At 45.6% G+C, this 72,089-nt stretch overlaps 1 protein-coding gene and 3 pseudogenes across 1 annotated transcript; 3 read left to right on the top strand and 1 right to left on the bottom strand.

Annotated features, from left to right (window-relative positions):
• Positions 1–7,189: 7,189 nt before the first annotated feature.
• LOC120839874 lies at positions 7,190–7,804 on the top strand (annotated as a pseudogene).
• Positions 7,805–7,809: 5 nt separating this feature from the next.
• LOC121836652 lies at positions 7,810–8,664 on the top strand (annotated as a pseudogene).
• An 18,329-nt stretch (positions 8,665–26,993) lies between these two features.
• Positions 26,994–41,048, top strand: LOC120836052 (annotated as a pseudogene).
• An 11,918-nt stretch (positions 41,049–52,966) lies between these two features.
• LOC115323559 (sulfotransferase ssu-1-like) lies at positions 52,967–53,827 on the bottom strand. Its single transcript, XM_029983946.4, has one exon. The coding sequence runs from the start codon at positions 53,825–53,827 to the stop codon at positions 52,967–52,969; it is 861 nt and encodes a 286-aa protein (XP_029839806.2).
• Positions 53,828–72,089: the final 18,262 nt, after the last annotated feature.

The following is a 72,089-nucleotide window of genomic DNA, read 5'->3' as shown; positions in this document are numbered from 1 at the left end:
ATTCGATGTCTGTTGGTGTGCAGACTGTGTAGTAGAGGATCAAGCAATCTCGTCCGCCAGATACTCCGCCACTTTGGTTATGGTTTGACTAGTCTTGATTGGAAGTGTTGTAATGAGATGTTGTAGAAGATTGTCCCTTTTAAGCGCTCGAACGAGCGCCCACGCACGCGTTCCTCCCCAAAGTGACTTAGCGATACACAGTCAATACTCCACTACCACTTTACAAGCTTTTTTAAGAGGCGTCGGAAGCAAGCACCTTTGGAGTGGTAATCTGTGCAATCCCAAAAGGCGTCTTTAAGGAGTGCCCTTCGTTGGGATTGTCGCCGAGCGGCTCAGAGATTACGCCACTCAATGGGAGGTGGAGGACGTGTCGCTGGAATCTTAACGATGCGGGTTGCGCGTTGCAAACATTCCGTAATGCAAGTAGTGATATCTGTATATCTTTTACTATCTGTGGTGGACGCGACGTATTGACGAATAAAATCCCAGTTAAAAACCTCGCACTCCTTGAGGGTCTTCGGAGCCGCGCCGCCGTGTTCCACATTGATATAAAAATTGTAACTTCCCCTCGTGTCCAGCTCCACTCTCCAGAGAGCGTCGATTTTTGCCGAGCCCAGCATTATGTCAAGGGTGCTCGCCTTTGTGTACCGTTGGCATAATGTAGCCGAACCGTCGTTGAGAGGTCGAAGATTGGACGCTGTTGCTGTTGACTCTACCTGCCATCCTCTTGCATCCGTGCGAGTGCCCCCTTATATTTTATTGGAGTATTAAAGTCTCCACAGATAAACTAAGTTACCTTGGCTTCTTTTACAAATTTCTTTAATTGGTTTGGTGTCCCAGAGGCATTGTGGCGAGGTCTACGCTGAAGCAGTTGTCGTTTCATTCGTTCCAATTTTGATCGTCACTCCAACATATCCTTCAAATGGAGTACATAGGTCCGAAAGGCCAAGCTCACAGTGAAGTATTTCAGCTCGCTCAAGTACAGACACTGGTCATCTTCTATTGAGATTTATAGTTGATCTACGATATAAAACATGAAGTGATAAGCGTGTCTCTCCGGGTAAGACATTAGATTCCTGAAGGGTCGGAACATCATCTTTGTTGTTGGTGAGCGTTCGCCGCAGTTATGCAAGTCGTGTGCGCAGTCCGTCGGCATTTTATTGAAGACGCGAGGGAAACAATTGACTATGCCTGTGGCGCGCTGTGCCGAAGTGTTGGAATACACTTGAAGTTCTACACTTCGGGGCGTCTTTTCGTTTTAACGATGCTCCTATATGTTCAGTGGTCCTACTAACAACCTCCTAAAATGGGAAGCATTGTCTGCATGATAGATGAAAGGGAACCGGCCCAGGAAGCTTCAATTTTGGTCCAAATTGCAAGTGCAATGTTAGCACAAGTCCTTATGATTGATATCCATCCAGGAGCTTCTTTTTCAGGGTCACTGTTTCGCTAGCAGTATATTCTTTTACAACTTGGTATTTCTTGGCAAAGAGGCGTTTTGAAATTTTCACGTCGAATGATAGCTGATGTATAGATTTTTCTGACGAAGCTTGCGTCAAGATCTGACTTGTTATGTGATTTGCGTCAAACTTTTCTTCAACATTTTGGCCAGTTATATTGAGCGCCGAAGCATAAGCGTCGTTACCAGTTTCGTCTGGCTTTGGCTCTGATCTTCTTCTGGTACCCTCGGTGATTTCCCTGGTCGTGTTTTGACGGGAGATGGCGGACCTTGCTTCACGAAACCCTACTTTATTCATTCGCGAATATGTAGCTATAGATTCTCTTCCTTCAACTTCTGACATATGTTTGATGTAGCCTCATGATGGCCGCTGCATTTAATGCATTTCACTTAGCTGGACGTGCATCCCTCGGCTGTCAGAACCTGGTTCTGAGCACATCGATTGCATGCTTGGGTTTTTTTGCAGACGATCGTTTTGTGTCCGATACATCTACAGTTGAAGCATTGTATGGGCTTCTCTTTGAATTGGACCACAGACTGTCGCAGATATCCTTGTATGGCATAGCCTAGAAGGCGGCTGCTGCTGAAGACGACTTTGACGACTGGGGGTTTTCCAAGTCGTCACACATTGGCAAACTTTGCTTCTAATCGTGGGTATTCTGTCAGTTCTTCATCGGTGACATCCTCATCAACGTCGTGAGTTACTCCGATGCCCGTTTCGCCTGACAACGAAGAGTGTGGTCAAACATGGAGTCCGCAGAGTGATTTATTGTTCATCAGGACTTATGCTGCATGTCCATTTCGGACGTCAACTGCAATAATGTTGAGTCGTTGATTGTAGCGAGCTTGAAGAATGCATTCCGGACTTATCTTTTCAAGAGGCTGTGTAAAATTGAGACTGCTAAGGAAAGTCAGTTCCTTCTCTGAGTCGGTCGGGGCATATACGACGGTGAGACTGTTGGAGACGTTGTGTGACACACACGCTGTGCCAGAATTTGGGAGTGAGTCATCTCTTGGGACTCGTTCCCGATTTCCAGAGATGCACCATGGTCCTCCAAAGTCGCTGTCCTGGTCCATGTGGGAATGTATCCAGTAAAAAAAATTTAGGTGAGGCGTTTGGAGCGGCAGCAGGGCTGTCTTCTGTGGGGTTTGCCGTTAGGCACAAGCCTGTAGGTCTCAAATTTCGAGCAGTGCTCCAGGCCAACAAAATATAATATTTGTGGCTCCCGTTTTGAACATGCGTAATGAATCCACCCCACAATATTTGTTCACACTCCGTCCCGTTATAAGTGCCAGAGTAGCAGAGTCTACAAGAGGAAACTCCGAGCTTTTGGTGTCTCTGTAGCCGCCTCGGTGGCTCCGAGGCGAGGATGCTGGCCTACGGATCCCCATGTGGCGCGTTCGAATCCCAGCCGAGGTGCCCGCAATCTGACGGAGGCTCATTTCAGAGGAGGCGCCGTGCAACCGAGCTTTCGGTTGCACGTCAAAAGATCCCCAGGTGGTCCAAATTAATCCTCAGTCCTCAGCTGGGGCGTGCCAGATGCCCGTCGTTGGTTTGGCACGTAAAACCCCCAAATTTGACTTTTAGTGTCCCTGCTGAGCACTCACGCTCGTGCAGTGCGTGCATCGTTCAGAGGAACATGCTTTTGCACGTAGTTTCTGCTTCGCTATAACGTAAAGTGAAAAATACGTGCTCACAGAGGCTTTGACAAAAAGTAATACAAATAATGAAGCTGAAAGTAATGTTTGATGAGATGCTGAGGCCGCAAGGTCCATAATTATTTTAACTTTTTTTAAAATTTTTTTACACGTTTTGTAATCGCGCGTCTACAGATGCTGACAGATGCTTGTATTCGAACGTGACACGTGCATAATTGGACGTTACAGCGCCGCACTTAGGTTCATATCGCCTAAATGGTGCAGCCAGCATAACATGGTCGCGTCTTGCAGACGCGCTAACGCCCCCTGCCCTAGAGCAACGGGTATACACCAACTCATGTTTACAAACAAACCGGAGCGCCCCTAGCGGACGCCACCGGCGGCGCGCATGCGGGGTGGACGGTGGGCAAGAAGCCCGCCGTCGCCCTTAAACAAACCATTGCATTGCGTTGTTTTTGGCGTCGGTGGGAGTCCCCGTGCTCTTTTTTGCGTCGGAATTGTTGATTTTACGTCTTCCTAACAATGTATGACTACTTGAGCGGCTTCAGCAAAATCAAGGAGGCAAAACTTTGCGTCGATAATGTGACTTCTGACGATTCATTTCACGTGGACGCCGCAGAATGGGCGCTAAAGCCTGACTCCCACGATGAGATTCTGCTCGCTATTTTCAGTGGCGACGTCGCTCGGGCTGCAAAAGCGTGGACCCTAGCTAAGATGGTGGACGTCGGTACTGAAAACCGCAAGTAGAATCGGGCTTTACAAGTCGGTGATGGCCACTGGTAACAGCGATCAACATCTTCTTGTATCTACTGTTTGCACTTAGCCTACTTACCCCAACCAACCTTCAAAAAAAGGTGTTTTGAGGCCTGCACTTACTTCTTATCGCAATTACCGGGTCAACGTTTGGTTTACGGGCCACTGTCTTTTGAACGCGCTGACGACAAAAAGCAGACAAGTTTGAAAGAGCAGACGACAGTTCGAACGCATGCGAAATGGAGTGCGGACAAGAAGCACTGCGTCCCGCGTCCACAAACCATCGGAATGTCACGTTGTCGGCGTCTGTGTGAGTCTGCATACACTTTTTCGCGTTGGAATTGTTGGAATTGTCGATTTTACGTCGCCATAGCAATGTCTTACCACTTTAATCGCCTGAGCGAAACTATCAAGGCTCGTTACACCGCTAAACTTTCCGTAAATAATTTGACGTGCGGCGATTCATTCGCGTGAACGCCACAGAATGGACGCCAAAACCACGATGAGAATTCTAGATATTTTCGGTCGCGACGTTGCTCGTGCTGCAAAAGTGGAGAAGGTAGCTGCGATGATCGACGTCGATACTGAAATTCGGAAGCGGGAACAGACCAAGCGTAACAAGTCGGCGATGGCCACTGGTACCAATGATCTACATCTTGTATGTACTGTTTACACTGAGCCTACTTAAGTCGTTTGAGGCCTGCAATTACTTCTTATTGCAATCACCGGGTCAAAGTTTGGTCTACGGGCCGCTTTTGTTTGAACGAGCAGACGACAAAAAGCAGGCAAGTTCGAAAGAGCAGACGAAAGTTCGAACGATCAGGCGGCCGTGTGAATTTGAAGACGCACTGAACCCGCGGGTGGCCCGGACAACTTGGCGGTTTTCTCTCGGTCATGTTGGAACAAAACAAATACATCTGGCGACGAAAAAGTGTTGCCCGCGCAAGCAATCGTAGTTCGACAGCGTCTGGTTTACCCTTTTCACGGCTACTATCCACGTGTTCGGACGAGCGGAGCGGGCAGAAACACATAAAAACTGATCTTGAAACCTTTCCAGATTCTTTTGGTACAGCCCCCGTCGCAGCATTTTGACGAGAACGCTGGTTTTTTGTCTGGTTTCTCCCAAAAGAACACAGGAACGCATGTCTCGCACGGCGACTTCTGCCCACCGCCCCAGACCGGAAGTGCGTCCGACGCGCCACCACCGCGGCGTGACGTAGGAGAGTTGAGTTCGTGTATATTGCCAAGGGGTAATGTCAGAGAATGAATCATCCCAATGCTCGCTGCTCTCTCGGATGAAGACATAGCTCCTTACATTCAGAGGCGTTTGGTGGTAGAAGACAACCCTAATTCCACTTGCCGAAACAAAACTTCCAGGTCAGGATATGCGTACGTATGTTTAAAACGTAAAAAAAAAAACAAGAGAGCGAATTGTAGACTCCCTTGCTCAAAGCACTTCATTGTCATTTTCTCAAAGATGTGTCGCCATGCTTGCCATTCCGGAAGCACGTTTGCGCAACGTGCGATAGATGACCCGCAAGTCTGAAAAATATCTAATGAACCCAAATGCTCGCCAGCGCAATGGGACAAAAGATTATATTCGGTTTTCAACATCCCCGTGACGTAAAGGAGTGCGCGTGTTCATCTTCACTTGACTTTTTTCTTTTTGTTCTTTTTACGAACGCCGCGAGAGAGTCATGTAAAGGGGATTTTCTATCAAACCCATGTGGCTAAACAAAGCGGCATTTGGTGTCAGCTTTGATGCAGTGGTACATTGGCGCCATGCCGTGAGCTTGCCTGCTGTTTCATCGCGCTCATCAGGTTTCTATTTTTACGAGCGGCAAATAAGCGTGACTCACGCGCGAACAAGGGAGGGCCGCAGTTCGTGTTGAAGTACTTACCGAAGGTTCTGGGTGAGTAGGTGAGGCTCTGATTTGATTACACCTAGCAACCTTTTCGTGATTTAATAAATATAAGACCCGCTTAAATTAATCTAAATGTTTACTATTTCTGAAATAGTTAAAAGGTGTCTAAGGTGTTTATATCTTGCGCGCACGCTGTGGTAACACTGCTATTGCTCAGTCTTCGCGAGAGCCGCCTCTGACTAAATTATTGTTCCCGCGAGGGGACTGAAGGAGCTCTGGATTGACTATCCAAATAATTTCTCACCGTCGAGTCGACTAGTCATTTTTGTAGATGCACCGCACTCAAGGTGAAGACATAGTGATGTATATATATTTTCTTATTCTTCACAGATATGTGGAGTTCCTAAGTTGCAAACTTTGAGGAATATTCTTATAGTTGGAGGCACACAGACGCGACCGAGTAAACGCGAGTCCAGGAGAAAACCTCACGGGATAAGCTCACTTGTATAAAAAAAAACTACGAGAAATTTCATATTTAACTCACTTTTATGAAAGGCGTTCGCTGTCATTCTAGAGCTGTAGTTCAATAAAGCCACATGTGCGTCCCACACGGGCGGCACAGATTTAAAACCAGGCCGCTTTGCTGCAGCCCTCATTCCGCTGTCTTGGGAACTGTTTTCGCGTGACACTTGCCATATTTAATTCTGACGTAAAGAGGATCAAACGCTTGAAGCGCGTCATCCTTGCTATATCGATAAAGAGGGGCATCTACTGCAATCAAAACCTGTCACCGGTTATAGGCATCACTTCAAATGGTTTTTAACCACAAATATTTTGAGCTTGGGGCTAAAAGTACAGGGTGTCACAAAAAACATTACACGATTTTTTTTCCGCAAAAATAAACTAGGCATCGCCGAACGCTCATTCTCTGCCCAAAGGTTGCGCTAGAGGTCACAACCAGATGCCAAAGTTTCAGCCCGAACCGATACCTTATTCAAAAGTTATGTGATTTTCTGAAAATTTCAATGGGAAAATGGCGGCCGAAGGAGTTTTCGAATACATGGGGCCCTATGGCACCAGAAACCGAAAACGAGCAAAATGGGCTCCATTTTCACATTGAACTTTTCAGAAAATCACATAACTTTTGAATAAAGTATCGGATCGGGCTGAAACTTTGGCATCCGGTTGTGACTTCTAGCGCTACCTTTGGACGGAGAATGAGCGTTCGGCGAGGCCTAGTTTACGTTTGCGGAAAAAAAAACGTGTAATTTTTTTTCTGACACCCTGTAGAGTGTGTTTTCACGTAAGATTAAATTTAAACACAAGGGGGAAAAGTGGATTAAGTAAGCGTTAACTTACCTGGAGCAGCGAGGGAGAGATTGTGATATACTGGTTATACCTCGTCCTAGCACTCCGATGATGTGTGCACATCAATAATCTTTTTCCACAGATTATGAAGTAAAGGGACCGTCCATTCTACCAAATCGTCGACGGCCACCGCCTGCCTGGTATCTTCCGGGAAGACGTTTACCGTAGCGGCCTGCTCTACAAGCCAGTAGAAGGCGACGTCGTTTTGGACACCTTTCCCAAGTCCGGAAGTCACTGGGTGTTAAAAATTTTGAAGGAATCTTACCGGCTCTGCAAGGGAATTAGCCCAGGATCGACTTTTCTGGAGATGTTTGGTTTGGAAGGTGTTCTGAGAGCAGATCGTCCAAGGATTGTTTGCACACATTTGCCTCTGACTCTTTTGCCGTTCGTACCGTCTGTTAAATATATCTACTTAGCAAGAAATCTGAAGGACTGTTGCGTGTCTTTCTACAACCACACAAAGATCATACCAGAGTAAGGTTTCCAGGATGGCACATTCGGCGAGTATTTTTAAATCTTCCTGGATGGCCTTACGGATTTCGGAAACTATTACGATAGCATTCGATCGTGGTATGCTAAAAGAGACGAGCCGAATGGGCTATTCTTGACATATGAGTCACTACACGCTGACATCCGGGGATCGGTGATTAAGATAGCCGGCTTTGTGGACCAAGCCTTGGCTGATGAGCTTTCACAAGTCCACAGATTATGAAGTAAAGGGACCGTCCATTCTACCAAATCGTCGACGGCCACCGCCTGCCTGGTATCTTCCGGGAAGACGTTTACCGTAGCGGCCTGCTCTACAAGCCAGTAGAAGGCGACGTCGTTTTGGACACCTTTCCCAAGTCCGGAAGTCACTGGGTGTTAAAATTTTTGAAGGAATCTTACCGGCTCTGCAAGGGAATTACCCCAGGATCGACTTTTCTGGAGATGTTTGGTTTGGAAGGTGTTCTGAGAGCAGATCGTCCAAGGATTGTTTGCACACATTTGCCTCTGACTCTTTTGCCGTTCGTACCGTCTGTTAAATATATCTACTTAGCAAGAAATCTGAAGGACTGTTGCGTGTCTTTCTACAACCACACAAAGATCATACCAGAGTAAGGTTTCCAGGATGGCACATTCGGCGAGTATTTTTAAATCTTCCTGGATGGCCTTACGGATCTCGGAAACTATTACGATAGCATTCGATCGTGGTATGCTAAAAGAGACGAGCCGAATGGGCTATTCTTGACATATGAGTCACTACACGCTGACATTCGGGGATCGGTGATTAAGATAGCCGGCTTTGTGGACCAAGCCTTGGCTGATGAGCTTTCACAAGATAACAACAAGATGCAAACTGTGCTGGAAGAAATTAACATAAACAACATGAAAAAGAATTTGCCGCTCCAGTTCGTTAGGAAAGGCGTCGTGGGAGAGTGGAAGCACTACTTCTCAGAAGAACAGTCCCGGAAGTTGGAGTCCAGGTTTTTTCTTGAAATGGAGGAGACGACAGTCCCTGAGATATGGGAGAGTGTCGACTGGCTGCTTGATTCAGCTAAGCAAAATTATACTTGCTGAATTTTTATTGAACAAGCTGTCGTAATGTCCTGATCAACAAATAGCAGACTAAATGTGGTACATGCGAAGTTTTTTATTTTGTTCTTTTTTCCTATATGTCTAACAAGAAAAATGCGATTTTACCTGTTTTGTTGCCTGCGAAAAGTAACCATCTTTTAGCAAACATTTAGAAGGTATGTTATTGGGACACTCGGCATTTAACCTGCATTCTCTAGTTACTGCACGTACTTTTTTCTGGTTTGTATTTGTTTCTAAAATACTGGTTATCATGTGAATAACTTACTGACTATGAAATATACATTTTCAACACATTTGCTTATAAGCCAAGGTATAAGTTTTATCACTAAAACTGAATTCTTTTGCGCGTGTATGCATTTTTACAAATGTTAAATAAATTTGAATGTATTTGTTGCTACTGACACTTTGAATCATTATTCTATACAAAGTTTATGCTGCCAAGGGTGGACACGGCTGCTCGGTAGTGCAACCCGGGGGTTTAAATATGAATCTCATTCTTGGAGAGTCTTCAATTTTTGTGTGTGGGTTCTCCGGCGAAGGGGAGTCATGTATCATAAAGTTGTGTAATTTGACTAGAGAATTCTGGAGGAGTGTTGGACTGAGATTAACGGGGTTTGGGGGGGATTCTGTGAACATTACTAGTCCCACCTGCTTTTTACAGTTACACGAACTGGAAAGTACTTTACCTTTCGAAGTTCGCATTATTTTTTTTTTTTTACGAATAAGGTATTAACAATTTTATCACTTTAATTGCATGGTACTTTGAGACTGAAGGTCGGTTTCAGATAAGATCGAACAACCATGTCCGGTGACCATTTTTAATTTTGATGGAAAAAATCTATTTTGCTGGCTTCATGCCGAGGAGAATGAAACCAATCCTTGTTTTCAAAGAAAAATTGTCTTTGAGAAAAAATTTTTTAAGCATCCTCTCAGTTATGTGTGCGTTTTGCGTATCGCGCGATATTGACATTTCGGGCGGCTTCTCCAAAAAAACTATTCTCGCTACGGGTCTAGAAATATTTATAGAAAAATTGGGCACAAGAAAAATTGACAAAAAGTATTAATCGCAGCTAGAGTATTATGGTTTTTATTTTGAGAGAACAAATCGCAAAACACGGCACATTGCGCAATAACGCTCTGGATTAAAGATTTCGTTATCCGTATCTATAAAAGCTCAGGTATTCAAACTTTGCCAGTGTGTTTCCCTCTATATATTGCATCTTTATATGAAATATTGTTGTCCTGGTTAGCGGGTGAAATTTACAAGAATAGCTCACACAGGGGCATATAACTAAATATGCATTATTTTGAAAATCATTTAAAAAAATGCCATCTTTGATATTCTTTAAACTCTCTGAAATTAACGTTTATAATATGTAGTAGAGAGTCTGCAAAAACATAAGGCAACATTTGTGTGGCTTTTAAGTTATTAAGCGTGAAATATTGCCAAATCGACTCTAACGCGCTTACCATAAATGGGGCGTGCACATACCCATTCTTCACAATTTCATTATTATTAAAAAGCGTAAAAATGCTACGGGGTGATCAGGAAAAGACAAGTTGACAGCACAGAGGTGGACGGTAGTTTTGAAGTTAAAATGTCTCACACATTTTTGTACAATCGGCACAAAAATGCCCATAGGCAGGAGTGATCGATGTGCGCCACCCTGTAACTTGCTTCGCGGAACCTGTTACGGCAGCCGGCGTATAGCATCTCCGTCTACGCGACGTGAAGGAAACAACCGGTGCGACTTTGCAAACTGATCACCCTACAACCTTGGCGGTAACATGATATATGAGGTAGGGCGCGGCAGAACCTGAACCTGCGCCGCCTTCGAGCGCCAATAGATCCGCCGCCGTGGAGGGCCGCACAATGCGTAGAAAATAAAGATATTAAAAAAATGCGATTGAATAAGCTTGTCTGTAACTTAATTTATATGGCAAAGGTTTGGAGAATCGTGAAATCCGATTTGTGTATGCTCATGTGACCTACGTCAGTGGTGGTGCAGCAAGCCACTTTAATAAAAAGTACCAACTACACCAGCTGCAAGCAACAAGTACACGTCAGCGAAGTGTATTTTTGCGCAACTGGTCAAGGCAAGAATGCCTGTGATAGAATCGGGGTCGTGTCAAGCACCAGGCAACGTTGTACAACCTCTGACGGCTCACCACGTCGGTGATCAAGTCGGCGTCAGAGATGGTAGCACCTATGAACACTAAACTGCCGAACGTGAAACAAATCCACCTCCCGAAAGCTGACGTACAAGCGTTCAGGGACGTGAAAGTGAAGAAATGGGAATCTGTTTCAGCTGTGCGTGGAAATCAGTCCTGTCACTTGTGGCAGTGTACGCGGTCCGACACTTCACAACCACAGCTGTTTTAGCAGGAAAGTAGACGCAGAAAATATATATATTTGAAAGTAAAGTCTCCTATGGCTGCGAAAAGCAGACCGAGGTCGTGAGCTTGTGGTGCCAATGAGAAGGAACGAACAGTGATCACTACAGGCGAAACGTGAAAACAATGCTCCTCCTCGGAGTGCCAGGAGAGAGCCGTGACCGACTTAGGTCAGAGTCCGGCAGAAAGAATGCACGCGACAAGCGCCGAATGCGCGCACAGGATCTTGATTCATTAAACTCGTTTTAATTGAACCATTTAAACATGTATTCATTCTTAACACTATTTAAACCTGGTCGTCAGCAGCCCAGCCTCCCTACGAAGGGTATGATCCGAGAAATCTGCACTTAAAATGTTGACTTGTGCTTCTAACTCGCCTGTAATCTTTTGTTTGAATTCTTATTTTTCACAAACTCCTGTCACAGTGCTTTCGTTTCACAGACTTTCTACATTTTCGACCCCTTCCTTGCCCTTGTTTAAAGTGGGCAACGTCCTATTTTTCTCTACTCACATTACGGCAAATCTGTATATTCAGCGCTCTGTAAAATAAAAATAAATAAAAAAATGTTGCAAAGCATTTTTGAAGGGCCTCATGGAACAGATTATGAGCCTGGATCTGTAAAATGTAGAAGAAAAATTAAGATGGCCTTAATATTAAACTGATTTTTTAATTATTGCAAAATCGGTAGCCTGTCTACATTTCAGTGTTTGTTTTTAGGAACGTTATTGTTTTCAGTTTTAAGGACAATTGAGGCGGATATAGAGCAAACGCGTCCAAATCTTGTTTGAAAATGTGAATTTCCTGTCTTTTAATATCCGGAATCATAAAGTTCTGAATTGCTTCGTAATCGAAAAGGCATGTTTACCTCCTATTATTTCATTTACAGCCTCTGCAGAAAAAATATTAAACCAAAGGCGTCAACAGTTTTTTTTTATAAATATCCAGAAGGACGGTTTCACGCAAGTCGGAAAAACGTGCGCGTATACAGTCAGTGACTTTGTTATTCTTGTTTCTCCAGAGAAATTTTCTTTTCCACAAAAATGTTTCAATTTGTTTTTGCGCTTGCACAACAAATAACATAAATTTTGGTAAAAAAAAAAATTTCGACTGGACATGGTGGTTTGATTCACCGGAATCCGAGTGCAAATAAACATTATCGTTATTATAATTACGCGATTTTACGGCGCTTTTAGCGACGTTCTGATACACTAAGGTCTGAGTAGATTCGGAGCTGCGTAGTAGTTGTGCCGATCGAACATTTCGGCTAGCATAAGCTTCCTGCACAATGTGAACTTTCTACTCGTTAATACTCAGTGTGATGGGAGGTACAGAAAGAACGAAATAGAATTTGACTATTTTTAGAGGTTCACAAAAATGGAAATGATACTGCACCTTTTTTAGCAGTGTGCAGTGACCTATGACCATTTTTCATGCTCACTCAGCGAAATCTGCCGAAGCGCTTCACACTATCGTTCACTGCACTAGTGGATCACTACTTGGGGTATTTCAGGCGCTTGTTCAGGGTGACTCCGATTTACGCTCAAAAGCTATGTGACCATAAATTGGGTTGAAATTACCGATCACTAAGGAGTTGAAGGGACACCGTTCCCATGATTCCTCTAGCACGGGCCAGGGCGCTTGGGGGATATTGCGGATGGTCTATTGTGTTTATTAAAGTTCAGAATCTGGTTAATATTTTGTTTTGTGTCTTCCGAGGTTTGCCAGATAAGTGTCAGCTTGTCTCAAAATTTCACATGAGGTTGACATGGACTCCGAGCTTTCGCAGGTTGCTTCGTGCAACCTGTTTGTTCACGCCATGGGCTGGTCCCACTGCCAGGAAACTTCTCCACCAGGACTACAGAAATAATACATGTACATCTTCCTGGCGAAGTCTGCATCATCACCAAAGTTCCGTGCACGTGCGGCCTCCAGCGGAAACAGCAATTCCCTCGCTGAGTCTGAGATCTCGCGGCGCCACCCTCCTGCCGTGGGGTTTCCCATGTTGTCGTCCTGATCAGCATAGGCTGCTGGGTGTTCGTTGTGTACCAAGAGAAAGTTGTGCAGGACACAGCAGGACTTGATGACGTAATCGACGTGCTCTGGTAGGAGGTTCATTGTACGGAGGAGAATTCTCCACCGGGCGGACATGAGCCCAAAGGCATTCTCAGCACATCTCCTGTTTGGCAGAAGTTATTAAAGTGATTAGTGCACACAGTAGCACTGGAATAAAAGCAATAGTGAAACACTGACAGATGTTCTAGACATGGAAACTGCGTGCGCTTCTAAGCAATTTATGAAACAGACTTGGGACTAAAAAATGCGTATGATGAAACCTGAGTGTAAATCGATTCACAAAATTATTGCAAGTTTTATGTTTCTTAAATGTGTTGAGCACTTCACAAGAGGCAGTTATGAAAGTAATACTATTGGAAGCAAAAAGAAAAAAAAAGGCAAAATTTCTGTTGCAAGGCAGGTGCACCTTTTCTGTAGTCGCGAGGTTAAGAAAGTTCCTCCTCGTAGTAGACTACAATGCTCTTAGAGCGCTAAACTGAAGATAGTGAAATTAGAGGAGGAGGTGGAAGTTTGCACAGTGATGAGCTCCCGAGTTGAGCACATCTGAATCGCTAGGTTGGACATTTGAGAAAAGGTACATGGAAGTGACGTAATGCAAAGGAGGAGCGTATCCTAGCAACACTCACGTGGCGGCTCTGCCCACTTTGACGCCGCTACGTCATCGCAAACTTGACACCCGTCACCCGTTTCAGCGACGTCCGGAGCCAACCACCGATGAGCGGAAGTAGCTACGCATTCCCTGGGGCATCCCTACGCGCGGAATACGGGGTAGGATTTACTACGACGCGGGGAGCAGTTCCTGCGTTTAGCGAAGGAACGGCAACCAATCCTGTGCGTCGCTGGCCGTCGCATCTGTTCTAGTACAGGTAAAAGTATTGAAAAACAATCACAACCTTTTGGGCGTTGTTAAAACAAACCGGTTTTTTGTACCCTTTTGCAATACATTTAAGAATTAATTGGAGAGAAAGTTGTTCCAATATTATGCGGGATGTGCGCTACGCGCCTTCTTCAAACCAAAATGTCGAACCACGAGGAGCCGGGTGTGCCGGGGGCAGCGGAGGGGTCGGCGGAACCAATGGGGAGCGCGCGAGTGACGGCTGCTTTAGTCAGAAACAATTTTTTTATCTTTCGAGAACTTGCTATTGCTGTGCTCAAATAAGAACGTTGGGCGCAACATCTCTGATAATTCTTTCAAAGTGGTCCAGTGTTTATATGGTGGTATGCTAGTCAGAGAATATATATATTTTTTTTCCTTTCGAAATTTAACTATTGTGCTCAAATAAGACCAGAGTGTTCAACAAGATATCTGTGATATATACTTAAGATTGCCCAATTGCTTACATGGTTCCAGTCGATGCTCAGGTTTACTTCCACAAATGAAATATTACATTCCATGTTATCACACTTTTATTCATGAAGTCGCAGGTTTTTCTTTAAGAAATAAAGCAATTTTCAAAACAAACTACATGTGCACTGTCTTGAGATAACACAATCACCTAACTTTGATGAAGTACCATAAAAGAGATAATAAAATGGAGCAGAAGGCAGGGCGCTTTGAAGCATTTGTAAAATGAAACAATGTCCATGACAACAATATCCCTGGTTCAATCAGCAACTAAGAAAGCAATCTCTGCAAAAGCAAGCATTTCTTTCTAGAGGTAGTCTAAATTACTTCTGAGTTCTTTGCAGGGGCAATCCAGATGACCTGTTGGTCTGGCAACTAAACATCCGAATTTTTTCTGTCACTGTCGACTGTGTCTCGTGCCTTCTGCTCATAAAAATAAAAAAAAGGCTGTATCGATTTCACCGCGATGCACTCGACACGTATCCGGAGGCAGCACGCTGGCTGTGCGACGAACTTCACAAGGTGTAGGAGCTGAAGAGAGTATGTAGCTGGTGGACGGCCATGACTGTGGAGCAGGAAGCGAAGTGTGCACTTTACGGCTTCCACGGGGAGGGCTTCACTGAAGGCAAGGATGTGACGGGGTCCTTGGTGGTCAAGACATCAGTCGTGGTGGCGAGAGGTTCCCTGTCGCTGGCGGCGTCCGTGCTGGGCACCACCGCAGCGAGGGCGCTGAGGGGCTTCCCGACGGTGTCCCTGGTGGTCGGGACTGCCGTCGTGGCGGCGGACCCCTTGCGTGTGGCGCTCCGCACGGGCACGTCTGCGGCGGGTTCCGAACCGGGCGACAAGGCGCTGCCTCAGAGCCTTCCCCCTGTCCGAGAGGCCTACCGGAAGGCCGACCGGAGGGCCGGCAGGAGCCAGCCTCTCGGGAGCCGACGCTGACCTCTCCGAGCTCGGCTTAGAACCGTCCGAGCTCGGCTCAGACTCCAACTCTGACTCTTCAGGGTCGGAGTCTGACTCCGGTTCTGGCTCGCTCGATGCAAGGCAGATGTTGTGGAGCACTGCACATGCCGAAATAATGGCGGTGGCTGTTGAAGGGTGGTAATACAGAGCCCGGTGCCTTTGCAGACACCGGAATCTGTTTTTCAACAGCCCGATGCAGCGCTCCACAACAGACCTGATCGAGGAATGCGCCTTATTAAACCGGCCGCAAGCGGTGGAGGTCACGTGGTTCCCGGGGACAGGGGTGATGAGCCAAGGCTCCAAGGGGTAGCCGCTGTCACCTGCACATGTAGAGGATGGAACATATTACATTCTTTACTTTTTAAAATAAAAGGCAAGAAAACAGCTGTGTGCAACTATGTCAATTATAATGTAACTTAAGTGTGACTTAAAAGTGTGTTAATATTTCTGCACTACAGTATCAGTTTACATTATGATTAATTAGCACCAGCTTGCCTGCAAACTCCCTGTTATTTCATGTAACTATGTGTTTTCCTGGTGGGTTGTATGGGATGTGTGCACGATTCCTTAAGGGTGCTGTGTTGTATGCAAGTGCATTATTAGGCCCTTGCATCCGACAGATAAAAGCTCTGTTGCTTTTGGAGTGTGGCCGTGACCTTAGGCACGGGCAGAGCAGAACACGCTGGCCTTGTCTATGGCAAGCAAGGGGATAAGGCGCCAATTCGACGAACCTCTTTCCTAATCCTCGGTGGAGTTGGAGATGGGAAAAGAGAGGGTGTGGTTGGATTGGAAAGGAGTCAGGTCCTGTTGGGACAGGGAGGGTCTAATAGGAGGAGCTATATAGTCAGACCGAAGAAGAAGGGTCAGGGAAAAGAATCCAGTGTGTGGGACAGAGACGACCCGAGGACAGATTTGGCGAGCCCCAAGTGGCCAAGGAGGAATTGGTCCCATTCCGTACAAACTGACGACCGTCAAAGCGACCAGGCGAGCCCCCAGGTATCAGTGAAAGAGTTCCAATTTCATGCAAAAACCAACCAGCAAGAGGGTACAGGCAGACAGTAACAGTGAGTGGGCCGAACCGGACAGCGACTCGCACTGCAGTCGCATGCCTTGCATAGTCTATCACTGTCGTGAGATTGGTGTAGTGTGGCTTTCGTAGCCTGCAGAGTGTGAGAGTTATGTGGACATAAACAGAGATTAATGGCCAGACTTTGGGTGTTGTCTCACTTCAAAGAGTTCCAGCAACTGTGTCTGTGTGCCTCACAACAAGCACAGTCCGTGTGGTACTGTGGCTTTCAAGCAGTGGGAGCCACCGTGTGCATAAGGAATGAATTTAGTATGCTCACCAAGCAAGAACCGGCCGTCGCGTGGCACCTGCCCTTGCTCGAGTTGGTTTCGGAGCCAGGAAAATTGCCACACGAAGGAGTCGTGCACCGACCGGGATACCGTGGGTCGATGCACATTATCCGGCAGTCGGCGTCACACAACTGAAAGTGAGAGAGATATTGACATGTAATTACCTGAATCCACAAGTAGTAGATTGTACTTATGGTTCACAACGCAGTCGCAATTTCAGAACCTTTTAAGTTATTTTTTCTGACACATGCATGTCAACACACCTTCCTGGATGCAAGGTACAACTAACTACCTTGAAACAAAAATAATGTTTTTTTTTTTTTTACGGAAGCTTGCACGTTTTTACAGACAAGTATTATTTTTGGGAGAAGAGTCTCACGGCTCACATGCTACGTAGAGCACACGCTCGCGCAGTCGTGAGACCCCACAGCCCGCAGTCATAAAACGGCATACTTAAACCGTATCGGCAATACGTTTTTTTTTTTCTAGAGATTTGGGGCGCGTTTTGACAACGTAACATGAGTGTACTTACTACCATCACGTTGAGGGCGTAGAAGTACTTGCGGCACCAGTACGCCGCCTTCGTGACGGTGGGGTCGTTCTTGGACGGGCCGACGATGGAGACCATGGTCCCGTCCACGCAACCGATGACGCCGGGTATCCTGCCGAGCAGCCTGAAGCCCTTCTCCACGTAGAACCTCTCGCTCGGCGTCTCGGGGAAGTGGATCCAGCCACGCTGGACCCCGAGACGACGCACGATAGCGACAGACACGGCGCGGACCGCAACGCTGACTGTCTTTTGGTCCCGCGCTACGTGTTCGTCGCTCGCCACCATGCCTTGGAAGCTCCCCGTGCCGTAGAAGCGCAGTGCACACAACACTTGAAGCTCCACAGTCATGACCGTCCACGAGCTACGCACTCTCCTCACCTCCGGTTCCTCGCGAAGTTCGTCGCACAACCACCGCACCACGATCTTGGGCAGGCGGTATTGCTTCCGAAAGATCTCCTCCGGGAGCTCGAATGCATCGCGGTGTTCCCGATACAGCCTTTCGGGCGAAAAAAAAAGCTCTATTAAAGAAAAAGTCGAATTGACGAGACGACGACGCCTCGCCGCCGAAAACATGCTGCCAATGACACCTAGTTCCGAGCAAGTACCTTTTGAAACGTACTCGGTACAAAACGAAACGTCATTTTGTTGTCACGTCCGGTAGCCGACTCCGCCCAGTTTTGCCGACTCCGCCCACATTTTTCTAAGGAAATTATGTCACTTTTGTTTCCAACCAATCAGACGTGATGACGTCACTTCCGTGTACTAAAAAAAGGTACATGTACAATGTCGAACCTAGCTATCCTGGTGTATGCCGAGCTTGAGGTCATCTGCGGCATCCTGCTCAGTGCGACCAAATTGAAAATTCAAGACAGTTTGCCCTGTTGGCACTGTCTGCAGTGCTTGGGCACAATAAAAAAACGAGTGTTGTCGATTGGAAGATTAGAATAGAAGGGTAGGAGGGGGCATGACGTCAGCCGTGTAGCCTCCACAAGCCGAGCTCCCTTAACGCCTCGCCTCTTTCTTATTTTCCTCCTTACCCTCCTCACTTATCGGCGCAAGACGCAATCTACCGGACGGAGCTGCTTTCTTCACATCTAGCCTTCGATCTGATAAAACCTACCGGACGGAGCGCGCGCAAGCCTGCAAGGAATCCTGTTACAATCAACCATCCATCTCGCACGTGACATGTCACGTGCACCAATTGCCAGAGAGATCTTGGGTCAAGTTTGGCACAACATTGTTTAAACTTTTTTTATGACTGGGCTTCACACATATTGCAATGTGCCCCCTCTTAGTACTTATAACCTCCTTGGATAGCCCACTCTCAAGATGTTCAGGACTTGCAGCACGCCGAAACATGTCACTATCCTTTTTGTTAACTCCTGTACCAGCATCTGCAAATAAACTGGCAAAATCAAAACTAACTAGATTTTCGTCCCCCAATATAGAAGCAGGGTGTCTAGCAAATTATTATTTTGAAATTCCCTGACAATTTCAGGCGAAATTCCCTGACCACTTAAATATATAAAACAATTTGGTTAAATATACAAGACAATTACAACACAAGGAATTGAGCACTGTGAGGATAATTTTCCACAGGCTTGATGCAACTTGCATATTCCGAAATATTCGGGTTTGTCCAGTCCGGATTGAACAAGCATCTTCTTGCCGCAGACATTGCAGTGAAAAGGCTGCTTCCGGAAACACGAAGCTCAACTATGAACGTGAATAACCGAATGGCGGCAAAGCCGCCAGATGCACTTTCGGATACTTTTGGCTTGGATTGGGGTTTGCGGCTTTTTCATTTATTACTATGGCTGTGTTCCAAATCTTACCCAAATAGATCCGAGTTACTCCGGAGGGTCGTGTCACGTGACAACGCCGATTGAAAAGCGCTGGACGCGGGTAGGTTATAGAACGCTAAGGTACAAAACCCTTACCCTGGAGCAAGATTGAGTAAATTTTGGAACACGGCCTGAATCTAGTAGCTCTAACTGGATAAAGCCTAGTGTTGCTCCATCAATCCAATCCAATCCAAGGCTCGGACTGGATTTGTAAGTCGTTTCATTTGCATCGGGTAGTGCACTCTACACCGGGTGAGCAGAACCCGCGCTCTGCTCTAAGCAGAGCTTATTGCCTATTTGTTTGCCCCCCAGTCCTCAAGTCTTTGCTCAGGGAACTCGATGGCATTGCCGTCTCATTTTCCTTGACTGGGCTCGCTTTTTTTACAATATCCCTGACGATTCCCTGATTTTTCGCGGTAGTTAAAATCTCCCTGACAATTCCCGGTTTTCCCGGTCACTAGATGCCCCAAGAAGTGTTGCTCACAGTATGATTATTAAGAGGACTGCTTTCATGATTTGTGCCAGACGGAAGTTCAGTTTCGGTTAGAACATGCTCAACATAGCCGGGGAAACTCCTGACATATACTTGAATTTTAAATAGAACATGCAAATTGTTTTCAGTGTCCCTTTAAGACTGTTCATGTGCTCAGATTTCACTAATTTAGCAAGCTTGTCTTAGTGCAAAGATTTTCATTAATCTTGACTCCAACTTCTTATGTATAGCAGTTATCAAAACATGCATTGCACCACAATTTTCTGTCTGGTGGTTTGATTGTGCAACACGAACCAGACCCGTATATGGGGAGAATCTGGCCAGTGGCTGTGGCGACGAAGGTGCTGGAGAGGAGAAAAGTGAAAGAAGGGGAGGAGAGTGCCGAAGGAGCGAGAGAGATAAAAGGGAGCAAAGAAAAGACTACCGCCGTTTTGATGCGACGCTGTCGGCGCGGCAAGCACTGTGGAGGCTACAAGTTGTCTACTACGGGCTTATTTCTTTTTCGCCTGAATAAAAGTTTGCGTCTAAACATGGAGAAACTTTATTCGTTAGCTCTTTAAGCCACCGAGGAATAACACTATGTCATTTTCTTGCCAGAGCCTGCCAAATCAAAAGAGAAAACCGAAATTTTGGCGTCAGTCCCATGCATTCCGCCGGACGAATGAATGAAAATGGTGGCCCTCCCCGCGCAGCTGGGAGGAGCCGGGAGTTCATGCGCATGCGCTCATTCCTCTTGCTCTGCGCCGCAGGCTGACTGGCTCACTTGGGAGGGGGGCGTTAGGGCGGCGAGATCATAAACTCGCCAAATTCTCCCCATATACGGCTCTCGCTTGAACCTACCAAGCTCGACTGAGTCTGTAGTTGTAAGCCCCCCTCTCATCAGCAAGAACTTTCGCCGGATATGGGCGGAGAAAGTCGGTGCGAAGCTGAAACGCCTTGTCGCCCACAAATGCGTAGGGTGCCAGGCGTGGCTTTTGACACCCTGGGAGCACTCCCAGCTTCGGCAGGTTGAGTATGCCTTGATCTAGGCCCTGACCAATCTCGGAGGCCTTGAAAATGCTGCCATCACTTTGTCGTCCCTCTGCACCGACGTCAATAAGCACAAACTTGTACTTGCTGTCTACCACAGCCATCAGGACTATAGAGTAGGTGCCCTGAAACAAAAGTAGGGCAACTTAGTTCATCAAAGCATTCACTGTAAGGACAACATCACCGAGTTCCATGTTCTTAGTTTGCAACACCTTCAGGCTAGACAAGCCTTTACACTGCCCCGTCTTAAATTAAACTTAATGTGATACTTTACCAGCTACGAGCTTCCCATAAAATATTTTGACGACTCGATTTGAGGTGAAATTCTACTGTGCAGAAAACTATGCTAAATACCATGCGTTTCGAAGAGTACCTGAAATAACAGACTTAAATTGCCGGCCACAGTACTCAGCAATTGTCACTGTGTAAATTAGTAGCCTCCTGATGGTAAAAAGAGACTCACGAGATTATTGTGCAGATCAAAGAATTGTGCATCAGACAAAGTGGAGATTGATGTTGGAACCAGGCACATATTTAGGGGCGAGGCCCAGGGTTCTCGGGACACCTACAAAATTTGATGGCACGCCCTCTCCCTCACCAAGGCCAAACTGACAACGATGGGCCTCCCCCCTCCCCCCAAAAAAGAACTCCTGGCTATGTGCTTGGCTGGAGCAGTGATATACCGATAGATCTTAGGTCTGCATTTGTTAAAGACACACATAATCTGTCGCTATTGGAGGTTGAGGTTAGGCAACACGACACAGTGGTAAATCCTAAAAACTTTTCTACAAATGTCGGGTGGGGGATATGGTCGTGGAATGCCGGTACACGTGTAAAACCTTACTGTCTCAGGCAAACTGCCCAGGGATAAGTCGCACAATGAGTGCAATCAATGTGATCTGAACCCGAGACTGCGGTAAGGAAAAGAGAAACTTGGAAGCAGAAGAATACGACACAAGCAAGAGGGTGACATCCTAACATCAATTTGTTCTCAATTTGTTAGCACAATACTTTTTTCAAGACTCTCTACATTGTGCCCTCAGAGAAATTAAGAGGCAATATACTGCAAATCTTATTTTGGTTGATTACGTGCGCGGAAAGATATTTCTGGGTAGCTAAACGCCTGGAGAAAAACATTATTCGCTTTCTGACGTAGCGTGAGGAGTGACCAAACTAACGCCGCAAAGTTTCCTCCTCCCTGCGGGCGCTCAACTTCGCAACTTTTGACGAAAAATTCCCCGCGATCCCTAGGCGGTGCACGAAAGCACGAGACAGTGCGGGGAGGCGAGCGTTCACGCCGCTCGCTGTACATACGTTGTCTTTGAGCTCTCTAGCGCCGACAATCCCGTCATGCCTCGCCCTGGCGAGGAGCGAGAGCAGACGACGAGAGTTTGTCTGCTATAATGCGGCATTCGCACAGCGGAACCGAAAGAAAAAGTTGGTTTTCTGCTCAAAATCGCGTCCCGCGGGCCACAAACCCAAACGCGAGCTTGAATTGTAAGCGTCTGATATTTCACGAACGGAGGAATCGACGGCCCATGTTTTATTTGCAAAGTTTGAGTCGCTTTGTTGCCGTGCAGACGCTGAAACCTCCCAGTGGGTAATAAAAGGCCCAGGACAAACACAGAGGCCGCGAGATATCGCATCATGTATGTGCGGGTGAAAACTGTAACATTTTCGACAAAGCTCCCTTGCCAGAAACCCGTGACTCATCCACTCAGCGTCCGGGAAGGCTAAACATGGAGACGTCCCGAGGCTCACGCAAAGTCATATTTGAACGGCAGCTATCTTGCCCCGTCGTATTTTTTTTTTTTTTTTGAGAAAGCTCTCGTTTTCAATGCTCTCACAAGGGAAATAAAAAGTCTCACGAAACGTATTGTTAGATGTTCCAAAGAACTAGATTTAAGCCGCATCCTTTCAGTGGTTCACTCATAATACTATGCTTAAAACGAAGCAAGCTCTTGCGCGTACAGTGCCATCAATTTTCTCAAGTTTCGGAAACTTACGCCGTCTGTAGATATTTCTAACAGCCGAGTTCCTTAATTGGAAGTCATCGCAAATATAAGTTACACGTTGCAGCAACCAAAGTTTATAGATAAACGATGGCAGCGACTGGCGCTCTCGCATGCCCATCCATCACGTCGAACAAAAAGGCGCTAGTTTCGGTTTGAGGTCGGTACTTTTCTACAACCCCCACGGCGTCAGCACCAGTCTGCACTCGGTGCATTCGGCAAGTTCGTTCGGGGCCTGTCCTCCGTTCAGCACTCCGCGGGTGTAATGCATTAGAACTCTCACAGTGCAAGTCTGGATCGCGGATCAGGAGCCCGTCACTGGCCTCACCGCGGCTATTGCTTGACAACAGGCAATACGCCGCGTCCTGTCTAGTTCTCCCTTCGCTTTCGTTCTTGTTGTTTTGGCCTATTACACCATGAGGCAATACACGCAAGCCTAAGAGAGAAACACGCAAAAATAGGAAGCTTGTAAGCGGTGTTCGAGGGCGAGTATTTTATGACGTGCTGCGAGGATTATATCATTCGTCAAACTTTCGAACATCGATTAAAAAAAATGGCCCAGAGGACCATTGATTTTACCGACGTCGCTTGCTTCGGTTGCTAAATAAATGGCGCGTTCAGCGACTGAACGGCACGCTCCGAGTTTCAGTTTGTCAGGGAAGCCCTCGCAGCAGTTCAACGGAAAAACTTTCCCCATGAAGTACTATGACAAGCGGTTAAAACGATGCGATGCGACGGTCCCCAGTAAAGGCCTTCTAACTTATCGTTTGCTGAGCTCTGATGACTCTGAGATCACGTCTGACTCCACAATAACTCTCGGTAGCCCTTGTCTCATTAAACAGATCACAGTTAACGCCCAACAAAGTCGCCCTCCACCCTCAACCACACAACATTTATTTAAAGAAGATTGGTATTCTAACGCATTTAATATTCTTGCCCACAATGTTAACTGTTATTTGGGGAAGCACGATAGAAGTTTCATTATCGAGAACAAACTACTAACGTAATAAAATTGAGTTTTCCAGTTTCTCCTATAGCATGCATTAGCTCATGTCAAGCGATGACTGCCGGTGGTGTTGCTCGACCCCAGCAGTACAGGCCTATATCCGCGATCCAGCCTACTAAGAGATCAGTAGTGGCAGTGCTATTAGACATAAATCGTTTATTTGCATCGGTACACCCATACCTGCCGGATGTCGGGACGAGGCGCAAAACCGCACATCCGGCCAGTATTGAAGCCGGTTTTCTGCTGAAATTGCCTCGACACTCACCAAGAAGCAACGCGCTTCTTCGGCGACTCGTTTGCGTAATTTATTTGTTCAGTCATTTTATTGTGTCCCGGGCCACTGTGTACACCCCAAAAAAGAAATGTACTGCGGTAATTACACCTTGACGAGACGCAGGCACGTGGCCAGGAATTTGTTTCAGGGGGAGGGGGGGGGGGGGCGGGCGGCCATGACAAAGTGCTCTATGAGGGGGAGGGGGGAGAGGAGGCCTCAGCTAATGGAAGATTTGGGGGGGGGCCTTACGGTTCCCCCCCTCCCTGGCTACGTGCCTGACAAGAAGGGGTATTGTAGTTTTACATCTTCAAAAGGGTGAAGTACATTATCACACGTTTTAAGGGACGTGTTTAAAAAATCACGAATTTTTAAAGGTGTGAGGTTTACATTTTCTTTTATAAGGTGTATTGATACACTTATTTCAGGGTTATTTATGGGACACCCCACTTACATGTATAAAGGTGTGAAAATGTTGAATGTGTATATACCTCTAACTGAAGAAAATCTCTTTCATGTGATTACATCGCGTGCCGATGAAACAATCTGTCGATGACACTTCGTTCGATGAATTGATTTGACCGCCAATGAGCAACGACTGCCAGTAGAATTTCGGACAAATAATGGACCTTTTCCGAGAAGCGTTCTGCGCACGCGCGAGCGCCCGATGCTAAGCGGCGGAAGTCGGAACGAAAAATCGAGGAAATTCGGAATGAGCCTGTGGATAAGCGAGTAGAACAGGTAATTGCAGCATATATATAATTGGGTTACACAAAAAAAGAAAGTGGACGGAAGGAAAAACACAACGATTGGGTGTACGCCACGGATGCCCATCTTTAAGCTCGCGTTGGGCACGCTCTGCAGCTCGGAGTGCGAAGAAACTGGTAGCGTAGCTCCCGGTATCGATTGGTAGCGCAGGTAGGTCACTTCCTCGATTTTTAGTTCGTGCAGCCACCGCCTGGTGCCGTCGGTATGTGGAAAAGGTCCATTCTGCCGGCTGCCGGGAGACTCGACCCTACCCTAGAATTACCCCGGCTCTTGTTTGTTTTCCAAGATTCTAAATTGTATACCAACTTATTAGTAAGTACCTCTTCGGATATTACAGAAAAAATCGATGGCAGCCGCAAAAACTCTGACAGCCCCACTCACAGTCATGTGGGAGACTGGCAGGTGCTCGTCAGTCGCCACCACGCCTTGAAAGCTACCGGTTCCGAAGAACCGGAGCGCAGAGAACTTGTGGTTCCACGGTCATGGTAGACGCGATTGTCGGCCGCCTCGAAGTCTGGGCGCTGAACGAAGCTCGTCGCAGAGTCAACGCGCAACGGCTCTCGATAGCCGGTACTGTGGCCGAAAGTCGTCGTCGGGGAGTTGAAGGGCGTCCCCGGTGGTCTCGGTAGCGACGCCGACGATGGCGGAAGACAAGCTCGGCCGCAGCGTACGGCACCGCCATGTTGACAAAGTTTAACTTCGCCTCGATCCGAAGCGAAGATCTCGAGCTCAAACTACGGCTCTCGCAAAGTTCGGAAACGTCACTTTGACGTCAGCGACAACTTCGACAAACGAGGTTTTTTTTTTAACACAAACTTTGGAGGGATTTGGAGCATCAGCCGGTCGCCTAGGGACAATCTGCAAAGCATTAATTTTCGCTTGGCGTAGGGATGTAGGGACAAACGGGTGTACGTCATCGGCGAAGCCGTTCAATCAGCGGGCTCCTCGCGCCCCTTGATGAACTTCGCTACATTCTGCCTCTCTCAAAGAAATTAGCGTTCGAATGATTGACACCTCGCTCGGCGCGACGTCAGCGTCGCGAGAGTCCAATTAGCGCGTTCCGCAAACTTTGGGTACAAAGTTGTGCTTGACGGGTTTAGCGACCCAGTGCTTCGCCCCAATAAATATCATTCACCACGTGGAGATGCGGTTGCTTTTTATACTCCGTTTCACCGAATGATGTACCGCAGGGAAGGCTACAAGCGCGAGCTCCTTGCTCTAGGGCACGTCTTGGCTGCACAAGCTCTCGTGCTCTAAGGGCTGCTGCCCACGCTATGAGCTCGCGCTTCTAGCCTTCGCTGCGGTACAACATAATGTGAAACGTAGTATAGTAGAAGGAACAGACACAGAAAGGAACGTTCCAAACTCAGCTCTCAAACTCAAACGTCCCTTTCTGTGTCTGCTCCTTCTACTGAAAAGTTTTAGTAGTGGGCTTTACATCGCGAGAGTTGAAGGCGTAGCTCCGTTTATGGAAGAAACTGCGTAGAACATTCTTCAGCATTTCAAAACGAGAGGCGCCAGTATGGACGAGAGTCGCGTTTGCACTCCGACCGAGGATTTTTTTCTTATTGTTTCGCAGAAACAGAGCTACACTTCGATATTTCACCAACGTAAACTGTACAACCAAATAACATACTATCAGGAATGAGCTCGCTACGCGCACACACCGATTGTTAAAACAGTAACCAAAAATAACTTACCTCACTGTAGTCTTTCAGATACTTCTTAGATGGACATGTCTTTCTGCGGCGGTTCATTTCTTTGCGTTCGTCAAAGCGGCGAATGACAACTGCGGACTAAACATAAGTTTATGAAGTTTCAGCGTATTAGTCAAAGTCGCTTCCAAGCACGCGCGTTTGGCTCATTTGGAGTTTCAGTTCACATTCAGTATCAACGTTGTTTGGCTCTGGTTCAGAGCACCGTGGCTCAGAGTAAACGATATTCATGACAGCATTATAATATAAAACTTTTTTATAAAACACTACTGTTAAGTTCGAAAACAAATACATAGTTTCATTTGCTTAACATTCTCTTGACATTATTCGCACAGCTTGCACATAAAACGTGCTTTGCGAAGTTTGGCTTATTGAGCATTTAGCGTGAAAGAGGCTGCCCTCTGGCAACGTTAGTCGTAAAAGCGCGCGAAATTGCCAGAGATTTGGCTACCGTGTTTGATGGTTGACGCGCTCGCACCTGAACTTCTCGCACGATGTCTCGTGTTCTAGTCCATTTTATCGACGACAACACGTATGACCTGGTAAAAAAAGAAGACATTCGCGGAAAGCGATTGTTGGTGACCGCGAGAGACAAAGTCAAGGTAAATTGGCGCGGCATGGGGATTTACCAAGCAGTGGTAGTAGACGTTTCAGGTAAGTTGTTCTGGTGGCCAAGTTTGCCCGATCTCTTGCAAATACTATATTTTTCTGTAATTTCAGATAATGAGCATGACCTATCCCAGGAAATGAACGACCTGATCGTAACTAAGAGCAAAGCCATGGTGCGACAAAGTTTTGTCAAAATAATTCTCTTTTTTTTTTTGTTGTTTTGTTTCTTTTACTTTGATGTAATAGTTGATGTTATTTATTTCGCTTGCGAGGTAGAAATGTAGAGGCGTGCTGATGTTGGGGTAAGGCTGACGCCCACGCAAATAGTGTGCCCACAACACCGACGCCGCCACAGGCTTCCTAAAAGAAAAGAAATAAAAAACGAAATCAACGGCGTCTGATAGTGTTGTGTAATGTCGTGCTACCGAACACGACAGCTCAAGTACATGAATTATTCCTTTGGAATTAATTTACTGACCACGGCCCCGAGGCAAAACTGTGGCCTACGGGTCTCTAGTTTACGGGTTCGAAATCCGGTTGAAGTACCCGCACTGTAACGAAGGCCCATTGCAGAAAGGCGTCGTGAAACTCAGATTTGGGTTGCACGAGATGCACTTTGTTTTTCGGGCACGTAAACTCCCAAATTTATGTCTTTTATTGACCACGGCGGACCCTGACCCGACAGTTCTTAGTTATTTTTTTAAAAATTCTTCTTAGCTGGCACATTAACAATGCAAACGTGATTTATAGCTGATCGTCATTTTAGGCCATATTATTTTTATATATCAAGAAATTAAAGTCATCTTTGCTCTATCGGCAACTTGCCCAACATATTCGTTACATCAATATTTGAACGCAAAATCATTGATTTTATTTAGCGTTTCCGGGCGTACTTCAACGTCTGCAACCCCTGCCTTGAACTGTGTTCTATTACATTTCAGGCGCATCCAAAAAGGACCCCCTCTGCCCATGTAACGCAGGCCCAAGATCTCTTGAAACGGATAATAGACAAAGGCAGTACTGATGCATTTAAGACGGAAATTGTGGTTTTAGGGAAAGAAAACAAACAGCTGAAAAGGGAGTTGAGGAAAGGAATAAGTATGTGAATTGTTGATGAATATATATTTAACTTTTGGTAGGCCTTGATGGGCTTGTAAGACTGCCACAGCATATCTAAGGAGCCTGCTCCACGGTGCCAGCTGTTTCCTTTTAATTATATACTAATGGTGATAATACATATTTTTTCACTGTTCCGATAAATAGCTTGATGGGGCACTACAGAGGTTTCTGAGATCGTCTATTCAAGGTGGTAAATCATTCTATGTGATGTGAGCATACGAAAAATCCAGAAATAACAGCCATGCACAGTCTCTTTCCCTATTAAACATGTGTCCAAAAGTGTGCAACACTTCCCTTTTCTGCGATATATCACAGAACACTGGAGGGTGCAGTGAGTGCATCCGAACAAAACCGAGCGACCAAGATGCTCGTCTGCCAATCGCGAGCGTTGATCCGAGTGGGAACTGAAATCAACGCGCATGCGGATTGAACCGCACGCACGCTGCTTCTCCGATTTTTTTTTTTACGCCGTGTAATTTCTTATTTTAAGAGATAGAAATACTACACAATGTAATCGCATTCCACGTGGGATAATAATTGGCACATAGGACCCGCGGCATTGAGAAAGAAAACGTCTTCCTCAAGTGTTGACGCAAACGCTCAGAGGAGCAGACGAGCGGGCACATCGCTTTCGCGGAAGGAACGCGAGGAGAAAGCATTGTCCACGTCAATTTCTATCGCCACGGGTACAATAAGCGGTTTTGTTTTCTGAAATTTTGAATACATACTAACTGGCACCTGCCACATTATGTAACAACAAAAAGAAGCGTCTTCAAAAACATCTTTAGTGCCCCTTTAAAGCATCCTCTGCTGTGCACTGAAATTGCTCAAATGAGAAAGATAGCAAGCAAGAGATATAAACAGAAATGGGGACTAATGCCATGATATATCTGAACGCACTTAGGTCCACCAGGCAATTTTCAAGTCAGTTTTTTTCTAAATCTGAACAATAGTTTATAAACACCTCGGATGTAATATATTAATTCAATGCAATATATTAATCTTTTTGAAATTCTTCTCCTATAACCGTGTCATCAATTAATACAACTGTGTATTAACTAAGTGAACAGCACCACCATATTTAAAGGATGTGCTTGTACACAGCAGGACACAGTTAGCATAAACACGACATCGGCGCTTTCTCGCATTTTGGTCAAGTGTGGTGTTGACGAGCATAACATTCAACTGCTTAGGCCGACGACCTAAATGGGCACTCGCCACAACAAAAGTAATTTTCATGACAATTTTTAAAATCTAAGAGAAAAACAACGAAAACCAGCGATTGCTTGCTCGCACTGAGTGTTCGCCTTGTGTACTTTCCTGCAGTTTCCACAGAACATCAATTATTGAAATCTATAAGGAAGCCCATGGAACGACAATGTACTTATACTGTTAGGGCCCAAAAATGTGATCTTCCCTGAGAATCTGAACATGTGGACGTCACGCTCACCTTTCAGTGCAAGTTGTGTAAACTTAGACTTAAAGAAATAAAGAGCGCTCTGCGGTAGTGAAGTTACCCTATTGAAAATTCCATCAAGCTACGTAATTTGGGACACTGACTGCCAGTCAGCAGCCTTGGTGGAACGTGGTGGACCATCAGACGTCATCTGATGGTCCATCAGATGACGTCTGACTGCCACTGCCAAGGGAATTTCATCATCAAGGGCAGCATTTATATAAGAGTAAAGCTATACGCACTCATAAATATCGCCAAATGCCTCGATAAAACAAAATGTTCGAGAAAAAGAAAAAAAAAAAAAAGGCAGGACCAACGCGGATCGAACCCGCGATCGCTTGCGTACAAATCGGAAGCACTACCCGCTATGCTATGCCACCGCTACAGAAACTCGATTTGACTATTCGTTTTATACGAGATGCTTCGGCTGCAAATGCTGTTAAGCCGTCAGCATGTTATGAAAGCACTCGTACATCACTCGCCGTACTTCAGTTCTACTCACCTGCCATGTAGAGTACTTTCGCGTCGTAGAATGATCCTTTTGTTCGCGCGTCATCGGCCCAGTAGACCTGGTACACCTTGTCGTCTTCAACTACACCGCTAAAGTCCCTTACATCGTCGGAACTCACAACAGGCTGGGTCTTGTCGAGTAGAAATTCTACTAAAACATAAGACATTGTAGAGCCCGGGTAGGATCGACAGGTTGGAGCAAGCGGGCAAACAAAACGAGTCGAGAGCGATCGTTCATGAAAGCTCGGCGAAGCCTCCATGGGCGAAGCGAAGTGCGAAGTGTCGCGTTCGACGCTTCGGCGGCTTCGGCGGGCTTCTGATCAAGGTTGTCGGTCGGTTGCGTGTCACATCTCTAACGTCAGCGGTTTTATGGGCTCACGTCCCGAAATCGTTTTCTCGTGCATAGATTACTTTTCGTATTCATAGATTTGACGAAATAGTGGTATCCGAACGAACTTTACGTCCTTTGACCGTACTTCTGTCTGCACGTCAAAGCTTTCTGACGTACAGTCAGAGACAATCGATGTACAGTCAGAATCACCACCAGGACATCCTGATGGCATTTCGCGGCGGCCGACTGCCACCAGGAAACCATCAGAAAGCCGAGAAGCGGGGTCTGACTGGAGTTTGACTGTCGGTCAGAGTAACTTGTTGTCCAATCAGACATGCTTGACGTACAGTCAGGCACACTCAGCGGTCCACTAGAAAACATTGACTGCCAAACAGCGTCACATTGATGGATTTTTCCTTCGGGTAACTGTATGATGTTAGCAAGCGTCTTGCGGAAGTGCACGTTTTTTTTTAATCGCACCTTGTTATTTAATTTAGTAAGGCTAATAGGTAACTTTTTCAATAATCGTTTAAGGATCGAAGTGTGAACTGGAAACTTGTAGAGTGCATTGAGAAACACCCAATTGAAGTGTTTTCTACATAGTATGCTTTGCGTGCTTCTTTTTTTTTTCAGCCTTCAAAAAACGCCCGCAAAATGCACAAAATACTGCAACAAAGTGACGTGTTGGGCTAGTTGGTTTGAGATGAACATCTTGGAACATCAGAAACTTGAACAAGAGTAAAGGAACAAACACGGCAGGACGACGCCGTCCTGTCGTGTTTGTTCCTTTACTCTTGTCCAAGTTTCTTTGCCGCTGTTTATTCCCAAGATGTTCAACAGAAAATACTACATGACAATGCGCTCCCCCTATTATATTCTTTAAAGGCCGGAAAAAATTACCACGCCAAGCGCATCATGCTGCAAACAGCTTAAATGGGTGTTTTTCAGTGTGCTCTAAAACTTTCCAATTCACAACTCAGCCCTTGAACAAATATGAAAAAAGTTAGTTTATTAGTCTTAATTAATTAAATAACCAGGCGCACTAAAAAAATCCGGGCACTCTCGCAAGGCGCTTGCTCACAACATGCAGTTGGTTTCACTTCCGCAAAGCACTCCATTTTTTTTAAAGTTTGGAGCAAGTTATTTGGCGCAATTTGTATATTTGTCTACTCATCCACTGGGCTCCTTTTGCTGTGAGTGATTGGTCTCTGCCGGCAATAAAGCTAGGTATAGAAGCATGGGTACCATACTTGGGTAGTAATTTATTACAGTCATTGAAATAGTGCAATCTGATTACTTTTTCGAGTAATTTGGAACCTAATTCACTACATTGACAACAGTAATTGTAATTGTAGTCTAATAACTTATAATACTAGTATTGGCAAAATTTGGAATGATTATTACAACTCTTTTCATGATTTCGTCCAACGTTAACTCAGCTCTATTCAGTCACCGACAGTAAAAACTGCATTGGTTATCTGCCTGGTTGTCCAAGCAGTAGCCAACCAGGACAATTAACCTGAGACAACCTCAATGTATTTCCTTCTCTGACCCCTTCTCTCTCTCTCTTCTATCAGCTTGCAGGGCATTCAAAGCACTAAAACTGCCTGTGTATTGATTATGTAAGCACAGCTTAACTGTCAAAGCACATAAGGGGCACCCAGGACATGCCTACATAAAAAGCGCAAGAAAGACGTCTTCTCTAGGGTCAATTCATAAGCTAGTCGACCACACAACGTCGAGCGACCTGCTGCAAAATATCTCAAAAACAGGTCCCCAGCAGTGCGACCGCGTCATGTTTCTGTTTTAATTAAGCCAGTGAGCCAACGTTTTCACACACACATTCCTGATCTTTGTGAAACTAAGGGAAGGGAGAGCAAACTTGCCAATTAGATAATCGCCATTGCCTTTAGCGGCCACGCGTGTAGTGACTAAATTTTAGGCAGTATCAGACGTCATACGGATACACCATATTATCAAAATGGATTGGCAAAGGGAATAAAAATATGCTCAGGATAATATGATATGAAAATAGTGATTTTGATTTTTCGAGTCATAGGCAGAAACAGATAGAGGTTACTCTAGGTCTGTACGTTGATTTATGTAAGATATTTCATCTTATTAATCATAATACTGTATTGAAAAGATAGAGCACTAGGGTATACGTGGATCTGCACTAAAACTAAGAATCATATTTATAATAGAATTATCAACAAAAATGAGACCAGAGTCCCCCAAGGGAGCTTGTTTGGACCATGTCGTTTGTAATATTCATACATAATATAGTACGCTTAAAGGGCGTTTCTGAGATTGTCTGCTCTTGGTGTTAGCTCAATCTACGGGGTGTAAGCTTCCTAAGAATAAAAAGGAATTGAGCTCATGCGATGTTTTTTTCCCTGCTAAAAATGTGATCTACGATTGGGACGCGCCCCTTCCCTAGACGAACTTCCTGCTCAGAAAAGGCGGGGGATAATCCAGCCAAGGCGGCGGCGGCGTGACGACACTGCTCGTCGGCCATCCGTGAGCCACCGTTCCCACAGCAGATGATGCCGCGTCGTCCGCTATTAGAACGGTGGCTCACGGTTGGCTGACAAGCAGTGTCGTCACGATCCCATTTAGGGGCTCCTGAATCCGTGAAAGTTCTTGGTTTATTTTTTTACTGAATCACATTCTTGAACTGAATATGTCGAGTATCAGACGACTAAATTCGACTAAACATAGGCCCAGAACGCATGTAAGCCGTTATATCGGATCAGGCACATAGCCAGGATTTTGTTCCACGGGGAGTGGGGCCTTGCTCATGACAAAGGTCATTGATTGGGAAGGGGGGAGAATTTTAGTGCACAAAATGCTATCGGTTGAAGTCGCGTAGCTCAAAGGAAACCAGTTGTGAAGTTAACGCATTACTTTCTAAAAGGAATTCGTAAATGTAAAGAATTAGTTTTTGCACAGTAGCAATTCTAATTGTACCTAACTATATTTGGAGCGAAGTAGTTGTAATTGTAATTTAAATACTTTTACGAAGTAATTTACCCAAGTTTTATGGGCACTTCTTATAGTGAAAGGTACTTTCAATGAAAAGCAGTGTTAAAGGCCAACCAACAAGCAGAGCGGGAGGTTCGTTTCGATTTCTCCTTTCCACCCGAAAGAGGGGAGAGCCCTCTTCTCGGTGAAGGTTACCTTCCAGACCTGCTTCCCGGGAGAGGAAGGGGGGGGGGGGGGGGGGGGAGAACGTGAGGAGGAATTGAGCGAAGGACATTGGGAAAGGGTCTTCTTCCCGCAGAAGCTGCTCCATGCGCGGCGGGCCTCAAGTAAACATGATGTATATTGACTTTCACTATAGTTGTTCGGAAAAGTTTTTTTTCTTTTATGACAGCTGCAGACGAATACCTGGAGCGGGCTGAAAAGATACTGAGCGCAGTCGCACCTTTCTAGACCCTGTGCATTGCCCAGGGAGAGGACGTCACTTTTAGTGGAAATGATGTCATAATACTGGATGGGTTAGGCACTAAGTCAGAAAGGTAAGTTCTTTGTTTGATCCCCGCCTTGGAAACAGATGTGAGAGCTCATGCACTCGGAGAGGAAAATTACTTTTCTCTTTTCTGGGATGGAAAGGCAAAATCGACAGGCAGTTTCCTCCTCTCTGCTTCTTTGTCAGTCTGTAATGTCGCAATCAGCAGGTCCGCAGCGTAAAAAATGCGTTTAGGCTATGCCACCTTGCTCTTCTGCAAGAAAAGCACTTCCATTTAGTATTTGGTACGTGCTTGAACACTATTTCTTTACGTGCAGAAGTACCAGGAGCGCCAATGCGGGGCCCGGTTCAATTTCGCCCACCTGTTATCCCTCTTGCACACACAGTCGCAGATGTGGACCTTAAAGAGACCAGTGTGCCTCGTCTGCACCAAACATTGTTCTCGGAACTTTGTCAGGTGGAGTAGAATCGCTTATTATCAGTGTTTCTTGCACCCTAATGGAAACTGCAGGAGCTTTCACAGTACACTTTTGTGTGAAAACCGCTCACGTGCGAGTAAGTTTCCTGGTCTTGCCCAACATATTTAGCAGCCAAGTGGTCAGATTCAACAAAGGTCCGGAGCTGCGAGACGAGCTACAACCAGACAGACCAGATGGCATGGCGCTGCGGCAGGAGCCACAAGGCGTGCCACAAGAGCCAGAGAAGCTAGAAGACGTGCCACAAGAGCCAGAGGAGCTAGAAGACGTGCCACAAGACCCTCCACAAGACTATCGCTCACTTGAACACTCCCCATAAGAGCATCTAAAAGAACACTCCCCAAAGCCACCTCCACCCCCCCCCCCCCCCACAACACCACCCTCCGCAGTGCCAGTTTCGGCACAAGAAACATGACAACATGATACGTATGTAGGAACCCTTTAGGATGTTAGCATTCATGTTTCAAAAACTAGTCTCCAATTTACACCATGGGCACGCCTTAGCAAGGCTTCAACGACCTACACACACCAGCAGCAAGATTGTGGCTCCCAGAGGCCTTATTTAGGAGCCTGTATAGGATCCAGAACATCTGTTATTTTGTGTTCTTTGCTCATTGCATGTGTGGAGACTTCTCCATTGCCTGGAAATGAGTGCCAAAGAGACGGGGACTACTATCCTTATCTAACAAAGCCACAGAAGGCTCACTGATGCACTTATCAGCCTCTCTTGTTTTGGTGATGAATGCTTTCTGAATTTCTCTTGTGAATTTATGCAGCGGCCAAACAGGCCGCTGCATAAATGATCGCGCGAGAGAGCACCCGACAACTATCAAACAGCATCAGGGCATTTAGCTGTGCATTGTGATTGATGCACTTATCAGCCCCTCTCGTTTTGATAATGAATGCTTTGTGAATTTCTCTGCTTGTTTTTTTTTGCTGTGTCGTCCCAGAATGGTTGTGTTTGACAACAACGGGCTGCACGGGCACCAATTAGCATCAGGGCATTCAGCTGTGCATTGTAATTGGTGCCCGTGCAGCCCGTTGTTGTCAAACACAACCATTCTGGGACGACACAGCAAAAAAAAAAAAAAAAAAAACAAGCAGAGAAATTCACAAAGCATTCATTATCAAAACGAGAGGGGCTGATAAGTGCATCAATCACAATGCACAGCTAAATGCCCTGATGGCGCCTGTTTGATAGTTGTCGTGTGCTCTCTCGCGCGATCATTTATGCAGCGGCCTGTTTGCCCTACATAAGAGCACAGCTGCTTAAACAGGCCGCTGCATAAATGATTGTGCGAGAGAGCACGCAGCAACTATCAAACAGGCGGCGTATGGGCATTTGGCTGTGCATAGTGATCGATAACCGTGCAGCTTGTTGTTGTCCAACACTACCATTTTGGGACGACGCAGAGAAAAACCAGACAGAGAAATTCACGAAGCGTTCATCATCAAAACAAGAGGGGCTGATACGTGCATTAGCGAGCCTTATCTGACTTTTATATTTAGGAAAGAGTGGGGACGCTGGAAGTGAGATGGTTTTATTTAGGTATTTAAGTATTTGTGTTTTCTAATAAACTCTCAATTGCGAGTGCGCCCCGTGTTGTCGTCTTCTTCAATTGTCCCCGTCCCTTTGGTGGTCATTTCCACTCATGAACCAACTAGCCCAACCAAACATTTTGTCTTTATTGCCTTGTCCGCACCAGGGTAATCGTTTGTGTATAAGTGGGTCAACTTAAGGCGTCTGTGACAGCAATGGATGCGGTTAGCGAACTCTACTACTGCCGGCCAGCACCTGTGCCTGGGCATGCAGTTTTGGAACATAACTTAACAACCTCTGTTTTCACCTTGGTTGCACAGAAGCACCACCTAAAGGTTGTTTTTATTGAGGATAGCTATATGCATTAAATAAATTCGTAGTTTACTTTCATGCTGCACGCTGTTGGTGCGGCAATTAAAAAATCGAATCAAAACTTAAATAAACTATTTCCTGCTAGTTCTTGTCGGAAGACTCTGGGATGCCTGACGCTGCAGCGTAAAAGCTGAAACATGTCGTCTTACCGGAAGCTGGGCAGCGCGAGCTCCATCTACGACGAAGTGAGCAGAGTGCGCTCTATCAGTGTGCGCTGGAAGTGAGATATGGTCATTTCATTTAGTTGGAGTGTGCGCTGTGATGGATGGAGCGCACTCAAGCGCGTTAACTTAAAGCGCCCAACAAAGGGAGGCACTATTCCATAATATCACAGACATGAGTGATACTGTAGAGCTGCTAATGTTTGCAAGCTACTCATTTTCGCGACCTTTACGAATGAGAAAATTCACTAAATTTAAAGGCCAACCCATAACAGTTCTGTGTTTAAAAGAAAAAAAAACACTTGAGTCATCCTCATTTGGCCTGGAAAATCACGAATACCAAATTTATTTTTAGACTGGATGCCTGGAGGAGCCATAAAACCATTCAGAAAGTAGAGCTGAAGCCCCGCCTTACGCGGCATAAAAGCATGAGGGGGAAATATTTAAAGAGGAGCGGCATCACGACAAGGGATCCTTGGAATCTCCGCAAGTCGTACCTGATTGATCAAAAAAGCATTTGTTGTTCGTCTTTTGCTACCAATGTTAGCTCCCATGCTGGGTCTGATAAACGGAAGGTTAGTACTGCTACCACTGTTTGTATAAGTTTTAGTGAACGTTGAACACTCGTGAAGGGTTGCGGCGGAAACTAGGCATCTGTAGCAAACGATGCGCTAGTTGGCGAGAACAGAATGTGCTGCACTGGATGACGCTGTGCACTTGTGAAGCGCCGGATCGCGGCAGTGTACATTGCTTGCCTTGTCGTCTGCTCGGTCGGTGCTGCTGAGGTCGCTGTTAATTCCAAACAAGATTTCTGAGCTTACATAAGGCTCCAAAACGAATGAAATGTTTTAATAACACATGTATATGATGTTCACATATTTCCATGTAAGTAAACATCCAGTAAGTAAAAACATGTGATGTTCTTTTATATTCTTTGCATACGCAAGCGTTTGCCGCTACTCGCTGCTAGTCATCGAGAGATGGCGCTCGAGCTTCGCTTCCCAGCTGAAATCGCTTGACGTGACGTCCCGCCCCAGCAAATGTTTATCATATTTCTTCGCATTGATGTTTCTGGAGGAAAAGCTGTTCCAATTCGAATTCACAGGATACAAATGTGCTGGAGTTTATCTCTAGATCATTCTTCTCTAAAACCTGTTTAGCTTCTCTTTAAAGGGCAGCTCCTGGTTTGGTGCTTTTTAACAGTACATATTTTTTAATGACAGGAATAAACTGCGCCGGGAAATATGTTAATTTCACTAAAAAACATTTGCTGAGTGTTTAATCGAAATTGAAGTCCACATCGAAACCGAAACCATTTTGCAACTCGAGGTGGCCACCATTTTGAATAGCTGGGGCCATGACGTCACATATTGTGTTCACGGTAGCTAGAATGCAGGAAGAACTGCTGCTCCAGGTATTATCGCGTCTAGTGCAATTCCACTGGATTAGGAGAGTAAACAGGCCACTTAGATTTGTTCGCGGTCTGCTGCTCCCTTATGGTGGCCAGTGTCGCCACCGTGAAAAAGACTGGCAGAATGCTATGCAGGGAGCTCCTGGCTCACAATATGTGACGTCACAGCCCCAGCTATACAAGATGACTGCCACCTCGGGTTCGGTGTTGCCTGTAGAGTGGTGGTGGGGACGTGAGCTCATCAGTTTCAAGAAGAATTTTTTCTCAGAAATGTACACCTTTCAGTCGAGTTACTTTATGCACATGCTCATGGGATAACAGATGGTGCAACCTCAATAGAAATCTGTGATCACAGAAACTTCGGCGGAGCTGTCCCTTAAGAGCACACGAAATCTTTTGGTTTGTAAAGGCTCGCATTCCGTCCTCTAAATTCGTAAAATTTAATGGCTGTGAATACATCCATTGTCCCTGATTCGTGAAAAACGTGGGACCGTAAAAATGAAGGATTTGACACTACTTCGTATTATTACAGGCTGTGGAACTTTTGGCGGGATCTGAAATTTTCCTCCCTTAATTGAGCCTCGCAGCAGTGAGACGATGTAAGACTGCCCCCAGTATGGCACTGGTGCTGCTAACCACCATTTTTACGAACGAGGCGCTCCTTGCGTGCTCCATGACGGGACACGGTGCACATGGGCTCTTCAGAAGTCAAGACGTCACCCGTCCGGCTCTCAACCAGACAGGAGTCGACGCCATTCTAGGTTGATATTCTTAAGTGGTTTTAATACTATTCATAAAAGGTGCCATTTTAGACTAAATTAATAGGCACACTTTTGGATATATGCCAGTTGGAGTAGCCAGAGGAAATTCTACAAGGTTCCGCTTAATTATAAAACCAGTAGAATTTCCTAGGAGTGCTACCTAGGTGGTGCCAACATAGAGCAAGTGCTCACGTGCTTTCACTGATCCTTTCCAGCAGGTGTTCTTGAAATTAGAGTTACATTTTCTTTTGTTTCTTACATAAAGGCTTCTGTACAAAAATAAACCACTGCATAGAATGTTCCTGGCATGCATAAGAAAACGTGAAGAGAGATGGGCATATAATATAATCCTGGTTGTTTCAAAGTTTACAATGAAGAACAGCTTGCCAACCTGGGGCGCAGACCCATTGAAGCTGATTAAGGGCTTCGGCACTCGCTTGAGCGAGCTCAGAGCACAAGCATACAAGCAAGGTGCAGTGTTTTGCCATATAGATCACCTTTAATTTTATAATCACTATTGGTGGAAGAATTTGAATTCTCCTCTGCTTATACGTTCTTAACAACACCAATATGTTGCGTGCTATATATCATATTACAAGATATTCCCTCCCCAAAAGGAAGGCAGCTGGCGTGAAAACAGGCAGTGGGCTAGTTCTTGTTGCGCTACTGGAAGAATTGTAAAATTTAAAATCGGTATGCATTCAACCCAACAACGTAAAGGAGCTTAGAGTGATAAACCGGCAGCTGAAGGTGATCCCCCTTTCCGGCCACAGCCATGCATTTTTTTTACTCGTACATCGGTTCACCAAATGCATGAAACTATGGCCAAGCGATGGCAGCACCCAGTGTGTGTCGGAGTAGTCTAGGGTAAAACCACTGAATGTTTCCAGAACAGCAAAACTACCAAAATTTGTTTCAAAATCACGCCGTGGCACTCCAGTCGAGCGTCAACCAAGTTCGTCAGTATGACGGCCCTTTGCCATGACTGCTTATGCCACGACTGTGCTTGTGCACATTTTCTTCATCAATTTTTTTTTAATGCGAAAGCATTAACTGGTTCAGTGGAGCGAGGTGACGTCATCAGTTGGAAGCGCGAAAATGGGTCCTAGTTTCCGTGCGCCTTCGGTTCCATTGGCTGGTGTGCGTCGACGGGGCTCCCAATGGCCGCTGCGCCACGGCCTCCGAGATCCCGAAGCGCGCGCGCGCTAGTACGTAGCAGGCAACAAAGGGAGCGGACGAGCAGACGACAAAGGAAGCGGACGAGCGGCCTTGCATGCTTTTTCTCTCTCCATCAATTAAAAAAAGATTGCGCTGCTCACCTGCACCTTCACCTCCACTTCCTCATTAAAATTATTTTTCTTTGCTCTAGGTCGTTGCACGCCTTTGGTCTCGCTCGTTTGCTCTCTCGCGCCTTGGGAATCACCCAAGTCCAGGAGTGGGCCTGTATAGGTCAAGCGATAGGTTTTACATACAATTTTCAGTTATTCTGGTCTATTCGTTTCACGTCAATACTGACGACTTCGGCTATGTCGCCACCGATATCGGTCAGTCAAAACGCCTGGGCATAGTTCAAGCTATGCTCAATACTTGCTGCAATTGGGCGCCGTTGGGAACATTCTGTGGCTCTAGTTCCAGCGACGGCCAAACTGCGGCTCGTGAGCCACATGCGGTTCTTCGTGTGCGCAAGTGCGGCGCTTGTGATAACAATATCATTATGACCAAAAACTAAGGTTGTTTATGCAAGAATGCCCTTGTGCAACACGCAAAAGGGCGTAAAGTTACTGTGTTCAAAGCCGTGGTATGGGTATTCAATGTGAAAAAAAACAACATAAAATCAGCAGTCGGAAAGGTTTGCAGATCAAAGATACGTAAGCTGGATCTTAAATTTCGATAGCTTATTTGATTCTTTTCCAGATGACAAGTAGAGGCAGCGTGTTATTTGTGCACTATTTAGCACGAAATATTCTGGCAAAGATGGAAGTACTAAATGAAAGGCTGAGCTACACATGCAGTTCAAAGACCTGTGAATTGTATTTAGTGGCTTACCTTTGTCTTATCTATTTTTCTTTCCGATGAAAGCACTTAGCAGACACCAATAACTTATGTGAAACTATGGCACTGTAAAACCATGCTGCTTTTATTCAGGTAAGCTGCGTCATTGCTTTTATTAAGCTACGGCGCAGCGAGTATCTATCATATAATTCAGAAAACATGTGGAGAAAGACAATAGTCCTGCCATACAAATCAGTGTTGTAATCATTCCAACCAAACAGCTCCCTGATAATTTCGCTGGCCGCTCCTCGGCAATATTAGTCTAGCCACCCCTGCTGAAGGCGGAACCACTAAGTCCTGCCATCTTTTTGTGGTTGTCATCACATCTGTAGTAAAGTAACCTGATGAGTAGACAACAGAGTGTACTACCTGATGACGCTATGTAGTGTGTGTGCATTGGGGAAGCGGGTTTCATTTCCTGCTGAGGAACATAGTTTAACTTGATTGCTAGCCCTTTTACATCGCTGACTCAAATGAACAATGCCTAAATTATTCAGCACCAAGAAGGTGTAGGTTAAAATCTTATGGTATATTCCTGTTAGCCTAAAGAGCACTGTTTTGTAATACATTATTGAAACTAACAATCAAAAAGCATGCTAATTTATTCGCAATTAGAATGCTAGTGTTGGGCAGTGGTGGTTTATCTTTAAAGGGATGTGGAACCGAAATTTGGATTTCACAAAACAAGGCCCGAGCGAAAGGCAGGACGCTACAGGCCCTATAAGATCACTCTCGCAGCAGTATTTCGAATAGACGGCCGTATTTTTGGAAAAGGAGGACGTGATTGAACGAAGCCGACGAGGCTGAGAAGACATGCCACATCGCGATTCTCATTCGCTCTCCTTTTTGCTTCGTACACTCAAGGAGGAGAAAAACCAGGCCGCTTTCTCACGCTCTCAACTGCTCCGGGAGAATGTCTACGTCACATTCTTCGCTCAGTCACACATTTCTTTTCTAAAAATTGTTGTGTCCAGAAGTAGACACACGGAACGACGAGGAAGAAGCGAGCTCGAGCGACCGACGCGAGCCAGCGAGCCAGCCGAACGCTGCCGTCTGCCGATACCGGAATCACCCTGATTGTAAATAGTTGTTCTATATGTACTAAAGGTTTATTCGTAACGGCTGCGAGTACTCCATGGTCTTAGAAACACAACAAAGTGGCGACGAGGAATCAACCTAGACCTGATCTACCAGGGCAAGAATCGACCGAACCAGGTACTGTGCATCATGGACGACCTATCGCGTTCGATTGGACCTTATGAGGAAGGAACAAGCTGGGACGAGTACGAGGAACGCCTTCAAGAGTATTTCGAGTTGCAAAAAGAAAACATCAAGACCAATCGGATGAAAGTTTCTGTTTTGATCACTGCCATCGGACAGAAAACTTACTCCAGACTTCGGGATCTTTCGTCTCCTGAGCAACCGAGCAAGAGGACTTATGAAGAGCTCGTACAACTCCTAAGTCGATTCTACTCGCCTAAGCGGTTAGTGATAGCCGAGCGCTTCAAATTTGGAAAGCGGGATCAAAGATCAGGTGAACCTTCAACCACGTATTTGGCAGAACTAAGACGGCTGGCGGAGACCTGTCAATTTGGAGACAAACTCGAGGAGCAACTGCGCGACCGATTTGTTTGTGGTCTCAATCACACGATGGCCCAGAAGCAGTGCCTGACAATTGGAAATCTGACTCTGACACGAGCTGTGGAATTAGTAGCGGGATTGGAAGCGGCTGAGGATCAAATGAAAATTCTCAAGGATGCGCGCGCCACCGCTGAAGACGAGGTGAAACAACTAGCAAGTACAAGCGCTGCCTGCTGGCGTTGTCTCAAAACCAACCACACTCCTCAAGATTGCCGCTACAAGGGCTACGACTGTGACGCATGTGGACAAAAGGGTCACCTGCGGAAAGCCTGCAAAAACAGGAGCGGTGCAACAGTTGAAAAAGGAAGAGAGAGCGGACGAATATTTAGTCCTGCGAACAAACGCGGAAATACTGACTGTACCACCCCTCAAGAAAAGCGTCTTTATTAATGAAGTGACTCTGGAGATGGAGGTGGACACCGGAGCTACGGTGACAGTGATTCCAAAGCGGCTGCAAGGAAAACTGAAGATTCGCACGCTGGAGCCTTTCAGGACCAAGCTTCGCACTTGCTCAGGACAAAGCTTGAACGTCTGTGGTACTGCGGATGTCCAGGTCACAAGCAATCAGAAGACCTGGACGCTGCCACTAGTCGTGATTAATGCAGAGGTGCCACCACTGTTGGGAAGAAATTGGATACAAGTCCTGGACGAGACATGGATGCCAGCACTCCAGGTGAATACTGTGAAAGATGCGCATTGCTTAGAAGGCATCCTGGCCGAGTGTCAAGAACTTTTCAAAGAGGAACTAGGGTGCTTCAAAGGAGTTGAAGTCAATCTGCAGCTGAAGCCAGACGCCCAACCAAAGTTCATGAAAAGCCGGAAAGTTCCCTATGCACTCCAGCATCTGATCGAAACACAGTTAGATGACATGGTAAAAAGAGACGTCATCGAGCCAATAAACTACAGTGAATGGGCAACGCCTACAGTCAACATTCCAAAAGGAGAAAAAGAGGTCCGGATCTGTGGCGACTACAAGCTCACGGTAAATCCACAACTTGAAGTGGACCAGTACACTCTGCCAACAGCCAGTGACTTGTTCACGACTTTGAACGGTGGGCAGAAGTTCACTAAGTTGGATTTAAGACACGCCTACGAGCAACTGGTGTTGAATGAGAAGTCTCGCCAGTACGTCACCATACACACGCATAAGGGACTCTACAGATACAAGCGTCTACCTTATGGGATCGCCTCCGCCCCTGCTATCTTCCAGAAACAAATGGAGATACTATTGGGAGGGATTCCAGGTGTCTGCGTGTTCCTGGACGACGTTTTGGTAACCGCAGAGGACGATACAACGCACTTAGAGAGACTGCACGAAGTACTAACGCGCATGAAGGATCGTGGACTTCGGCTAGCGAAAAAGAAGTGCCTGTTCATGAAAGACAAGGTGGACTACCTGGGACATACAGTTAGCGGTTCTGGAATAAGCACAATGAGGAAAAAGGTCCAGGCTGTACAGGAAGCACCGGTTCCCAAGAATGTGAGCGAGCTACGATCGTTCTTGGGACTTGTAAACTACTACGGACGTTTCGTGCCCAAGTTGTCTACGATTCTAAAGCCGCTCACGCTTCTGCTGCATGAAGACATGCCGTGGAACTGGTCACCAGAGTGCGACAGGAGATTCCAGGAACTCAAGGGAATCTTGAGCAGAGCCCCAGTGTTGGCTCACTATGATCCAGAGCTACCACTGATTTTGTCTTGCGACGCTTCCCCAGTAGGAGTTGGAGCCGTGTTAGCGCACGTGTATCCGGACAAGACAGAGCGTCCTATTGCTTATGCATCAAGGACACTTGCTCGAGCAGAGGAAAATTATGCTCAACTGGAGAGGGAAGCTCTAGCGATCGTCTTTGGAGTGAAGAGATTTCATGACTACATATATGGACGTAACTTCATCTTGGTAACCGACAACAAGCCGTTGGCAACCATCCTTGGACCCAAGAAAGGCATTCCAACAATAGCAGCTGCAAGATTGCAACGTTGGGCAATGCTTTTGTCAGCATACCAATATACAATGGTCTGCAAGAAATCAGAAGACAATCTCAACGCCGATGCCCTATCTCGCCTGCCAATTGATGGACAAGAAGAAAAGGTGAACGACTATGCCACAAGTTTTTACATGGGACAGCTAGACCTGTGTCCAGTAGACACGAAGACCTTGCAGGAGGCAGGAGAGAAAGACCAACTGTACACCAAGGCACTGAAATTCACTCAAACCGGATGGCCTGAGAACGTAAGTCCAGATATGGAAGTATACTTCAAGAGGAAGTTGGAACTTACGGTGGAGGAAGAATGCTTATTGTGGGGCCGAAGAGTTGTTATTCCAGAGGCATGCCGAGAAAGAGTACTGCACGAGCTTCATGCGGTACATGACGGCATTGTGCGCATGAAGAGTCTGGCAAGACTGCATGCTTGGTGGCCCAACATAGACAATGACATTGTCAGAACAGTCGAAGAGTGTTCTCTGTGTCAGAAGTTTCGGAACCAACCAGTTCAAGAGTATTTCCACTGGCCGACACCCGAACAACCCTGGGAAAGACTGCATATTGATTTTGCTGGCCCGTTCCTAGGGGAAAGGTTTCTAGTTGTCACCGACGCCTTTTCTAAGTGGCTAGAAGTGGAAATAATGTCGAGCACGATTGCGGAGAAGTCGTGGAAGTTTTGCGGAAGTTGTTCGCACTGCATGGACTACCGCGAACTATTGTCTCGGACAATGGACCACCCTTTCATTCTGAGGTTTTCGAAGAATTTTTGAGGGGAAATGGAATCCAACACAAGTTTTGTGCTCCGTTTCATCCCGCAACGAATGGTGCAGCCGAACGAGCAGTACAAGTGCTCAAGCAAGGACTGCGGAAACAGACCGAAGGGTCATTACAAACGAAGCTTTCCCGAGTTCTGATGGCTTATCGTTGCACACCACACACATCCACTGGTTTCGCACCATCAGAACTGTTGTTCAAGCGGAGATTTAGAACGAGATTGGATCTACTTCACCCAGAGAAGTTATCGGAGTTTCAAGCTCAGAAAGAACCGAAAAGGAAGTTTGAAGAGGGAGACGGGGTTTTGGTGCGAGACTACCGAAAGGCAAAGAGAAGTTGGATTCCAGGCACGATTTTGAAGTGTCTTGGGAGAGCGCACTACAAGGTCAAGGTGCCCAACGGAGTTTGGAAACGACACGTCAACCAACTTCTTCGCCGACCAAGCCAAGTTGCAGGCACCGGGGAATCCGAGTCAGATACTCTGTTCAATCCCGAACCGGAGGAAAGTACATCAGCGGAACGTGGGAAACCAGATTTAAAGGCAACTGTCCCTTCTCCGGGTGCCCGAACAACGTCTGAAAGCGCGGAACGCCGATACCCCTCGAGAGCACGCAAGCCGGTGTCTCGGTACGGACTGTGATTAGTCTGAGGGAGTGTTGTGTCCAGAAGTAGACACACGGAACGACGAGGAAGAAGCGAGCTCGAGCGACCGACGCGAGCCAGCGAGCCAGCCGAACGCTGCCGTCTGCCGATACCGGAATCACCCTGATTGTAAATAGTTGTTCTAAATGTACTAAAGGTTTATTCGTAACGGCTGCGAGTACTCCATGGTCTTAGAAACACAACAAAAATGTTGGAAATGTCGCCGTATGAGTGGTGTTTTGCGGTTCTTAGCATCTTGTTAAAAGCTTCTGCTACCTTATTTTCTGAAATTCAAATTTCAGTTCAGCATCTCTTTAAAGTAGTGCAAGCCAGTATGACCATTTTCTGATCAAATCAAGTAAAAGTTATGTCAGCACATATTGTTTAATTTCTCTGGTTTACCAGAGAAAATTATTCCTGTGCGTAGAAGCAGCGTTTTGCAAATATGCTGCAAATGAAACCAGCACACACGAAATGTGACTTCAATGCCTGCGACCAACAAAATTCTAAGGAAATTTTGCATGTGACCTCTCATATCCAACAATTTTTTAGGTAGTTGGTATGACTGCTTTTATCTTGTTGAAGCTGCTCATGCTGTTTGTAGCATTATCTGAAATACTTTTATAAAAATGTTTGCCCTATATATTGTCACGAATGGCAATTGATGAGGCGATAATAAATGAAGAAACAAAACGTTTAATGGGGCGAACTTGTCCCCAAAAATAAAAAGGGAACAGAAGAAAGCAGAGCGCCGCGGGCGTCGAAGTCGACGTGACAGCAGAGTCGAACGCTCAGGCGAAAACTGACTCCGGTTCAGTCAGTCAGTCAGAGTATTGGGAGGAGGAAATCAGCGCTATTAGATAGCGCGGCGTTGCAGTTTGGTCGCCGCTCCCGCGCTCCATTTTACTTTGAGGGGACCTGTACATGCGTGAGCTTCTGGAGTAATCGGCGTAGAATGTTCGAGGCTTAGAACATTCGCACCTCGAACACGCAACAAGATACCCGAAACTACCGGAAAATTAAATTGCAGGAATAACAAAAGATAGATCGCTCCCAGGAATCGAACCCTGGCTTTTCGCGTGGGAGGGAGGCGCGATAACCATTAGGCCACGCGCGCGCTGCCTCCTTGGTCAGTTGCGCGCGCGGCCATATCTCATAACGAAATTCAACCAAAAGTCATGTCAGATGAGCTGGTATATGTTCATAGTAGATGCCAGCGACAATTGGAACTAATAGCCCTACCGAAAAAAACCAGTTTAAGGTGGATTATGGAACAGGAAAATCTGACTGGATTTCTAGCTTGAAACCTGAAATCCAGTTTGTAGACAATGGTCTGCAAACTGGAATTCAGGTTTCTAGAAAGAAATCCAGTTAGATTTTCCTCTTCCATAATCCACCTTAAACTGGCTTTTTAGCTAGGGAGTCGATCTGATTATTTGGATTCTTGAGATCTCCATCATTATACAAAGTTTGGCCGCTTCATAGAAACTTACAGTGCAAAGAAACAAACAAACACACCGAGTGAGACACAAATAAACAAGGAGAGTGCTGCCCTTGCTCACTTGTGTCTCACTCTGTCTCAGGCACGTAGCCAGGGGGGGGGGGGGGGGGGCATAGGGCCCGCCCCTCAGAAAAAAAAATTGTTCATTTTGCCGGGACCTCCTCTCCCCCCCCTCCCCCCGAAACAAAATTCTGGCTTCGTGCCTGCTCTGTCTATCATTCCCTTTGCGCTCTAAGTTCGTACAACGCATAACCAACTCGCCCAAGCTTCCATCCTATCAACAATTGGTGGCTTTACAAAAGAGATCATTGCTGCATGCAGGCTATGCTTAACACGACCAGAAATGTCGCAAGGATGTCATGAAGACAAAAGTTTAGCCTTTTCTATGATTTTGCACTTGAAATGTGTAAGGTGTTTTTTGAGGAAAATACATCTTTTCTTTCTCCAAAAATAAACTACACATTACTGTGAGCTCATATATTGTCAAAAGGTAGCACTAGTGGTTGGACCTAAATGTGAATGTTTTAGAGCTTAGCATTATCCTACTCATAAGTTCAAAGCTACTTTCAGGGATTTTCAGTGAGAAAATAGGTCAGTTTCTGGCATTAGACGCTATTTATCTCCATGTACTTGTGGCTCTGTTGGCCATAAATGTCTGATAAAAAATTAAAGAAATATTACTTACATCATCTTGTTCCGACCACTGGTATTACCTTTCGATAGAGTTTGAGCTCGCCACAATACCTACGTTATCTTTGTCGCCAGAAAAAGTAACTTACTTTCCTCGCATGCTCTCAGTACTACCTCGGGTGCTTCGTGCTTACGATTGTCATTTAAAAATGTTTAAGTGGGTGTGAAAAGGCAGCAAAAATGTAGCCAGCATCATGATCATGTGCAGTCTCTCTGAAAAAATTTTTCCTTGTGATATTTTATTATGTATTTTGATGTTCTATTCACTTCGTAGTGAATCGCTTTCTCTATGGTATGCACAGTTGCATATCTTTGTTCTTGGTATATTCCCCATTGTACATCACGCTGTTTTCTTTGGAAACATTTGTTGTGATATTTTTTTTTAATGTCATAATGAGTGCCTTTTCTTGTGATTTACATAACTGAGGATGTTTTTTTTTTACCTTCTCTTAGTCTATCATATGGACCATCATATTCCCTATGATACACTACGTCACTTACCTTTGTTTTTTTTAAATATTCAGTTAGGTATTTAACATACTAGTCATTTTGTAGTCTTTTGCCCGATGTGCTAAGCTGTACGTTCAACTTCCCAAATAAAACATTACAAATACAGCTTCTATCATTGTCGAGCAGATTTTACTTTAAAGCGCATTTTTCTCAAAATGGAAAATAATCTGCTGATTAGATATCCTTTGTTAAACATGATGGGAAAAACAGATTCTAGTATTACAATTACAAAGAGGAACACACATTACGGGACGAAAGCTGACTTACAACTGTGGTGTACTGTTGACACACCTACGATCAGTCATGAGTGGCACGAGATAGTTGCACAGTTCGCACTACACCGTTGGCGAGCACTTTCGTTTGTGTTTCGTCTGCTTGATAAGATATATTTCCGTTTATCCTTTCCGTGTACTATTAAAACTACAGTTCAGTCAGCTTCATCCTCTTGTGTGTTTCACTTATTCATTGTCATATTTAAAGCAGTTTTTCCCCTTCATGTTTACTTCATACCAACTGGCCCAATTTACCATGTAGTAAATAACAGAAGGTACAGTACCTTACTCTTTATATTTTTTTATGTTTCACTAAACATAATTGTCCTTTATGCTTATAGCCCTAGCCGGTTGTCTCTTGACACAGTTTCATATGGACACTGGTTTGCACTGTAACTCATTTGACGAAGTGCCCACGTTAAAGCGCTCTCCAAAAGTAAGGCCATCGTCAACATCTTTACTATAGTGTTTGGGAGGAGGCTGAGCGGGCTGCTGGCTGTTTAGTTAGTATTACATCTCGTTTCAGTAGCAATTGCAAAGCTGATATCTTGCTTACATATAGTTAAATATTAATGTGAACTTTGGTGGTGACAAAGAAATCCTGCAACCCCATGCCTGGAAGAAAACCAGTTACATATTATGAATGCATCATGAAATTTTTTGTCTATACTTGCGACTTTCTTTGTGGGCCAGCATTATCAGGGAAACGAGAATGCTGAACCTTGTGATGCAAGCAAGATTGTGTGCAGTGCTGTGATTAGCATCCATTGATGGCAAGCAAAAGTTTTTGTGTTGTGATCACTGTGAAAGTCCATGGAAGGGTGTGCGGTGATGTGTATGCCTTCATTTTTCGGCAACTGCGGTCATTGAAACGATGACGGCTGGTGAAGTTGCACAAAGGGAATAGCCATCAAACAAGAAATGTGTGATTCTAGTGGGCCTGCAATAGTACTGCCTTTACTTAAATACTGCCCCCCTCCAAGATCCTACAGAATTATATGACCGTGCCAGTGGCGTCTACATGCCCATGTCATTTATTACGTACAACACCAACAAGTTCCTGTAATGTCAGCCCTTTTTTTTTTCTCTTTTTATCATTCACATTTTAAGATGTCTGGTTATTGCACTATCGCGAAAAGAGTTAACACGGGAACGGGAGTTTTTTTCCGAGGAGCGCTTACCTGGTGACTTGCAATGTAACTAGAGCTGATGTGGGCCAGTCCACCTGGAGCGTACGGGGAAGGCGGGGGGGGGGGGGGGGCAGCGGGGCAGCCGGTCATCTCAAGTGAAACGCCGCTGTCATCTCTCTGCGTGCTAGCGTAGTTTGGGGGATAGAAAGAGCTGATTCCGCAAAAAAAAAAAAAAAAAAAGAAACAGCATCGCTGAGCAGAACATTGTTTCTTTTCACAGCGTTCAACGGCGTTCCTCATTTTTTTTTCGCGCGGCAGTTTATTTTATTTGGTCGGCCCCAGCGGACTTACAGGCCACCCCAGTCCACCCACCGTTGAGAGTGTGTGGCGTAATCTTGAGCTCCGCGTGTCACTCCTAATAGCCGATTCACAAGACGAACCGAATCGCGATTTTCGTCCGCGGACCGTGTACCACGTGACTGGCACGTCATCCATTCGTGCGATCCGCGCCTCGTCCGCGGACGCGCGTACTGATAAAGTCGAGCGCCTATTCCACTCGCGGACGTTTGGCGGGAGATTGACTTGGAAAGCATTTAGTCTGGCAATGGTACTTGATTTTCTTGGTTCTTTGCTTCTAGGCATTCACAACAAAAATGGCGCATCGTTGTGTTTTGTCCGTTCGTTGGTTCATTTTGTCGCGCGATTCTTGGTTCGACGCGTGAAAGAAACTCCAGAAACTTTGTCCGGCTGACGCGACGCAGGTTCCGGTGCTCCTGCGGGTCCGTTTCAAGAAGCTCCTGTCAAAACTCATCTAGCACGCCGCGATAATTCTTGCACGTCCAATCAGGATTTCACCGAGCAAGACCTCTCTTGTGGATGCGGTATGCTTGAGTGTTGTGCACGAGCGCAGAGTGCGTGAAGGCATCTCCAAACGCCCCTCCGCGAGCCCAGAACTTCGTCGCGTCTACGCCGAAGCTTTCTCGAGCAGGACCGTGCCTTGTCACTGTCATACTTTGGGTTAGTAAAGTTAGTGGCGCTTCGCGCGAAGCCTGTCCCGTTGTCTTGTCTCGGTCGGTACTTAACAGCGGCGTAGGATTCTTTATCGCCGTAGGAAACGTCAAGTTCTCTCTTGGACAACGGTGCCACGGTGCGATGTTGGAGTTTCGCGGCACTGTAGGGTGGCGAACAGGTTCGGTCCATCCTCGCTGGCGTCTGTTCGTGGTCTCCCTCGTGTGGATGCGCTTGGGAAACGAACGAACCGCGGACATGTCGTCACGTGATCAATCCGTCCGCGGATTAGTCCATCGCGCGAATCGGCCTTAACGGGTAGGTCAGGTGATATTTCCCCGGCTCTGGGGGCCCGCAGCTTCCGCTGCTCTCTGACTCGGCGTTTCGCTTGCGTTCACGCCCCCCCCCCCCCCCCCCCCCGTGCCTTTGCACGTCAGCTGTTTCGCAAGTCACCAGCCATGCGCTCCCCAGAAAAAAAAAGCAAGCTCCTGTGATGATGTTAACTCTTTTCAGGATAGTACATATACTGCTCGAGAGATACCAGCTGAATGCTTTTCTCAGCATACCTATGCCGCACATAACTGGCAGGAGCACGGTGGTGCAGGGCTCATTGCCTTAATTATTATTGCATGGCTCAATTACTTTGTTCCTGTTGGCGATCCATTGTGCAATGATGCTTCATTGCGTGTTGGGTTGTGCTCACGGGCTCCTTCTGTTTTGCTGACAAGTTAATAGATATGGCGGTTCATAAACATAACCAGAGCCCACAGGTCTACGAGCCTCCACCACTAGCAACTGGAAAATATATAGGCGATATTGCATTCAACTTGCTTTTGCAAAACCATGACAAAACATGCTTTTCTTGACAATTTTGTTAATGTATTGGAGCACGCGTTCGATACCAAACGATCGTTTAATCGTGAGCCGGTGCTCACCCGGCGATCGGCACTGGGGCCCTACGTGGGTCTTGGATTTCGCGCGATGCCCTTAGCCGTTACGGGCGAGAGACCGTCGCGTTTGGTCGCGCCTTAGCAGAATCACGTCACAGCACCCGCCAAAGCCAGTCGCTCGCACTCGTAGTCACTGCAGTTTGTCCATGACCGCGTTGAAATAATTGTGCCCTGACGAAAGCGTGAGCGTAGTTCTGTGTGGCGAGCGAAACTTGTGCGATAGCATTTGCGATACTATCGCATTCTTCTCCGCGCAACGATTTCCACAGCGGCAGCGGGCTGCGGTGATCTAATCAACCGCCGGGTCCCGGAGGACATTCATCATACCGGCATGCCGGAGCCGAGGGGCTCTGGTAGAGTGTAGCGCGGCGGAGCCGCTAGAACCTACCGAAACCAGGCAGTACCGCCTGGATACCAGTGGCTCTGCAGCATTACTGGAACCAGTCTGTTCCGCCTGTACCGGAAATTGGGGCACCAGTTTTTATCCCTTCTGGAACTGCGTGGTTTTAGGCTGGATACAAACTGGTGCCCCAATTTTAGATCCAGGCGAAACTGGCATTTTTCATTCCGGCCTGAATCTGGCATTTTCGTTTGAGAAAGTTCTGATAGTTTACGCGCATTGGAACGCACATATGAATGCACCCTAGGTTTAAAATTAAGCCATAGCTCGTCCACTCCAATGAAGGGGTTCCTAGCAACGTCCTGAAATGTATCGTAGTTAAAGCCTTGAGCTTCCCAACCCAAAATATTTATTTCATTCATCTCAATGAATGTATACATGAAATTTCAGTTGAGTTACAGCCACTGAGAAATTAAAAATGTACGGCTTGACTTATTATCATCACCCTTCCTGATTCTCCCTTCGGCTTTTGTATTGGGGCAAACTCACTGGCGATAATGCTACAAGAAGATGGCCGAGACTCGAAAAAGAAAACAGCAAACATAAAAACGCGGGGTGTTACGTTTATGATTGAAGTTTTGCTTTCGGCTCTCTCCGACTATATAGTCGAAAACAGCAAAGACAATGATAAACAAGACAGAAATCGATCTTATCAGTAACAGTGGAACGAAGTAATTATGGTTTATTATCTAGCACATTAAACAGACACAGTCATCTCAGCAGCTTCTTTCCGGTCTAGAAGCCAGTCCACATTATCCCATAGCCTTGGCACAGAAGTACCCTCCATTTCTTTGAAGAACCTTTGCTCCAGCCGCCTGGACTGTTCTTCTGAAAAGTGATTCCTCCAGTCTCCAACGACGCCTTTCCTCACGAATTGCGCATCCCAATCCTTCGTCATCTTTGTCACACTCGTACTGTCAATTACAGCTGCCATTTTTGCTTCGTCTTCCGCAAGCGCCTTAGCGAGTTCGTCATCGACGAAACCAGCGATCTTGAGCACCGATTCCTTTATGTCAGCATGAATCGACTCGTACGTTAGGAACAGCACGTTAGGCTCGTCTTTCTTGGCGTACCAAGACAAAAGGTTCTCATAGTGGCTGCCAAAGTCCGTGAAGCCCTCAATGAAAAGCTCAAAATACTCGTCAAATGTTCCATCTTGAAAGCCGTAAGCACGCAATTTTTTCGTGTGATGGTAATAAGACACGCAGCAGTCTTTAGGGTTCCTAGCGAGGTAGATGTACTTTGTGGACGGCGAGAAGGGCGTCAAGTGAAAGGGCAGATGAGTAAAAATGACTCGCGGTCTCTCGGCGTTGAAGATGCCGTCCAGACCGTGCGTCTCGAGAAAGCTCCAGCCCGCACTGACACCCCTGACGACTCGGAAGCATGCTCTGACGATTTCTAATATCCAGTGAGTGCCGGCTTTGGGGACGGTGACCAATACGATGTCGGTCTCCTCCGGTTGGTAGCGTAGACCACTCCGATAGACCTCTTCGGAGAAATATCCAGGCAAGCGAAAGCCATCAATGATCTGGGAGGTGGGTCGGTCTCTCTCTTTCATTCTCTGGAAACGAAAGCAGAGGGCGTTAAACTGTCAGTCATAGACTCGTCTTGGAAGAGCACATTAAAGGCCTTCATCAAAGGCCTTCAGGCCCCCTCTAAAAGATTGGCGAATGAGCTCGCGATCTCGGGCCCATCGGTCTGCACTGATTCGTCTAACCTTAAAAGTAGTTCGTTTTGAAGGTCTTCAAAGGAACCATAAAATTACTTTTTTTTTTTTTTACCTTTGCCAAACGTCCTTTATATTACACCTTCGATGTTCACTGAATGTCAATCAGGCATCCGTTTTCTTTTCAGTTTATTAACTTATACGCGAAGAAATAATTAAATATCATGTTTTTATTCCTTTCCAACTCCCCCCAAAAACGAGCCGCGGCGTAATTTTTATGATCGTGACGTACTCTCGCACCGGAACCGGAAGTTCTCTCGGCAGTAGGAGAATGACAGCGTTAGCAGCGAGCTGGCGGTTTGCCATTAGGTGCGACCACACGGTTTAACTGCGCTGATGGCGCCGATGCTACCCACATGTTTTCTGAATCGGCGTCTCTCATCACCGTGATAGCCATGGAGACATCGTAGCTGAGCGAAATTTAATTAGATATGTTGCGCTACAGCGACCATATCGATCTGGTCCTATACGCCGGCACGCCTGTTGGAGAGTGCGGTGAGTTTTCCGACGAAGTCTCCCGTTCCTAGTCAGGATCAGACGACAACGAGTAGCGACTCCAATGTATGGACTGTTCCGACCATACACGAATGATCTTAAACCGATGAGCCTGCACCAATGCTTCAACGTGGTTCCTCGAGTGTCAAGCGAAGAAACTGCAGCCGTTTATTTTGAATTTCCGGACTACACAAACTGTAATTCGGACACTTGAACCGAGCGCTTCAGCTGGGACTGGGTTCGTTGTGACCTTAGCGATTGGAACAACCGCTCTGCGCCAAGCGTACGCTCTCCTGCAACCGCTGGAACAAGCGCAGCAGGACGTCAGCACGACAGTCCCTTCTCCGCCGCCGTCAGTCGTTCGCGCGGTATCTCTAAAAAGGGGAACGAGCTATCACTCACTTCTGTAGCAGAAAATCGACAGAGTTTTCTATGGGCTCAGGCTTTATTAATTTTTCTTTTGCCAGGATAGGCAAGCAGGGCGGAGAGGATAGAAAAATAAAAGAAATCACTACTGCAGCACAAGACTTTGCCGATATTATAAATCTCGCCACATGCATTTTTCTATGATTGCAAAGGTCGATGTAATATTAGCAGCGATATAGCAACGTAGGAATATGATTTTGTGATCACATAGACGTTGGGAGCGTTCAGGAACTCTCAGACTAATCCCTTTTCTTGGGTGATTAAAACACGTCGAAATTCGCATCCTTTATACACGCCTCAAAAAACAATACGCATTAGTAATACCTTGAACCTGAGCACACGCATCTAATGCGCAAAATAAGGAATAAAACACAATAAGAAAGTACCACTGTAGTCGACGTTAACATACACGGCGGCACCAGCGTTTTTTCTCTTGAAGATTCCGCCACAGCATCGCCTCACGAGTAGATGAATCTTCCCTTTCAGGACGTGCTGGGTTGTCACCGTGACACACGACGAGAACTCAGTCAAGGATAGCACTCTACACGAAATGATGAGCTTTCACCACGCCGACCCCGTCGACGATCCCCACCGACGCCATTTTTATCGGCAGATTGCAGTAACCGCGACCGGCGTGCACAAAATTGTACGTTTTAGTGATTTACACAGCGTTAGGTCGGTCTGCCAGTAGGGGCGACACTGGTTTACACTGTAGATGAGAAATTTCGCAATTGTAGTACGACTGCTAACCTGGGGTCTTTAACGTGCTCACGCAGTAGTGATACACGACCGCACGCCGGTACGATGCTCATCCAGATCGAAACGGGCAGGGGAGGGGCTTGAACCCAGGATCCCTGGCTGCTGCAGCGCGAGCTTTCGCTCCACGCGCGTCGAGCTGGGTGCAACGCGCGCGGCCGTGCCATTGGCTGGGCTCTCCTCAGCAGACGACTCTCATGGGTTAACAGCCCAAAAGAAGACTGATCTTCCTCTTGCTTCGTATACCTCACGATAGACGGCGCATTTCTCCAAGCATTATAAAATTCGGCAAATTTTGTCACTTTGGTTGTCAGAATATTTTTAGAGCGCAGCTCTTAGGCGCCCGTTTCCGGCTTGAGCGGCGTCGGCGTCGCCGTCGCCGTCGCCGTCGGCATAACCAAGGTCACCCCAAGGTCACGTGACCCCCGAGGTCGCGTGACCCCCAACGATCACATGACCCCTCCCAAGGTCACGTGATTCATCCCAAGGTCACGTGACCCCTTCCAAGGTCACGTGACCTCCAGGTCACGTGACCCCCGAGATGACGTAGCCCCCCTCCCCGAGGTCACGTGACCCCCCTCCCTCCCCCCGAAGTCATGCGACACCCCCCCCCCCCCTGAGGTCACGTGACCCCCTTTCCCCGAGGTCAGGTGACCCTCCCGGAGCATATTAAAGAATGAGGGGAGGAGGAGGAGAAGGAGGAGGAGGAGGAGGAGGAGGGGTCTACCCTCCCCTCAGTGCCCTTCCCTCCTCCTCCTCAAGAGCTGCGCTCCAATTCGGCGTTACACGGAGTTGTAAACGGCTTTCACTTTTTAACACATTTAAGAAACATTCGCCGGCTATTTATTATTTATGATCGCAGTACTGGTGAGGTAGGCTCTTATTTGATAGGCGACGTTGATTTGGCTGACGTGCTTTGGCACTGCGGATGCATCGCAGTGAAAATGCAGAGAGCTTCCTCTTTCATTTTATTTCGAAGGGAAAAATATAGAAAAGTGTCCGCTTTCCTTTTAAAAGTTCTATGTAAAAAAAAAAAATGATTGGCTAATATATTTGTGTTTTAAAATTTCTTTTACATCTTTTGCAAAGTTCGGTGGAGGAAATTAGATTTCAAAATTGTTTTATGGTCCCTTTAAGGTGCCCGTTTCACAGGAGTGTAAACCAGACTCTAAATTCTTTGTACGACAAGGATAGAAGCGGTAAATGGACTACCATGTCAAATTGAACGTTGCCGCTAAATTCATTGCCAATCAGTGGACCAAGTTTTAGTCGGATGACTGCCAACACAGTGTTTTTCCAGGATTATGCTAGTTTTATGCTATCGCTGTGTAAAAGTTTAAACGATTGCGAAACAGCCTCGAAAGTCTCGCACAACTGAAAATATCGGTAAAATAAGTTCTGCAGCGAAAACTTGTTTTTACAGAAAAAAAACAAAAAAAAACGTAAACATATATGGCACCTGAAGTCGAAAGCATGTATTTAATGGAACAATCTGCGCAATTTTCGAGCAGTAAATGCCCCCGTTTTCCGACAATATCTTTGAAGCATATTTCCATGTTTCGACTCTGTGTTCTTTTGGGCTGAATTTAAGTCGATGTTGTAGACGAGCAGCAAGAGCGGAGAAACTCTTTCTTAAGTTCTTATTTACACTCGCAAAAGAGGGAGACGATTCTCGTTTCTGCTGGGAGTAGCTCAGAGACGGGCTCCCGTGGAGTCAGGAGGGGAGAAGACAGTAAGAGGGAATGGAGAAAAAAATCTGGAAACCATTTTTTTTTTATTCGGCGGTAGATGATTGTGTTGTTCGGCCTTCACGGCACACTAATCCCTAAGAGGTTTTTTATCAGTGTTGTATTTTCCTTTAAGCATATGTGCCCTTTGATATTTTCAAACAACACTTACTTCCCCCCCCCCTCGCACTTGCGTGCTAAATTAAAGTGCCAATGCATGCAAAATTGAATTTTTTTTTTTACCTGGCTTCAACATGTTAGTGTTTTACTGTGTAAGCAGCTACTTGACTGTGCAATGAAAAATTACTTCGGTGTCATATCTCTACAGAATTCAGTCATTTTGCGGGAACATATATGTATCCATGCGTCAAAGGCGCTATTCGGGAACACTTAGCAATATCGACGTCACTACTGCGCCTGCGGGATAGATGGGTAAATGCGACCCCTCAAGACAACTCTCGAAAGTGCCTCGAGATCGTAACATTTATTGTTACGTATGTTTCATGTGTTTGCTTGCGATTTGTATTCCTCTTTTTTTTTTGCACAGCCAGCTTGACCAGCAGAAGGTAATATACAAATTGATATATAAATAAATAAGTAAATAACTTGAAGGTTTATTTAGCCGCAGTCACACTTATTGTATTCCTACTTATTTTGTGCACCGCTTAGGAAGAGCGGCCATTAACCGTGTACTGCGTGTAAAAGTCGTTGGAGTTTTGCTTGACTCCAAACTTATTTTTATCTTGCATGTGTCACATGTTTTGAGCTTTTGTTTCAGACTTCTCGGTGTAATCGGATGATTTAGCAAACGTTTTTCGAGGGTATATTTTCTGTTTGTGCTTTATTGGGGAATAGTTCTTCCAAAACATGATTTTTCTTCAGTGATCTGGAACAGTCTTAGTATGAGTGCCTCAAAAAATCTAGAACGTATACAGAAAGGTTTGCTAGAATTTACAGATATCTGAACTTGCAGCAAGACAGTGCTAGCGCTGCCTTGTATTTTTGTTTAAATGTATACACAGTTACTTCGACATTAGCTCTTTACTCTTATCTGTGCACCATCATATACCTGGAAGAGATGATCCAAATGTCAACTCCCTGTAACGCCGAATTAGAGCGCAGCTCTTGAGGAGGAGGAGGGAAGGGTACTGAGGGGAAGGTATACCTCTCCTCCCTCGTCCTCCCCTCCTGATCCTGGCTGCAACTCCTCCCTCCGAGCGGTGTCGCCGTCGCCATCGGCGTAACCGTAAGGTCACGTGACGTCACCGGGGTCACGTGACCTCACGGGGGTTACGTGACGTCAAGGGGTTACGTGACCTCACGGTTATGCCGACGGCGACGGCGACGCCGCTCAAGCCGGAAACGGGCGCCTAAGAGCTCCGCTCTAAAAGTGCTTGCGCCATGTATGTGGTTGATGTTGTGGGTTCTTATAAAAGCGAGGAGTCGCGAGCGCCGTAATATATTATATTTACATATTTACGAAAAAAGGGAATAAACGTGAAGGTTGTTCGCTGGTGGGTATGGCCGAAAACTGGCTCACTCTCGTGCTCTCTTCGCGCGCCTCTCGCGCATCCCTGCGTCCTTCTTCCTTGTGGCTGTAGTTCTTCTTACAGATACTCCCCCCCTAGAGAGGAGGCGGGTTGACGAGGGTTAAGCTTTACGCTGTTTCTTTAAAACAAACTTTCTTTGGAACACGGCTACTTCGTTGTCGTTGTCGTTCTTTCTTTTTATTTTAATTTCTACACACAAGCTTATTGCTTGGCTCCAAACTTTTCCAAAAGTTCAGGCCTATTCTTTTTTTTTTTTTGCTTTTGCGCCGGTATTGTTTTTTGTTGTTTTTTTTCGTGCGTGCGTGTGTGCATTTTGTATTGACTTCATTTCTTATATTATAACTTTTCCACCTTCTAAAGAACTGCACTGTGTTTTCAACGGAACTGTAACATTTCCGTACTCGTGAATTTTTTTCAAATTTTGTTTAGTGAGTTGAGCAAACCCTTGGGCAAACCTCGAGGCTTGTGTCGTGGAAAAACGCCTACAAGTGTGTGCATTTGTTTTTTTTATATATTATTTTTTCTTGTACGATTACGATTGCTAAATCTTCCCAGCCACATCTTCGAGAAGCACTTTCCTATTCGCTGTCGTGCTGTGCTTATGACACCGTGAGTGCGTGTGTGTATTTTGTATTTACTTCCTTTTCTATAGTGTAACTTATCCACCTTCTAAAGAAATGTACTATGTCTCCAATGGAACTGTAACATTTCCGTACTCGTGGATTTTTTTTTTTTTAATTTTGTTTATTGAGCTGCATTTCTTACTCATGTTTGCTTTTTTTCTTAGTGTAATCTCTGGACCTGGTCTTACAAGCCCTAGCTGGCTTTGACCAGTCCGACATCAACTCTGCAAGATCTGCATTCCTGAATAAAATTATTATTATTATTATTGTTATTATTATTATTTTTATTATTATCTATAAAAACGTCCGCGGCTTACGCACAAAAGCCGGTGTTTTTTTTCTAACGTTACAGTGTCTAATTACTCAACCTTTTGTCTATTGGAAACTCGGCTACACCCTAACATCTGGTGCTCCGATTACTGTCCGCCTGGTTTTGCGACCTTGACTTGTTTCAAGGAGCTGGAGTGGGAGGCGGTGTGTTGGTTGCGGTCGACAGTCGTTTCAGCTCAAGGAGGCGTCAAGATTTAGAAAACTTTCCTGAGAGCTTGTTCGTCGAAATCAAGTATGCAAGGAGAGAACGTGTTCTTATTGGTCTGTTCTATCTCCCTCCACAAACGCCACCTGATGATTTTCAGCGTTGTCTGGTTGGCTTGGAACAACTCAACGAGTTACAGGGGTGCAATCTTATTATTCTGGGGGACTTTAACGACCCAGGTATCAACTGGACTGATCACAACGCCTTGACTGACAGCATTTATTGTAAGCAAAAACGCAACCAACTTTTAGACTTCTTTTTTGGATTTGAAGCAGCTCAACAATGCTCTTAATAAGCAAGGTAATGCTTTAGATTTATGTTTTTCAAATACGGACGGTATACGTGTGACTCTGAGTGAAATGCCAATGGTGCCTGGGGACATGTACCACCCCGCGCTTGATGTAGTAATCTATATTTTTAATTATCCAACTCGCATTCACTCTGATGCCTCTGATGCCTCTCCGCCGCAAGCATCGTATAGCTTCTCGGTAGGAGGCTACGTCGGACTGTACCACCACCTATCGGCTGTTGACCGGTCATATGTTTTTGAATCCACTGATGTCAATGAAGAAGTTTTTGTGTTCACGGAGATTGTACAGGAGGCTATGGATACCGATATCCCTCTAGGAGCTCAGAAAAGGTATTCTTTTCCTGTCTGGTTTTCTCGTGAATTAAGGATGCTACTCAAAAAGAAAAACTTATTTCCTAATAAATTTAAGAAAAGCGGTCTTCCTGGGTGGGAAGCAGAATTCAATAGTTGTAGAAAACAGCGTAAGAAGCTTTTAAAGAACGATCGCAAAACCTACCATGCTGAGGTAGTATCGGATTTTGTTAAAATTCCGAAGGAATTCTGGAGATACGCTAGATCGCGACGTGGAAAAAATATGAGGTCCGATACTCCCTTGGACATCGGGCGAGATGGGAGGTGTGCGGCCGAGTTGTTTGCAGGGTATTTTAGGTCGGTCGCAAGGATAGTACGGACTACAAATGCACCGCGTCGCTCAACTTGTCTGAGTTCAGTGAAATGGTAAATTGCATCCATGTTGACCAAGAATGTGTCGAGCTTTGCATTCAGAAAATGAAAGGCACATTATCTTCTGGCCACGACGGAATACCCACCGCAATTGTCAGATCTTTTTAATATTGAATAACTCTTTAAAGTCTGGAATATTCCCCATAATGTGAAAGACCACCTTTGTGGTTCCGGTCTTGAAGTCGGAAAATAATGGTGATGTTCTTAACTCCCGGCCTATTTCCCTTCTTTCTTAATTTTCTAAGCTTTTCGAAATGGTAGTTCATCAATTCCTGTCTTTCAAGTTTCGCAACGTAATAATTCCTAATCAACACGGCTTCATCTCTGGCAGATCAACAATCACTAATCTTGTAACGTTTATGTCGACCGCAGTTCGGGTGGTCTGTAACTCGACGTTATTTGCTTTGACCTGAGTAAGGCTTTTGATGTTGTTAATCACATGATGCTATTGTTCAAGCTTTCCACCTACGGTGTGTGCGGCTCACTAATTGAGTGGTTGAACAGCTATTTGTGCAACCGAAACGCATACGTACGTGTCAACCATTCATCTTCGTTGTATAAGACATGCTCTGGTGTTCCTCAGGGATCGGTCCTAGGTCAACTTTTGTTTTCAATTTTTGTAAATGATGTTTCCCGTGTTATTTAGAATTCCATGTTTCTTCAATACGCGGATGATATAAAAACCTACAAGGAAATAGTGACGCCAGAGGATTGCACTAAGCTTCAGGTAGACGCATGTTCTTTCTTCCCGTGGTGTTTAGATAAATGATCTTTGTTTAAACCGTTTTAAAACTAAGGTCATGACTTTTTCTCCTAAGACGCATAATACCTCTTGTTTATATAATGTCCGCGGCGAAATCCTGTCTCGTGTCGATGAAATGAAAGATCTCGGTGTCATCTTTGACTCAAGCCTGAGGTTCGATGGCCATGTTACCAAGGTGGTCAACTCGCCTCTCCGCACTTTGGGTGCCGCATGTCGTGTAATGAAAGAGTTTAAAAACTTGCGTGCGTTTCTCACATTGTACTGCTCTCTTGCAAGATTATAGTATAGCGTACGCTTCGGCTGGTTGGAAAATTTTCTAAACCAATTCTGTGGGGATTCAGCGAGTTCAAAAGAAGTTTATTTCTATCATGAAGCATCGCTATCTTAAGGATGATGTACCTCGTAAGAATTATGAAGATGCGCTAAAACTTTTTTAAATTTCTTAGCCTGCACCGGCGTCGGGAGAAAGGAAATTTGTTGTTTCTGTTTAAGGTCACGCATGGCCTAATTGATTCACCATACCTCTTGTCTCAAGTAACACTTAGAGTTCCACGCGTACGTACACGTCTTCAATCATCTTTTTATATCTCTCGAGCTTTTAATCAGCTAGTCCCAATCCTCAGGTTGGCTGAATGATATAATCGTCACTCAAAAGCACTTGATATATTTGACTTGTGCTGTTGGGCTGTCAATAAATTTATTGTTAACCTGTTCAAGCTTGAGCAGGACTGAGGAGTGCTGAATGACTGACTGTGTGAAATTTATTGTTTTTACAATATGTGTGCGTTGCAGATGTCTTTTCGATGCTTCACATTTACTTTGCCCGCTTTAACTTTCCTTTGAACAGATGATTCTCACCACTAGAATTCCCATCTTTGTTACCCTTCTGCATTTGTTGGGTTTTGTGTAAAATTGTGTTTTTGTATTTTTTTATAATTTGTAGTTTGAAGTGTGCCAGCACCAAAACCGCGAGGTTGTTCCTGGACACTCTAATAAACATTTATGTATTGATTGATTAATAATAATAATATTGACAATAATTTTATTCCACATGTATTAAATGACACAATACAAATACGGGTCTGACCAAGCCACAGTAGGCTTGTGGGACAGGACCCGGCAAGTCGAAACGGCGAAAGTACACAAAGAATAAGGTCAACTCAAAATAAGATAAGAACTATGCAGAAGATAAGTAAAACAGAACAACAAAGGGTTACTACAAAGCTTAAGTTGGTCAGCATTTTTTTCAGTTTTCTCTTTGTTGTGCTCTCAAAGATGTGATCTGGAAATTTATTGATAATGGAGGGCACATTATATGGAGGGCACACTACGCCCTCCATATAAATTTATTACCACCGGGAGGTAATAAAAAGGGCCGTGTGACGAACACTCCTGCTGGGAACAAAGGGCCGTTTAAAACCATCATTCCAAAAGTAGCGCAGAACCACGCTTTCCAAAAACAAGGAAGAGAAATTCGGCATACGTGAAAACTCGAACACGTTTATATCAGTAAAAGAATCAAAGTGATGGCCAACGCTCTTTAACAACCCCCCCCCAAAATACGATAAACTTTCATTTGCCACGACTCTGCCCACTTTCCGAACAATGTAATACCGTACCGGAGTATACTGTAAACAAGGGCATGCGCAATAGACTTCCTCACTGAAAACGGCATAAACACCTTCTGGTTGTACAGCAAACAGCTAACGCTCCGCAATTTTCCACAAACGTGAGCCAAATGGGAATTCTATGACATATCTGAATCAAATAACACTCCTAAATACTTCACATTATCAACATACTCGAGCGGAGAACAAACACAATTCGAGCAGCTTGATTTATGTAGCAAAAGTGGTACGTTAAGGGCCACCTTCTTTAATGGATTTCTGAAACAAACCAGTTTTGTTTTTGACGCATTAACTGAAATGAAATTTTCATCGAAGCAATTCATAATCTGCAATGCATCATGCCTCAGTAAATGAACGGCGCTCTCATATTTCAGATGACGAGATACAAGTAACGTGTCGTCCGCATATTGAAAAATACTGCAACTAGACACTGCTGCTGAAACGTCGTTGACGTATAGATTAAAAAGCAGAGGTGAGAAAACGGATCCCTGTGGAACGCCGGCTTTTATTAGTACGCGTGAACTTTTGAAATAATATTAATAATAATAGTGTTCATCTCCACCTAAAGATGATGGTGGCGATCAGGAAAGAAAGCTGTGAGGTACAGTTGACGGGTTCCTGACCGCCTACAGCAGCAGCGACAGAGTGGGGAAATAATACATCAATCAAAAGAGAAACACTAATGTACAGAAAATGATCGCTATCACAACATGTTAAGCACAATACCTTAGATCATCACAATGTTGACATACAGATCAGAACGGGAAAACAAAAACAAAAACAAGCTCATAGTATTAAGAACAAAACGCGGAGTAAAGATAGCAACTATACTAATCACCAGTGAAAAAAAGGTGACCTCACTTCACTCAACGATAACTAGTCCCGATCAATACCTTTAGCTAAAAATAGATTAAATAATTTAGGAACAGCGTTTTTCAGCGTTTGTATGCCATAATTTGTTCTTGGTGTGACCACCTCCCAACATTCAGCTCTGCAGGTAGGGTAACTATGAATGCTCCGCAGCGAGGGTAACTACTATTATTATTAATAATATGTAAATTGTTTTTGTTGCAGACTTGTTGACAGAAGTCACAGCGGACACACCTCCAGCAAATTCGAAACACGTCTGTTTTATGCATATATGCTTTGAACGTGACTGCAGGCCCCACTTGTATTATGTTAGACGGCCGTCCTACAAGGAAGAGACACGCTTCAAACAGTGTCAACTGACTGTTTTTTTATCATGTATGAAAGGTGCGATTGCCTGTTTACGCCAGCCCGAATGAACCAAGACGAGCATTCAATGAACAATAGGCCTATTGCTAAATTACACAAGTACCAAGCCATAGCCTCCTATATACTGACGAAGCCAGGCAGACCGCCACGAGAAGCGGCCGCCGAAATGAAAAAGGGGGAGCGGCAGACAACGGAAATGAGGAGAGCCACGTGACTGGCGCCCCGCTGCGGCGAGACGCCGGAACACACTTCTCCCGAGCGAACAAGTGTGTTTGGGGTCCTCACCGCTGCAAAAGCTGTGCGCTGACGGCCAGGTTCCCCGAGAAATGGCTCTTTGATGGTCTGTGCTACCAGACCCTCGCGCTCCAAATCCGCGACCGGGCACCCTCTGGCTCAGTCGTCGAAGTGCCAGGCTTTGTGAGTATAGAGGAGGCTATGACCAATCAGAGTGCAGAAAATGAGAGTCTACCCGCCGCTGTTCTAAAGCAAATGTCTACAATAAATTGCATCTTCCACGTGCTGATGTCGATGCGCCATTTTAGTTATTTACTTCAAATCCTTTTATAAAAGGAAGGTGAGCGCGTGCGTGTGGTGCGTAGATATGCATTCTAAGCATTCTCCTGGATGCTCGGGTATTTTACTAATAGGTCTAATCACCCCAAGCCTGCCTACGTAAAGTCCGTCAATAAAAATCGAGACGAACGCAAACACTTTGAGAGGATTTATGCCTACTTACCCAAGCACTTGAGCAACTGCCTCAACGTACGGTCTGCAAACTACACTTGTTTGCGCGGGAGCAACGATTTGTTCCTACTTGTACCGACTACGCACGCGACCAGCGCATAAAACCAGACGGCCATTTCAATGCAGGAAGTCGGTACGTGTACAACCACGCAAGCTGCCTGTGAACAGAACTCCATCCCTATGCGGATCTAGCGCTGAACGTGCGGAATACACGAACCAAAAGGAGAAAGACACCCAAACAACAGCAACAACGTAGCAACACCGGACTCTAGCTTTTTTTTTTTCGCGTTTCTTTACGTATGCTATGTTCACACTATCTCTATATTTGGCATTTTTATTTTTGAATCAAACTTGGCCGGTGGCTGCCGTTATTTGTCGCGTAAACACGAGAAGCTCAGCAAATATTACTCCTACCTAATACGTATTTGAATTATCTACTGGAATCGCCCCCATCTTATAATTCAACCCCTTGAGAAATGCAAAGTTAAATCATTAATTTAATTAACAAAAATTTAATAATTATATTTTAAATAGTCGCTTTATGTATTATGTGGACAATGCATGTTGAAAAGCAGTACACTGGTGCAGAAAATTGCACTCAGGCTATTCCTTGATTACTATGTTCTGCATTAGAGCAAGCTTTTTTTTAAGTTTTCGTGGGCAACCATTAATTCTAATTCTTGCACATATATTTCAATCAATTTTTCAATTAAACAATATTTAACAACTTTCGTTGCAACAGCAAGAACAAATCTTGAGTCATACTTTGTCACCGGTATCTCAAGAATGTAATACTGCTATGAATTTCTTTCTGCAATATTAAAAAAAATATATATATATAAAAAAAACTTAAGTGCCGTGTGTGACAAGGACACACGAACCATGACTTTCGCATCGAATTAGACGGCTAAAAGAGGACTGTTTTTGGTGATAAAGTCTAACCGCTGGAAAACCTCACGCTACCACATTGAAAGAAAACTTAAGAAACCCGAGTTTTGAGTATTAGTATATCACTTATTCACTCCCTCAACTCTATACGCAATCCGCTGCGATCTCCGCTATATGTACCGTAGCGCAGCCGCTTCTTCGTGTTTCAGTAGAACGTTTGCAACATTTTATGTGATAACGATATAACCACTCTTGAATCTGACCTTAACGCCATCTCTGTATGGTGCAAAACATGGTGCATGGAACTAAACATTAACAAATGTAAACTTATGCGTGTCTCTAGAAAAAATATTAACTCGCCCGTCTACTCTCTTAATAATGTGCCTTTGGACACCGTATCTTCTTATAAATACCTTGGTGTCCACATTTCATCTAACCTAACTTGGAGCGTTCACACCTCGTACGTCATTAATAACGCTAACCGCATGCTGGGTTATCTTCGACGTAACTTTGCTAAAGCACCTTCATCCCTAAAACTACTACTCTACAAGGTCCTCATTCGCTCTAAACTCGAATATTCCGTTTCGGTTTGGGATCCAAGCCACGAAAACTTGATACACTCACTTGAAATGGTTCAAAATAATTCTGTTCGTTTCATATTGTCTAACTATAATAGAACTGCAAGCATCACTACAATGAAATCTAACCTTGATCTGCCATCCCTAACATCCCGCCGCAAAATCTCTCGTCTTTGTCTCTTTCACAAACTGTTTCTTCATCCCTCCTTGCGCGCCGAACATATTTTACCCCCCCAATACATCTCATCTAGATTAGATCATGTTCATAAAGTCGGGATTCCATCGTGTAGAACTAATGCTTTTTTTCAGTCATTCTTTCCTCGCACATCAGTGGAGTGGAATGGCCTTCCCGCCCCGACAGCAACAATCAAAGATCCCCAGCAGTTCAAGAACGCCATAGCTAACATTGTATAAATAAGAGTCAATTTACTGTACTAATAACCACTGCATTTTTTAACTTTATACTTATACATTGTACCCACTCCCCTCTCTAATGCCTTTGGCCCTGAGGGTATCTGAAATAAATAATTAAATAAATAAATAATGCAGAATATAGCGTAACGGGAGCTAACCTAACGCCTTTAGTGACTCAAACGGACAATAAAGCTAACATAAAATAAAGGTTTTTACAGCAATTGTTAGTAATCTTCTATTTACGTCCCCACCTAAATATAATATTAACAATTATCGAGTCAGCTTATGTTCAGCTTTGCGTCTTTTGTAAGTAATAGCGAGCAAAGGGTTAGGCGTTCTTTTTGCAGCGACGAGTTGCAGTTGTTGAGCGCGTGTCAACTTTTTTTTTTTTTATACAATACACTATTCTGGTTGTTTGTTTGTTTTTCTGCGTAAGCTAGAAAATTAAACGGTAAAGACCTTAAAGACGATGCTTTGCTGTTTCTTAGTGTACCTTAAGGCGTCGCCAGCGATACGGATTTATTGGGACCACCAACTCGGACCACCGAACCCGCGCCATGCCCCGCCGTATCGAAACGGTCCGAATGCCTTTCCTTTCCCTCGAGATTATTACATTAACTCTATGCTCTTGCCGCCGCCTCGCCGCATCCTCTCGTTTCTCATGTTGCGCTAGCTGTAGGCAGCGCGTCGAAGTAGGCGAGCACCGTCGCCGCCGTCCTGCGATCACACAAGCTGGGCGACCCTCGGCGGCTCGGCGGCGTTGGCGGCGCCCCTCCTCTCGATGAACGTTATTTGTTACGTATTGTTCGTGCCGGTGCGACTCGGAAATTTATGAGCACGACACTAGGGCATTTCTAGGGCGTATTTCTCACGAAATTATTCGTTATAGGGCCAAGTGTCGTCGCGCAACCATCCATACACAAAGAAACGAGAACCGCAAGAATTACTCTACCCCTGTCATGGCGGTCGGAAGTGGCGCGAATGCTCTGTAAAGGTATAAACTTGACAAGCACTCGCTCAACTCAAACTCGTGGTGGCAAAACGGACACGCCTAACTTCACGTCTGCTTTCATTCACGCTTTCCTTCGCTCTTTTTCTCGTTTGTTTTTTCCGAGACCACCGACGTCCGCGCTTATGATTTGACGCGTTTTTATCCCGTCTTTATCCCCCAGCATGAAGAATGAGTGCTGAAAGCCCATGATATCTTAGGTTAAACGAGTAAACAGCGTGGAATTTGCTGCTCAGTTGGAGCTATGACTGTGACTAAGAGTATTTATCTCATGAATCTATGTGCCTTAAGACGTCGCCAGCGACACGAATTTATTGGGACCACTAAGTCGGATTACCGACTCCCGCGCCATGCGCCGCGCCGTATCGAAACGGTCCGAATGCATTATACCTTTCCCTCGAGATTATTATATTAACTTTATGGTCTTATCGTCGCCTCGTCTCATCCTCTCGTTTCTCATGTTGCGCTACAGGAATATTATCCTGGAATGGGCGTCGTGTAATAACTGTGTGCTGCAGATTAAAGACACCGCGTATGCTGTCGTAATCAACGCTAATAAAAAAAAAGTATCTGAAGACATTTACACCATTGATATTGTTCTGTGGCACACTAATTGTACCTTGCACTCGTGGCAGCTGTCAGTTGAGATGGGTTCGATTAGTGTGCGACAGCACCCAGGGGGTACCACAGGGCAGCGTTTTGAGTCCTCTGCGTTTTAACAACATAATGGCCGGACTACCTACCGTCTGCTTTTCCTGTGGAAAGACCTTATACCATACACTCAGCCATATACGCGGATGACGTAGTGTTATGGTGCGCAGGCCCTACCCGACCGCCGACTATCGTCCGCGCAGTGCTACAAAAAGCTCTAGATCGCACATCCTCCTTCCTTTACCATGCCGGTCTCACTCTCTACATCTAAGACACAAGCTCTCACCTATCGCCCTAAAGGCGGAATGAAAGGAAAATACTCTCCACTTAAAATTGGAGGCAAGTTCATTCGACGTGAACCGTAACTTCGATTCTTGGGCGTTATTACTGACGACCGCGTCACTTGGCGCCCCGCGGTAAAAGGTATCCTCACTGAGTCCCATAAGCTCCTCGGCGCTCTCCATCGAAGATCTGGAAAAAAACTGGCGTGCCAGACAGATAAAAATGACGACACTCTACCGTGGACTAATAGTAAGTCGTATAGTTTACGCCTTGCCGTTCTTAAATATAAATTACACGCAATAGAAATATTTAGAAAGTTTCCACAAGAAGGCCCTTCGTTTCTGCCTTGGGTTACCTAAATCTGCACAGAACACTCCAACTTTGACCGAGGCGGGAGATTCTCCAATGCAGCTCCAAACATAGGAGAAAGCATTAAGATATGTCAGCCGCCTATCAGATTCTCCATCCTCGGACCCACTTCTTCAAAGCCTAATGGCATGACACCGCTTTGAGGTCAGTAAGGCTGTAAAAACATTCCGCCAGATTATCGACTACCCAAAGGATGTATGCTCGATACCTCCCCCTTATCGGGACGACTGTCAACTCCACGTCTCAGCAGTGATAGCCGACCTCCCCAGACGCAAGCATGTTTCTGAGGTGGTAGCGCGAAGCATCGCCGCTGAAACCATAGAAAATACGTACTCCGGCATGGCGCACATTTATACCGATGGAAGCATAAAGGAAAGCTCTTGCATTGCATCCTATGTCTTGCCTGAAGATACGCACAACGGTAAAGGACGAATTGATATCTGCGTTGATCTACCATTGCAGAGCTTGTCGCCATTTGGTTAGTAATTACCAAACTCTACGACACACTAACAAATCCAACATCGCCATCTTTTTGGACTCTCGAGACGCCGCACAACAACTAAAGTACCTGGAAAAAGCGTGCCCACTAGCCAAATTCATCGCAAATTCAACTAGGCAAGCTGCAAACCAGGGAACAACCATCTGGTTTCAATGGATCCCATCGCATGTACGTATACCCAGAAATAAAAGAGCAGATTCGCTAGCAGGAGAGGCCCGCTCAGACTATATTTTTTCACCCGTAGAACGCAGTACAATCTCTTATAACAACGGCAATAGAAAGCATGCACCCGTATTTTGAAACCAATTCAACACTCATCCCACTTTTGATTCCGCCGAAAAAGTTCTCCGGGGGCCCTAATCTGGACACTTGGCAGAAACTCGGTGAGAAATCTGGCGGTCGTGATGGGCTTACGCCGCACTTGACCTTGGCGCCGGCCAATCAAACCCGCCTGATTTTTCGCCGACTTTTTCGCCAAGTGTCCAGATTAGGGCCCTAGGTCTCAACAATCACTCCTAGATAGGTTGTGAGCCGACTGCGCTTCAACCAACAAGATGCTTCATCTCATCAGGCGCATTAAGTCTCCCAACTGCACCACAGCAACATCATCGAGACAGAAAACACATCACTTGGGAGTGTCAGTCGCTAGAGACAGAGCGAACCACATTGACCAAAGCACTGAAACACCATGTTTCGCCGGCGGATTCCAACGCCCTCCTCTTACCATCAGGATCCCGGACGAGAAGAGCGAGTACACTAAAATCCCTCATGGACTTTTTAGAAGCGACAAACCTGTCATCCAGACTTTGAATTAGCATACGACATGCCTTCATACTATGGTCTCCGATGGGTCGAAGCGGCGGGTGCTTCGTTCCGTCGCCCTGATTTTGGCGGAGGCGCTCGTGCCCCCGTGGCGCTTCGGCTTCTTGAAGTCGGCGCCCAGCCGGGGAGCGCGCGCTCCGGCTGCGTTTGGGGAGGCGAGGGGATGCTACCTGTCCTTCCATTGTATCAGCTCCTATACCCTTCATTTATGTAATTAGGCCCCATCCCCACTATCACTTCCTACTTCCTATATTCTTTTTCTCCCGATCCCCGCAAGACGACGAACCAGACCCCTCAATGGGTGACCAACAATGGGTCTTGCATTCCTCTTTCTATTTATTAATTTCGTTTAATTTATAATAAAATCAATATTTACACATACACATGTATCGATGTTTTTAAGTATAACCGCGCTTTAGAAACGGGTCTGTATTACGTGTGGTAAACGATTTCTTAAGGCACCAATTTGGCATTCGTGCGAAGACATTAGACAGGCTTGCATATCCGACAACCTAAACACTCAAGCAGCAGTATGCTGGGTCCTAAAGGCCGTATTTGCTAACCAGCAAAACTGTAAAACTTTTATAGAGCGATGATTATCACTTCATTTTGTGTGGCTATGTTCGACTTCAGTTAAGCTGCATTTTTTTATCATTACAAGTATATCAAGACAAAAATCCGAGATGGGGTGACCGCCCTCAAGGGCAAATCTTATTTTATGAAAAAAAAAGGCATGCACCTGTTCCTTTTTAGAAACACATGTATCGTTCTTGATGATACAACAGCTATCCTCGTTCATGACGTCACACTTATCCGTGACGTCCCATTTGTTCGTGAAGTTAAATCTTTTCTGGACTGGATATAAGCGCTGAAGGACAGGAACAAAGTGAAGAAGGTAACGACAGCACGGAGCGCAATCGCAACTAAAAGTACATTAGAAAATGCACTGACAAAGATACCTTAATAACCCCACCCCATTTAGCCACCCCACTCCATCCCTCAAAAATGGCATTTTCTTATCTAACAGGACCAAAGATGGCTCACTAACACACTTATTCTCGCCCTT

Source organism: Ixodes scapularis, unplaced genomic scaffold, assembly GCF_016920785.2.
Source record: "Ixodes scapularis isolate PalLabHiFi unplaced genomic scaffold, ASM1692078v2 PGA_scaffold2__306_contigs__length_199485367, whole genome shotgun sequence".
NCBI classification, from domain to species: Eukaryota; Metazoa; Arthropoda; class Arachnida; order Ixodida; family Ixodidae; genus Ixodes; species Ixodes scapularis.
Note: the sequence above shows the minus strand (reverse complement) of the source record. Positions and strands in the feature narration are given on the sequence as shown.

What these genes read in the sequence shown, in the direction of transcription:
- LOC115323559 (XM_029983946.4), bottom strand. Translation starts at nt 53,827, where the DNA reads ATGAAAGAGAGAGACCGACCCACCTCCCAGATCATTGATGGCTTTCGC.